The 60,948-nt window shown below is 44.4% G+C and overlaps 1 protein-coding gene across 2 annotated transcripts; it reads left to right on the top strand.

Moving 5' to 3' along the window:
* The first annotated feature begins 1,385 nt into the window (after window positions 1-1,385).
* TMEM154 (transmembrane protein 154) lies at window positions 1,386-32,503 on the top strand. Of its 2 annotated transcripts, none has more exons than XM_081926248.1 (6): window positions 1,386-1,446; window positions 19,473-19,790; window positions 25,215-25,242; window positions 25,619-25,704; window positions 28,587-28,644; window positions 31,753-32,503. In XM_081926248.1, exons 1-6 carry the CDS (start codon window positions 1,401-1,403, stop codon window positions 31,766-31,768), a joined length of 552 nt encoding a protein of 183 aa, XP_081782374.1. In that variant the 5' UTR covers window positions 1,386-1,400; the 3' UTR covers window positions 31,769-32,503. The 2 variants fall into 2 exon arrangements, with proteins under 2 accessions (XP_081782374.1, XP_081782373.1); XM_081926247.1 differs by lacking the exon at window positions 1,386-1,446 and adding an exon at window positions 9,929-10,208.
* The last annotated feature ends 28,445 nt before the right edge of the window (window positions 32,504-60,948 follow it).

The following is a 60,948-nucleotide window of genomic DNA, read 5'->3' as shown; positions in this document are numbered from 1 at the left end:
CCTTTAGCAGGTTTCTGGAGCATCACTTTAGTTTCCTGTGCATCAATGAAGCTATTATCTCCAGTACTAGGTGTTCTTCTGCTGTTTGTAATATTGCCTCCCTCCCTGCCACCTTTGCTATATAGCTTTCATCAAATGCTGGAGATGCACCTCTTTACCTTGACCTTATCATTTCAGATGTGCATTTTCAGAACCCTTTCTTTATTATGAATGTAATATGCTTTATCTGCTTACAGTGGTACCTCGGGTTAAGAACTTAATTCGTTCCAGAGGTCCGTTCTTAACCTGAAACTGTTCTTAACCTGAAGCATCACTTTAGCTAATGGGGCCTCGCTGGAGCACGATTTCTGTTCTCATCCTGAAGCAAAGTTCTTAACCGGAGGTACTATTTCTGGGTTAGCGGAGTCTGTAACCTGAAGTGTATGTAACCTGAAGCGTCTGTAACCCGAGGTACCACTGTATTCTGAATTTTAAATTGTTGTAACCCACTCTTGGACCTGATGGTGAAGGGCAGGCAACAAAATCAGTAGTATTAGAAGTCAATAATAGTGAGCAAGAAGTATTTTTTATCGTATTCAGTTATTACTAATACAATACATATTCAAAAGTTGTTATTATTAGCCTGCATTCTCAGAAAATATGGATATTACCTGATATGATTGAATTTTACTCATTTGCACATTATAAGGTCTTAGACTCAGCTATGGTGCTGCAAAGAAAATGTTTTAAATGTGTTGTAAAGTGGCACTAGATGGCAACAGTGAGCTATGCCAAATTCAATGTATTTTTCAAAACCTTTTTTTTAAAAAAGCATTTCATAGTGTTTTTAATATGTGCTTAGATTCCACCCTTGTTGCCCTGATGCTTTTTGGTGAGCAGCACCACCTGAATGTTAGGAAGGTTTATCTTGCAGGCTGAGAAGCAGGGTAGGGCGGTTGCAAAGGCAAGTGGCTTCTCTTTTGGAGTCGTGCTGTGAATCATGCTGTTTGGTTAGGCGAAGAGGCTCTCTCCCTAGGCGTGGTACAGCCTGGGAGACAACAATTACGCTAATGTGCAGTTGCTTACCTCTTCCAAGCACTTGGGCATGTGGGTTACATTTAACTGCCAGGGTGGAGCCTCAAACCAGATTTGCCTGGCAGAGTGTCTGTGGCAGGATCACCAGCAGTTAGTCTGGAATCGAAGTCTGTGATCCTTGCGGTGAGCTACTTGGAGGCTGCAGAGTGGAAGAAGAAAGGGGAACTATTGTGCTGCTAGGTCCCAGTTCCGCAAACCCCCCTCTGACACTTTGCAGATGAAGAGAGAGAGATCATAATCCTGTGCATGAGTGGGTGGTGCTAAGGTCAGAGTCAGGAAACCTAGCAGCAAGTAGAAAGCAGGAACTAAAATATATCTGCAAACAGATGGCTTCAGATGGCAAAAGCAGTGAAGCAAGCGACACACTGAACGGCAAGTCAACTTCGTATAATGTACACATCTATGAACACTGATGCCTATTAGACTATTTTGCAGCAAGGCACCACAATATTAACTAGCCCAGTGAGTCCATAGTAGCAGGAAAAAATATTATAACAGAGTATTTGGGGCATGTGAAGACTGCTTTGCCTATCACATGGAGGAACTGCAGACTCCCCTTGTGACAAAATCAGCAATTGCCTTTAAAGGAATACATTTTATGCCAGATTCTTTGCTTGCCTCAGTGAGATCTTTGAGCTTGACAATTATAGCTAACTGTAATGTAAAGGAGATAGGAGGGGACTTGCCAACAACTTTGGTAGGCAGTTTCTTTGGGATGTTTCCTCTGTGTTTCAGTTTTAGGTGTCACAGGCATGTATATTTGTGCATCAGTTTGCAAATTTATCTTTAAAAAGGACTGCAGAAAAACTCATATGCGTTTGTGCATTGTTTTCAGTAATATATGCTTTTTTGTGTGCACATGAATTCCCTTAATATACTGTAAGGATTTTTGCAAGCCATTTCCACTATTATAGTTTTGTACATGGTGTTCACTAAAGCAGGCATTTGTTGTGCAGGCTTTGGGGTTGGAGAACTGCGTCACAAAAGTTGGAGTGGTGCAAAATTCAATGGATAGCTGTGTTTTGGTTTGCTTATTGGTTTGGAAGTTGGGTATTTGGTAACGTGAACCTTGTGAATTTATCTACCATTGCTATCAGAGGTTGGGCTTTTGCCCAGTAAGGACTATGTAAAGCAAAGTTTTGCAAACTGATTCTAGACAACTGAATGGTATTGCATTTCCATGGCATTTAACTTGTCTATTCTGAGCTCACCTCATTATACAGGCTTTTGGCTTCCAGTCTACCAATTTTTCCTATCTGTAGGAACATATTGCTATGGGTTTTTGGGGGGTGTCAGTCTGGAAGATACCTGTGGGTTCCTTCCAAACCTGTGATCCTATGTATGTAAGGTTAGAATTTATGAGAGGAAACCAACCAAGCCAGTTCTGTTGTTAAGGGAATGGCCAATAAAGTTCTGGCATTTACTGTACATGTCATAAGAGGCTGACATAGCAACAAATGGGCAAACCTTTTCCCACCTCACCTGCTGGGTGCCACATCATCATCCTAGGATGGGGAACAAAAAAAGGCCAGAGGAGGTTCTGTGTGTGTGAATTTGGCAGATGCTGGAAGCTGGAGACACAGAGACAGGTGGACCGAAGAGCTGTGACTTGGGGCTGACTACGAGAAGCCAAATCAGGAAGCAAGATCTGCTGGAGTGTTAGTGCTGTGAGCCCCTCCACCCTATGCTCAGGCTGTATATTTGTGTAAATAAAAGCATAAATCTGAAAGATGCCACAGTCTCCATTGACCTTCATTTCCAAGGAAACCAAACCCTTGGTCAGCTCTGGAATCACTGGGGTCTCTTATTGCTTGAATCAGCTCTGGAATCACTGGGGTCTCTTATTGCATGCAACAACAACAACAATTTATTATTTATACCCCGCCCATCTGGCTGGGTCCCCCCAGCCACTCAGGGCGGCTTCCAACAAAACAATAATGATGCTGCCTTCTACGGAGTCAGATCATTGGTCCATCTATTTTATTATCTACTACACTGACAGACAGTGACCCAGCTCTATCTAGAGATGCCAGAGACTGAACCTGGAACTGAGCTCTAGCTCTTCCTTGTCCTTGTGACTGACTACCTGCCTGCCTGCCTGCCCTTGCCTTTGCTGGCCGACCTTCCTCATTCCAGACCCTTTCAGCTCAGCCTCTCCTAGTCAGCAAATGACTCTGGAGTGAACCTCCAGTTAATCTGCTTCAGTGCTCCACCCTGACTCTGGTCCCAGTCTTGCTAGAACTTGTACCTTCAGCCGTCTGCGTGCTCAGTAGCATATGTCATAGGCTGAAAGATTGTGATTAGGTCTCCCCAGACTGCATCTAGCCACAAAACCACACTGGCTCTCTTCTATGATCAGGATTTCTACCACATTCTTCTACTGATTGCATTCTGAGCAGTTCTCAGCACAGATTAAGAATAGTACAGTGGTACCTTGGGTTACAGACACTTCAGGTTACAGAAGCTTCAGGTTACAGACTCTGCTAACCCAGAAATAGTACCTTGGGTTAAGAACTTTGCTTCAGGATGAGAACAGAAATCGTGCTCTGGCGGCGCGGTGGCAGCGGGAGGCCCCATTAGCTAAAATGGTGTCTCAGGTTAAGAACAGTTTCAGGTTAAGAATGGACCTCCAGAACAAATTAAGTTCTTAACCCGAGGTACCACTGTAATAATAAAACATTAGGTTTAATTTCCCCAGGATTCTGGACAACTCCAGCCTCAAAACCCAGCTCTATTACCATATAAGAAAAATGGAAGAATGGCATCATACTGTATTTCACTGGGCCGCAGACAGGTGGCACTGTAAACTGCAGCAAGATGAGAGGTGGTAGATGGGCAGCCTAGGCAAGCCATAGGAAGGCAGACAGAACAGGCTGCAGCAGCAGCCTTGCTATGAAAGCTCCTTCACCTGCCAACCCTGGGGCCTCTGTTCCTGGGATATAGAACCCCAGGCTGCTGCCAGCCCTGCTACTGGACACCTCCTCCCCAGTGAGCTTTGGGAGCTGCTGTTTCTGCCCCCGCTGCCAGTTAGAAGCGTGGAAATATGGCCAAAAGCAGTGGCCACCCAGCCTCATAATCCATTGCTGCCATCACTGAGTAGAATCAAGAGTTAGATGAAATGCCTGTGGCAGAGGAAGATCACAATGCTGGCTGGCCGCTGCCTCTGGCCTCCTACCTGACATCAGAGGTGGAAAGTCCTTTGTGAGCCTCCCACACTTCTCCACCTCCAACGTCAGATGTGCAAAGGAGAAGCGCTTCGGGAGATTGCAAAGCCCTTTCTTGCATTCTCACCACCCCCTTCAACCTCTGATGTTGTAGGTTGAAAGAGGGAGTGTGGGGAATGAAGGCTGTTGCTGCTGCCACCGCTGGCACTGCAGGAAGCGAGAAATGCAGAAGGGAAAATGCAGGCTTTTCTCCAGCTTCTCATGGTGGGTGCCAGGGAACCCCGCAATGGATTTTGACAGGTGGGCGGGACAACCCACCCACCAACCATGCGGTGGGATAACAATGTCATGTGAGTGGCAGGTGCATTGCCCCACCCACCTGGCAAAGCTGGCTCATGCGGTAAGAACTAAAGTTCCCCTGCTAAGGGGTTGGTGGGGCAAAAGGGGGAGTTGATGAGTAATGTACGGTAGCCATAGAAAACCCCCTAGTAATTGGTATGTGGGTGTCGCTTTTACAAAGTTTTTGTGATCTGCCCTGGGATCTATACTGGATGGAGGGCAGTTTAGAAACCAGAGAAATAAATAATCAAACAAATAAATATTATTAATATAGTATTTCTTTACATCCATTATAAATACTATGTAGTTTTTGTCCTTTATTGAAGGCTCTTTATCCTGAACTTTGATACCTGTCAATACATATATGGATATATATTTAGGTCCCACCCTATTCCTTTGACTACACTTGGCTTCAACTGATTTTATATCATATTTTTAAATGGTTGTGGCCCACCCTAGGACCTCATGGTGAAGGGTAGGTAAGAAATCTAATCATAATCATAATATTTTCCAGAGTTGATCCCCATAACAAGTGCTGGAAAGTAGATCCGGTGAAGCCAGGCTGAGGTTAACCTCCGGCCAAATTCCTACTTTCTTCGTTATTCGTATCCTGGAGAAAGTGTGAGGTTATCGGCTTAAACTGGCTACGGTCTGGGAAGATTGGTTTGTTAGGTGACTTTGGCAGCAAACCTTGATCCCTTCTTTAGTACTTTCAGTTCCGCCTCCTACATTTCCATCCAGCTTGGCTCCTTGTTTTTGTGCTTTGATAACTGTTAAGTAGAGCACTCCAAAACACACAGCCACTAATAAACAAACCAACAACTGGCTCCATCGCTAGCCAGCAGATTAATACTAGCATTGTAAACCCATTAACAAGCTGGCCAGTAAATGAATCATTGACCTATTTCTCAGAGATAATAGCTGAGAAACTGTAACTGATGACCTATAAAAGCAGCCATGTTTTTAAGAAAGATTAATTGCTGCAGCAGGCTGAGCCAAGACATATTAGCCACCTCCTGGGCTCCTACCAATCACAGAACAAGGCTCCCAGAATGCACGTACTTGCTCACCCTTTGTCAGCCAGAAAATTCTGATTCAGACCGAGGGTGTGTCTGATGTGTACACTGTGCATTTGTGCTTCATGCTCTGATAACCGAGGATCTGTCTGGCACTGTTGGAGGGCAAAACGACATAAACAGCTCTTGAGATTAGTTTTCATGTGTGACTGTGAGTGTAAATGCATTGTATGAATGGCTCCTAACATTACTTGCTTCCTTGTAACTGTGAACTGGATAAATAAATTCTACATAGCAGCCGTGATTTCACAGTGAGCAGTTAGGGTGTATTTTCTTTTTCAATAATAATAATAATAATACTGCAGCACCACAAACTCACACAATGCAACATTGTAGTAGGACTAAGGAGGCCTGGGTTCAAATCTCCATTCAGCCATGAAGCTCAGCATTGGCTCTGTATCAGCCATTCAGTCTTATCTATTTTACAGAGCTGCTGTGAGAATAACAGGGTGGAAGGGAGAGAACCATGCAGGCCGCTTTGAGTCATTGGAGGAAAGATGGATTGTAAGTGAATGAAGGAATGAAGACTATAGCCAGTGTGGTGTAGTGGTTAAGAGCGGTGGACTCGTAATCTGGTGAACCGGGTTCGATTCCCCGCTCCTCCACATACAGCTGCTGGGTGACCTTGGGCTAGTCAGACTTCTCTGAAGTTTCTCAGCCTCACTCACCCCACAGAGTGTTTGTTGTGGGGGAGGAAGGGAAAGGAGATTGTTGGCTACTTTGAGACTCCTTAGGGTAGTGATGAAGCGGAATATCAAATCCAAACTCTTCTATAATCTGTAATCTCAGTTTTGAATGTGTCTGTTCACCTGTGTGTGTGTGCACCAGTGTGTGTGTGTGAATCCAAATCTCTCAACTCCATTCTCCCCCAATATGCACAAGCAAAACATCCAGGGTGGGGGGGAAAACTGTTAATTATTTACAACCTGAAAAATGCTTTAAAAAATGGCTGTGTGAATTGGTTTGGGGCCGGTAGGGGAGGGAACTAACTTCCAGTAGTGTGGGTTACCATCTAAAATACTCCGAACACTGATAACAGGATGAGCATTTTTTAAAATTTCATCCTGCTCTTTTCTGTGGGTATGAATTGTATGTCAATGCAATAAAAAGGAAGTTATAGAGATAATCCGTTATCCACCGCAACATTTTCAACTACTGGTAATTATCCATTGTAAAAACCAGCATCTTCATGGTTTGCAGTCTCTTTCTGAAGAAGCCATTTGATGTGCCAAGCAGTGGCATAGCGTGGGTTGTCAGCACCCGGGGCAAGGCAAATAATTTGCGCCCCCTAACCCCCAGATGTTGCTCCCGGTGCGGCCAGCCCCCCCCTGCACCCCCCACGCTACGCCACTGGTGCCAAGAGGTGCCTAGTGATCCTAGCAGTTTTCCCCTCTGCATTTCCTAACTAACAGGGCGGGCCTTACATGAAGGGAGCTGCATCAGTCTTGGTGCGCAGCCGCTTTCTAGGCAGCACAATTTCCCGCCCTCTTTTCCTCCCTCCCCCTCTGTGTCATTAAAAAAATAAAAGAGAAGGGTGTGAAAATGTCTAAGGCTGGCACAGCTTGTTAAATCGATATGGATCATCACGCAATTGCCCACAAGTACTCCCCTGGAGACGATACTGCCACAAAGAATAGTTTCTCATCACCTATTTTTGCTGAATGAGGATGAGTCTGACAAGCACATGGGATATGTTAAAAACGGCTCTGCCTTTTGACATTGTACAAAATGTTCAAAACACTGTGCACTTTTGTGTTGGAACACTCCTGAGGATTGTGCACAAACAGTACTACCTATCTGTATGCAAGGATGTGGGTCTGTTTTTTCTATTTCTGATGTGAAAACGGAGAGGATCGTAGGTAGATGCCTCATATCGAGACAGAACTTGTAGAATCATAGACTCATAGCTAGGGGTCTGATACGTCTGGAATTTGCTGGACATAACCAGAATATTGCAGTCTGAAGCAGTGTCCCAAAATTCCTTTTTTTAAAAAAAGCTCAACAACTTTGAAATTTTTGAAATATGGCAAACCTATCATAGAAATATTGCTCAGTCTGACAGAGGTTCTTCAAGGTTTCAGACATGGGTCTTTCTCAATGCTTCCTGGAGAGATGTGGGCTTGAACCTGGGAATTTTAGAAAGTGGAGCTTGTAATCTCTGCCACTGAGCTTATGAAACATAATTCACATGCGTCACGGGTTTTCTGTGCTGCTTTGGGACAAAACAGTGTATGAGCTTTCAACCCTTCTGGAACTTTGTATATGTCTACAAAAATAGTGTTATGAGTTTGTGGGGTGTGAGACACTCTAAGTTTCTGAGTCCAATAAAATTGAGAACTAATCAAGGTTTGGGGGAATTAAACTGTGCCCAACAGCTTATGTTAGAGATATAGTGGTACCTCGGGTTATGTACTTAATTCGTTCCGGAGGTCCGTACTTAACCTGAAACTGTTCTTAACCTGAAGCACCACTTTAGCTAATGGGGCCTCCCACTGCCGCTGTGCCGCCGGATCATGATTTCTGTTCTCATCCTGAAGCAAAGTTCTTAACCTGAGGTACTATTTCTGGGTTAGTGGAGTCTGTAACCTGAAGCGTATGTAACCTGAGGTACCACTGTACTAGCCAGGCCAACCTGATGATGACTTGCTGAGTGAGGGTTGTTAGGGCAGAGGTCGGCAAGGTTTACCTCATCTGGGCTGGTTCACTCCAGTAGAGATCCCTCTGTGGGCTGGATTGCACGCGCACGTGAGCACATGCACCCATGATTGCTGGTGTCTGCGCCTGCGCGGATGCAATTTCCGACACCGCGGAAGCAAGTCCCCGCACCGTGCTGCGCTCGGTTCAGGGGCGGCTCATGGGCCGGTTAAACAATCCCCATGGGCTGCTTGTGGCCCATGGGCCTTAGGTTGCCTACCCCTGCATTAGGGGAACAAAGCCTGATGACGGCCAAATCATTAACCGAACAGGGGCAGGGAGATGGGCAACTAATAGCGCAGGGGTGTGAGCCCCTCCTTCCTGTAGAGAGGTAGTTAGGTAAAGGTAAAGGGACCCCTGACGGTTAGGTGCAGTCGTGGCCGACTCTGCGGTTGCAGCGCTCATCTCGCTTTATTGGCCGTGGGAGCCGGCATACAGCTTCCGGGTCATGTGACCAGCATGACTGAGCCGCTTCTGGCGAACCAGAGCAGCGCACCGAAACGCCATTTACCTTCCCGCCAGAGTTGTACCTATTTATCTACTTGCACTTTGACGTGCTTTCGAACTGTTAGGTTGGCAGGAGCTGGGACCGAGCAATGGGAGCTCACCCCGTCGCGGGGATTCAAACCGCCGACCTTCTGATCGGCAAGTCCTAGGCTCTGTGGTTTAGCCCACAGCGCCACCCGCATCCCGGAGAGGTAGTTAGCAGGTTGATTTCTCTGCTGGATCCAACATCACTGTGCCTATGGGAGAAGCAAGAGACCCTCTTGGAGTGTAATGCTGGGAACCCCTCCACAGTAGGCTCAGGTGGTATTGATGTGTAAGTAAGCCATATATCATAAAGACATAAAGCTGTGCCTCATTTCCAAAGGTAACACAAATCCTGGGTAAGTGCCTGGAACCTCTGGAATCTCACCCCGCTCGGAGACTGGGCTAGCATGTAAAGCTTTTTGCATATTTTTTTTAAGTCCCATTTTAGTGGTCAACTGGTACAGGGACCAAATATAGTCCTGTCAGGAGCAGCCTGTCCCATTTCACTGCTTGAGGTGAAACGGGAAGGCGGAGCCCAACTGCCAAAGCTTCCCTTATCTGGGTCTGGGGTCAGCGCCCATGAAGCAGCAACAATGGTGAGTTCTGGCAAGATATCGTGAGATTCCAGTGAGAGCTCACTGGTGAAGAAGTAGTGGTATAGACAGGCAGGTGCTTCACCCCCCTCAGGGGTGGGCTGGCCCTGAGTACCAGTCCCAGGCACACTGTGTGTGTGAAGAATTGCTGGTCCACCACATCAGATAGTTTGAGAAGCACCGTGGCTTTCTTTTTTAAAAGCAATATAAGAAGCCACCTTAAAGCAAGTCAGACTGTTGCTCTATCAAACTCACAGTGACTAGCAGTGGCAACTGAGGATTTGAGACAGGGATATTTCCCAACCCTACCTAGAGATGATAAGGATCCAACCTTTTTTGCATGCAAGGCATGTACTTCATCACCGAACTAGATATATTTGAGGCATTCTTGTCTGGGTGGGAAAGAGACTGTCAGATCTTGAAAACAAGAGAGGATTGCGAGATTCTCACACGTGGATTTTTCCTGGTGGTTTCTTTAGCTGAATCAGCAATCGTTGCTCATTTGACAGGCCCAAACTAAATTGCATCACTTCCTACGAGCAATCAGACATAGTGCATCTCCTTAAGGCATCTTACACATCCAACCACAGAGGCAGGAAACAGGAAATGTACATGTTCTGTACAGCTAAGGGAGAATGAAACAAACTTCGTACCTGATCACAGAGACGCCAACATGCAGAAACACAACTTTATGTTGCCTTTATTTCTGTTGCTCAGCGAAAGACCTGCTTGCTGTGGTAAGTGGCAGTAACATGCTCTCTGCATTGTTAAGGAGAACTAACGATAGAGGCACGTTTTATGCTTGAGGCTATGGAACTGTTTTGAAGTGTCACACCCAGAAAATCTGGCCCCTGCAAAGGCTGTCTGTACAAACTTGCACTCTGCCTTGTAGCTCTTCTTCCCAACAGTTTGCTGTCTTTTCTTTCCATGGATCCGGCTTGAGCTACAGATCTGAGGTGTGTTGAGATGTGTGTGAAGCCTTTGTTTCTGAATCATTGCTGGTTCTGTCGTATGAGTTTTTCTGTGTATTTTTTTTAATGTCCTGTGCTTCTAAGACTGCAGTCCTGTGCACACTTGGCATGAGCACCACTAGACTCAGTGGCTCTTTTCTCTAAGAAGACAGACAAGGACTGCCTTGTGATATTGGTATTTTATGGGCAAATAAATCCACACTCTCATTGTTATCGCGATAGCTGAATGTATCAGATTACTGGGTAGTAAGCTCCTATAAATATTGAGCATGTGGTGCTGTTTAAGATAATATCAGCCCCAGACAATTTGTTTTTGTAGGGCGGCACAGCAAAAAAGTGTTTTGGGGTGTTCTTCTTCCCATGTAAAAACAATTGGGGGTGGAATCGTTGTCCTAGTTTTATCTTCATATATTTGAGACTATTGGTGATTTAGTTTCAGTCAGAGTTGACATTCAAATTAATGGACCTAACTTGGTCATCTTCATTCATTTCAATGGGTATGCTCTAATAAATGGTTGACTACTATTTAATGTGTCAAAACATGCACATTTTGTGCAAGAGAGACAGAGAGGGTGGAAGTTCTTTGTTTTTTATTTTAACCGTAAAAGGGTTGTCTAAGCATGCTGCACTTAAACCCAGCAAATTTACCTCAAAAGCAGAAGTCCCATTTGCTGATATTCATAACTTGTTGTCAAGAAAGTGAAAAAGTTTTTCCACAAAGGTTTGGGTTACCACAAGCCTGAGAGTTCCTGTATTTGCCTTGTTTTTCTTTCATTGCTTTAAATTACTCAGTGAGTTTGTTCCTGCTTGTACTTTATAATAATATGAAAAGTGTTCATTCCTCCTTCTGTGGGCTTCCTCCCTTGTGTCTGAACTGCAACTGTACCTGACCTGAAGATGGTGGGATAAAATATGAAGAGTGACTTAGTGAGTTATTGTGGGATTCTATTATTCATATAATCTAAATCTTGGTAAAACCCTAGACAGGTAAAGCTAGGTTTCAGACAGGAAGAATTTAGTCACAGGCAAATTTTTAATAAAAGCTGAGGTTGGTAGAGAAGAAAAAAGTCTGCAAGCTCCACAGAGATTGAAGAAAATTGTTGCCACAGGAGAATGGCAGTTCGGCTGCCCACCAGCTATGGTAAGCTATAAACGATGACTTATTCTGCACAAGGAAAATGTGCCTGCATTGGTCCTCATTGCTGCTCCCTGCTTGCACAGGGGGAGGAGGAGAAGAGGGTGAAGAAAGAGCTGTGAGTGGAGAGGGGCCTTTTCTCCATCTTTTCGCCCCCCCTTGGAAATTCAACAATTCTGCTGCACCTGGAACAGGGTGCAGAGTGCACAGCTGAAAGGGAAACAGCTGTGAGCAGCCTGAGGAAGTGCCATGCACCTTGAGCCTAAAAAAGCAAGGCTAGAGTGAGATGCTAGGGTGGGGGACAGCAAACTTTTTCAGCAGGAGGCCAGTCCACTGTCCCTCAGACCTTGTGGGGGGGCCGGACTATATTTTGGGGAAAAAATATGAACGAATTTCTATGCCCCACAAATAGCCCAGAGATGCATTTTAAATAAAAGGACACATTCTACTCATGTAAAAACACGCTGATTCTCAGACCGTCTGCAGGCCAGATTTAGAAGGCGATTGGGCCGGATCCGGTCCCTGGGCCTTAGTTTGCTTACCCATGGGCTAGGGTGATGTTCACTGTTTCTAGGAACTCTTCTCACTGTGAGACTTCTGTGAGTCAGCTGGGTTTTTTGGAGGCTGGAACAGAACACAGAGGCTGAGAAAGAGGGTGTGTCAGAACGCAAAGGAATTGATATTGATTTCTATATATTAGTAAGTTTGTATTAATATAATTTTTTATCTGTAGCTGTGTGTTTTGTAATACTTTGTTTAAGTTGTCTGTTGTTTCCTGTACACCACTTCAATATATATTTAATATTTTAAGCAGTATAAAAATTAAATAATCAACCAATAATCAAGGAGCGTCTCCACCCCCGTTGTTCAGCCTGAGGTCCAGCGCCGAGGGCCTTCTGGCAGTTCCCTCACTGCGAGAAGTGAGGTTACAGGGAACCAGGCAGAGGGCCTTCTCGGTGGTGGTGCCTGCCCTGTGGAACCCCCTCCCATCAGATGTCAAGGAAATAAACAACTACTTGACTTTTAGAAGACATCTGAAGGCAGCCCTGTTTAGGGAGGTTTTTAATGTTTGATGTTTTATCGTGCTTTTAATATTCTATTGGGAGGTACCCAGAGTGGCTGGGGAAACCAAGCCAGATGGGCAAGGTATGTATGTATGTATGAATGTACGTTCATACGTACGTACGTATGTATCTATGTAAAGGTAAAGGGACCCCTGACCATTAGGTCCAGTTGTGGACGACTCTGGGGTTGCGGTGCTCATCTCGCTTTATTGGCCGAGGAAGCCAGCGTACATCTTCCAGGTCATGTGGCCAGCATGAATAAGCTGCTTCTGGTGAACCAGAGCAGCGCACGGAAACACCGTTTACCTTCCCACCTTAGCGGTACCTATTTATCTACTTGCACTTTGACGTGCTTTCGAACTGCTAGGTTGGCAAGAGCAGGAACCGAGCAACAGGAGCTCACCCTGTTGTGGGGATTCAAACTGCCGACCTTCTGATCGGCAAGCCCAAGGCTCTGTGGTTTAACCCACAGAGCCACCCACGTCCCTTACGTATGTATGTATGTATGTATGAATGAATGAATGAATGAATGAATAATCGCTGGGAGGAAACAAATCACAATCCCTAGTTTCGTGTTATATCTGAACCAGGGATCATGGTTTGTTTCATTCCCAACATACCACAACCTCAGGCAAGGTTTGTTCGTGGCTTAACCGATTGTGGTTAATGGAGCAAAACAAGCCACAATCACTAGTTAGAATGCAATGCTAAGCCAGGGATCATGCTTTGTCTGCTCACAGTAAAAATGGGAAAGATCAAGGAGAAGCAAAGTGGGGGCAGTTTGCTTGTGTGTGGTAAGCCATGGTTAATGACATGGGTGGAGTACCCTTTTGGCCTGGGTGAGACCACCATTTGTCTCCCCTTACCTTACAGATGTGCAGGTCACCTATCTGTAAACCATCAAATGACTCAGAGGTGGACACATCCACGTGTCATAGAAGACCCACAGGGCAGAGCAGTCCATAAGAGAGACATCATCTGTTAAGAACTTTGGGTGTATTAATGTTTTGACTGCCGCCATTTCTTGCAACAGCTTGAGACTCTAAGATTCTGAACTTTTAAAAAATCTCTAAGGAAGTTCTTGCGAAAGGCAACTTCCGAAGAAGAATGAAAGTCTGAAGCGGCTTCTTGCTCAGACAAGTTTCAAGGAAGAGAAACCCAAATATTTTAAAGCATATTAACTTGAAGTATAAATCAAATGCTAGCTTAGGCCTCTGGACAAAATATATGAGCATTTTAGATAGAAATGGCTTTCGAGAAATGAAAGCAGATTTCTCATTGTGAAATAGCCAAGTGCTGGATAAAACTCACCCACAAGCTGGTTGGTGACGACAGGCTCAGAAAACGTTCCTGGTTTTGGCAGCATTGCTTGCCTGTCTCCGTATCAAATTTCCAACGATTATTAAAATAATACCATTGTTTGGATCATCTCCAAATACCTGATTATGATTAAAGACTGAATTGAAAACACAAGACTCCTCAGGTGTTTGAATCCGTTGACACTCATAAGAATGTCAGAAGAACCCTCCTCACTGGATCAGACCAAATTCCTGTTATTTACACTAATATGTGCATTTATATGCACACTTTACCCTGATACATGCATTTATGTACACATTGCTTGGCTGGAGAACTGCATTGCAATGTTCAAAGAAAGTGTTAATGTTATCGGATGGCTGTGTTTCTGTTCACATCTTGTTTCAGAGAGTGAGAATTTTGTAAGCTGAACCTTAAAATCCAAACTGAATCAAATCTCTCCCCATCCTCATTCACTTCAAGCTGAGTTAGAATAACCTTAATGAGGCTTAGGAGCCTGCAGAAAATAGTAATAACTTCTCCAGACAGGCCACAACTTTGAGTCAGCTCTCTAGGAACTGACTCCTGAGTCCTAGTTGTTTCTCTTCAAGGGCCTACATGCCAGATAGTTGGTTGATAATGCATATATTACACATTCTGTCTCTGATCCTCCTAACTGAGCCCAAATTGTAGCCTAATCTCACAAATGCTTACTTGTATGAAAGTTTCATTAACTTAAAAAGGTAAAGGGACCCCTGACCATTAGGTCCAGTCATGACTGACTCTGGGGTTGCGGCGCTCATCTCGCTTTATTGGCCGAGGGAGCCAGCGTACAACTTCCGGGTCATGTGGCCAGCATGACTAAGCCGCTTCTGGCGAGCCAGAGCAGCGCACGGAAACACTGTTTACCTTCCCACCGGAGACCTATTTATCTACTTGCACTTTCGATGTGCTTTCGAACTGCTAGGTTGGCAGGAGCAGGGACCGAGCAATGGGAGCTCACCCCATTGTGGGGATTCGAACCGCCGACCTTCTGATCGGCAAGTCCTAGGCTCTGTGGTTTAACCCACAGCGCCACCCGCGTCCCCTTTCATTAACTTAAATTGGCCTTAATTCCGGGCATATATGCTTAGCATAACCTCTAACTTGGGAACTGTTTCACAACAATGGTTGCAGTACTCTAGCAAGAGGTTTTTTTTAATTGTTCAGGTCTCTCTCTCTCTCTCTCTCACACACACACACACGTTTTAATGTTTATATCAAACGTGCAACTGACCTACTTTTCCTTCTGTGAAGGGAACTGAATCCTGGATATGGGGTGGGTGGGGTGGGGCTGGAAAGAAATCACATTTCCTTCATTAGGTATTTCTTGGGGGGGCAAACAGTTTGAAAACTGGAGACACGAGGGATGGATGTACCCTGGGGGTGCGGGTGGGCCAAGCCTGCCAAAGTTCAGACAAATAGTTCCATGGACATTTGCTCTGGAAATTTTACCTTAGTTAATAAAACACCAACAAGTGGAAAACTCACAGTTTTTCCTTCCGCTTACCTGCTCTCCCTACATGAAAGTGTCCTTTGTGAAGAAAAAAAGAGAGTGTGTTATGATTTTAATTGTGTGGGTTTTTTAAAGGAAAAATAATGATTGGGAATGAAGCAGGCCACCGCAGTAGTCAAACTCCACTGCTTACACCCTGCTCTCACATCCAAAACTCAGAGGAGAATGATGACCCACATGTTGACTTAAACATCACTCCCCCAAATTCCTGAAGCTAGACCCATCCATCAAAACTAAATACCCACCCCAGCTCTCTTCCCTTTCTCCTTTACAGCTCCTCCTATCTCGAGCTCACATTTTCAGTTCCCTGTGTTACTTTAGAAAAGGGGGGACGCTCCTCTGAGGACACATTCCGCCATGTCTCTTAAGACACATGCCAATAAAAAGGAGGATTAGGAGAGGCGACGACTTCTCCTTTAGTTGGGAACACTCTTAATGGGAGTAAATGGAAGAACAGCTTTTCTCTTCTTAAATAAGTTGTTCTGGCATGGATACAACAAAATACTTTTGAAGTTACTTTCATACATACATAATATTGCAGGCCATCCCACAGCAATTGTAGTGATTTCCTTTCCTTTTAAGAACAAAAATGCTGATTGAATGGATACAGTTTTACAAGTAATTAAAGTAATTAAACGAGAGAAAATGGCATTTGCTTACCTACCTGTTCTTGTGATTCAGTCCTTCATAGATTTTAGAGAGGTGGTTTCTTCAGGTAGCAGATTTTTGGGTATGGGGGTCTTGAAAGGGCAGCAAATCGTTACCCTTTTAGTTAATTATTCTTGTATTTGTACTCTCAGGGAGAGGCCTTTGTAGGATTTTTTTTTGTGGGGGGATACCATTTTCTATTCAATCCTAGGCAGCAAAATGTGTTGGGTTTGGCTCCTCAGGGAAATCTGTCATCTCAAGGGTAGTTTACTACCAGTCAATCAATGCGATTTTCATTTCACCTGACTGCCATAACCTTAAAGCACACACAACATGCTAGCTTGTCCTCTTCTTCCCAGGAAGTACTTGGCTTAACCTTTTATGGCTATTCTGTAAGACATTAACCAGTTGGTTACATTTCTATTCAGCTTTCCACAAGGGCAAGGGTAGTCAACCTGGAGTCCTCCAGACGCTGTGGACTACCTGCAACTTACAGCATGCCTGAGGCTGAAAGGTGCGGGACCAGCCCAAGACATTTTGCCACCCGAAGTGAAATAAACAATGGCACCCCTCCCATTCCATGTTCAAATGCTGACCAGGTTAGCATCTGACTTTCACTTCAACGCTGGTGATGAGGCAGAGTCTTCTACATACTTGAGGGCAGTGGCCTAGCTTAGGGGGAACAGAGCAGGCCCCGTGGTTCACAGAGCTCTGTGTATTCTCTACCCATCAGCACCTGCTGTCTAAGGTCAGTGTCTCAATCTATCTAGTGGTAGGATTGGCTCTGGGTGCAAGTTGTAATCCACCACACCACTGTCTACCTCTGCTGCAGAGAGTTCATGCTGGCATCTGTATAAGCGGATTTGCTGAATGCTACTACGATGAATCCTCCAGCTAAAACTCTGTAGTGCACTTTCAGTGAAATTTCCCTTTCATACTTTTTGGTGACCCCATTTGACACAATGACATCTCTGACCAATAAAGATGGGGAAAGGTACTAGCATAGGCATGTGGATTGCAGACTTCTGAGATATTTGACTGCAATATTGGTATGTTACATAGCCAACTGTTGCTTATTTTTATCTCTCGTCCCCATCCCTCCCTAGGAGTCTGGCAGCACAACTGGGAGAGTGAAATGGCTTAGACTGAAGTTATTTTGGGAGCAATTAATTTATAAAGCGTCTGAAGTATGTGCTGCTCTCAAAGGCAGGAACAAATATTTACATCTCACCAACCATAACATCAAGCTTTCGGAATGCCTTCTGAATTTGATACCGGGGGGAGAATGATCTATTATCACCGCCTTTTTATTGGTCAATGCATGTGTGCATATAAAAAAGATTTGCCCTTCCATTCAGTAAAGAGAACTCGCTTTCTCAAGGGCACCAGGTCTCAAATTTGGATCACTTCACTGTGCTCTTTGCCATGACTCCAAGACCACTTTCTGGAGTAGCCACAGCTAATTCAGAAGCCACCTGTTTGTAGTCGGGATGTTCATTCCTCAGTAGAGATGTTAATTCCTTTTAATAATGAATGGATAATGAATGAATAAGCATAATTGATTTCTTCATCGTCGTGCACATAAATGAATGGGAAATAGCAATCCATCATATCTGAATGAAAAACAAAATTAAGGGAAATTTGTTCCATTAGTTTGTGCATTTTTACTTTCCTTTAAACTGTGGTCCCTTTGTCTAATCTGTCTGAAATTTGGCTAGTCTGGTGCCTGAGGATGGAGAAGGGGTGTTGTTGTTTGTGATGGTAATAGAATCAGGGATCTACAAATGCTGCCTAGGCTCCCTTGCTAGCCATTATTTGTGGTAACCACCAGCCCTCTCCCATGCATCCTCTGGCATTCACAGAGAACTTGGGAGAGAAACAGAGTCTGCTCTTATTTGTGTGGGTTATGGAGAGGGTAAGGAAGAATGGAAGTCTTTCCTGCTGTTTGGAAAGGAATCCTGCTATTTCTTACCTGATTGGGGAAAATGCAATGGAAATGAGATCTGCAGGGCAGGGATTTGTGTGGTGCTGGATTTTCGGATCACCAGAGGGCAGTTGCCCATGGAGAGCTGACAAGCGGATTTGTTGATTCCTAAGTAGAATGCAAGCAAATGTCTTATCTCTTAGACAGAAAACACAGAAGTTACAAGCAGCAGAAAACAGGTGGGGTTTTCATTACAATAACTGAAAACAACAACTGAACAGATGCAGTTCTGACAAATGGAAACTTAAATGAAACTTTAAAATGAAAAACAAATAGTGATTTGTCTCACGCACCTCTCATTTTTAATGTGTCTTTCATTGTACTTATTTAACTGAGGTTTTCCCAGCCATTCGCTTTCCAGCCTTCCAGATACAGCTGTATGCCTAAAGCTCAGCACAGCAGCTCTCAACTTTATTCTGCTTTTGAGATTTAGGATTTAAAAAAAAAAAATCAAAAAAATCTTTTGTTCCCTTTTGTTCCGAACAGCTGTATAAGTTTGGGGCTGTTCTGTGCTGCATCTTCAGTATACCTTGTTTGGAAGAACGTGTTTTTTTGTTGTGAGCGTGTCACACTGTAAATATTTGTTCATATTTTTTTGTGTGAATTGAATACTATGTACCATTGTATAATAGTAGCTTCCATAAAGCAAACCATAAATGTACTGACTTTTCTTACAAAAAACCCCAACAAACCAACTTTATTTTCCTAAATGCTTTGTAGTTATTTGCAAACTCAGTGCTCCACTCCTGATTCTAGATTTACAATACACTGGGTTTAACAAATCTCTGTGGAAACCATTATAGATCCAAAGGACACAGTCGTGAGTTGTTATGTAGTCAGAAGATGTGGGTCACAAGGAAAATGCCAAGTCTAAGATCCCATTGCCAATAACAGTTTTTGAGCAGCCATGCGGTCAAGGATGCTTCTTGAGTACTGCATCAGAAAATGAATGGATTTTTTAAAAAAAGCTCATTTGCTAAAATTTATTTTTAGTTCCAGTTATCCAAATAAAAGTGATATATACTTGTCCCCCACACACCCAGTCCAGATTAAGACCTTTAGAAACCCTAAGCACTTAAAAGATTTTGGGGCCCCCATAGATATATTCAAAATATAAACAATAATAAACCGTGAAATAAAATGTTATGTTTTTGATATGAAACAAAACCTACAGTAAGATAGAAAATACTGTTTATTTTTTATACTTTCTCTTTATTTATATTTGGGGGGAAAGTTCTCCTACTTTTTCTGATGGAAAACATCTGTGGTGACCCCTTCCCTTGATACCCTAAGCATGTGTTTATTTTGCTTAATGGTTAATCCAGCCCTGTTTTCCCCCATTTGGCAGGCTCTACAACAGCACCCGCAGATGAAGAATTTTCAGGACATGGCTTGACATCACCTGTTACCACAGAAGTACCTGTACTGAATACACTGGGATCACCTACATCTGTTATGATTTTGACAACTAGTGACCAAGGTGTGCAAACTGCCGCTACATCCACAGAAGCAGAGAATTCGGAAATGGAAACCACTGTCTCTGCAGAAATGGAAGACCTACATCCTGCTTTGATATACGGAGTCCCGGCTGCTCTGCTTCTAGTCCTGATTGTTTTGCTGGTTGTCTTCATTGTAAGACGTCGGAAACAGAAACCACCCAAGCAAGGTAGATATTAAAGTTTCTTGGGTGATGTGTGAAGGACCATATTAGATTATATATATATGGAGGAGCAGGATGGCCAACTTGGCCCCGTGACCGTGGGTGCCCAGTGCTGTGGGTGCTATGCAGTGTGCATGGCCTGGACACTGAAATTTGTGGGTTCCCGGCCCCTTCATGGGGAATTTTGTGGGTGTTCGGGCACTCAGGGCCCCAGGGAGCTGGCACCTATGCAGAGGAGACAACTGGCTATCACATGGTAAATGTCTGAATTGAATTTAACCCTTGAATTAGGTCTAACCTTAGTTTAGGAGGTGGCACTATGGGTTAAACCACAGGACTTGCCAATCAGAAGGCAAGTTCGAATCCCTGCGATTGGGTGAGCTCCTGTTGTTCGGTCCCTGCTCCTGCCAACCTAGCAGTTCGAAAGCACATCAAAGTGCAAGTAGATAAACAGGTTCCGCTCCGGCGGGAAGGTAAACGGCGTTTCCGTGCGCTGCTCTGGTTCGCCAGAAGCAGCTTGGTCATGCTGGCCACATGACCCAGAAGCTGTCTGTAGACAAACGCTGGCTTCCTCGGCCAATAAAGCGAGATGAGCGCCGCAACCCCAGAGTCGGTCATGACTGGACCTAATGGTCAGGGGGCCCTTTACCTTTTTACTGTGTATGAGCTGAAATATGTGCTACATTGCTAAGTTTATTTCTAACTACTCAGGACAGAAAGAATATGCATCTGCTCTCTGTGAGAGTCAGTGAACAACTGAAACAAAGAAACAGGAAACCAGTAATATCAACATCCGTCTCCCGTGAGACTTCCAACAGTCTGGAATGTAGACAGAGTCTTGTGACTCCAAAAACTGCACAATGGCATAAACAGAAATCCAACATATGGGGATTTCAGCAGCTGGCCTGCCTCTAACTTCTGGACATTGGGTTGAAGGTTAAGATTGGATCCTATGCTCATACAATTGCATGTGTGTATAATGCATGATAACAATATTCTCTCACCTGTGGGGTGACATATATTTTGTCGCAAATCAGTCCAGGGTGGCATTCTGTGTGATTCCTCGCAGCCCCCAAAACAAAAGAGAATACATTTTCTATTCACTGTGATAGGGAATAGACCCAGGAGGCAAAGCTCATGGTCTGGAAGGAAGGGAAGATGATTTCGGCAGCCTGGGCTTGAGCACTGGGATTTTGAGCCCTCAGTGCCTCGTATATTCCATTCTGCTGAGCAGTGTTGTTGAAAACCAGGCACATTTCTGAATTCCTCAGGAGACTATTATTTGGCTAAACACAATTCCAGTGCAAACAAGAAATCCCACTTAACCTGGTCTGACTGTGCTTCTTAGTCCCCACTGCTTATCTCTCTTGTCCAGGACAGTTATAATGGGATTTTCTTGGCTTTTCGGCTCTTTCTCAAGGGTGTTTGGCCATAGATAATTCCCCTTGCCATTTTTCTTATACTTGCCCTTATACTTACTACAGTTTTGGATTTATGCCTCTCCAATAAAGAAAGAGGAGGAAATAAGGCTGCCTCAAAAATTAATTTTATTCTTCACATTTCCCCTCACAAAGGTCTTCCAGGATAAACGTGGCAATTGCACCTACCGCTTGCTAAGATCCAAACATGCTGCAGGAGAATCATGGGATTGTGATGTCTTTAATCCGCCAGCTAGAAGGATAATGCAATCCAGGAAACGACATGTTTCCCTTGACAATGATTCTGCTTATGATGCAATGGAAAGGGGAAACGGGCAGAGCCTTTAGAAAATATACGGTGAAATATAAAGGGCTGGTAACAGTGGGAGAAGCTTTAAGATGGTGACTGTACATGCACAGATTCAAATATTTAAAATATACAAGCAGTGGTTTAATAGTCTGATGGCTAATGAAGCTTTTGAGTATTAGTATATAAACATACAGGGTAACTGTCTACAGGCATATTTTCAGTTGCAACGCCATGAATTCTTGGCATTGGTTTTTGGTTGTGTGTTTTTCTCCTGCTTGTGATACTTTGGCTGAGTGTGCACCATATCTTTAAAGCACAGTCTAGGCACCCCCACTCCAAAGAATCATGGGAACTGTAGTTTGTTAAGGCTGCTGGGAGCTCCATGAGGGTTAAACATCAGTTCCTAGGATGGGGGGCAGCAGGATGCAGTGGCATAGCATGGGGGGCCCACCTGGGCACAAAAATTGTTAGGGGTGCAAAATTTCAACACCTGGTGCTGTCTCAATACAGCTACATGCTTCGGTTGCTGAGCTCCGTTCAAAACAGCTTCTCCATGAGAACCAGGAAGTGACCTCTCCAGATAACAGAGCAGCTCTTCTTTTTTATCTCTGTGGTTGCAATCTCCTGGGTGACGCAGACACCTTAGGGTGACTCAAACCCTGCAATACACACCTAGATTAAGGAACAGGGTAATTGAGTACATTCTCAACCCAGAAATTTGTTTTCAGTACCAAAACTAAGCTCGCAATCCCCATGCACAAAAACTCCTTTCTAGTTCCTCTGCCCCCACCCCTGCTTCCTTAATTTCAGCGGGGCTGGGGTGGGGTGGAGAGATCTTTCCTTGTTTTTCAAATTATTTTTGCTTTTTTCTTTAAAAATTATTTAGGGGTACTCTCATTTTGACTCAATAAAATCACTGGGAAAAGAAATGAAGCCGCCATTGGAGGTGGTAACAACGAAACGGACTAATCACCATGCTAGATTCCAACTCCTACTTCACACATTAAATGCTCGCATCCGTCTGAGACTCAGGAAACACCGTGACAGGAAATTAGGCCACCATCGGGGGTAGCAACGGAACTGATGATTCACTCTCATTTTGATGAGATGCATCATACCCCTGCATACCCCCAGAAAAAGCACTGCATATTACTCAGAAATCTACTATTATAACCCAATCTACTTTCCCCACCAAAGACTGAGGCTGCAATCCTATACAGTCATACCTTGGTTCTTGAGCAGAATCCGTTCCGGAAGTCCATTCGACTTCTGAAAACATTTGAAAACCAAGGCACAGCTTCCGATTGGCTGCAGGAGTTTCCTGTACTCAATCAGAAGCTGCGGAAGCCACATTGGACGTTCAGCTTCCAAAAAAAGTTTGCAAACTGGAACACTCACTTCTGGGTTTACGGTGTTTGGGAGCCAAAATGTTCGAGTCACAAGGCGTTTGAGAACCAAGGTACGACTGTACATGCTTTCATGGGACTGGATCCCATAGAACACAGCTGTTATGGTCCCAGCCTCAAGCAATAGCCAGGACTCTCAGATGGAGGAGAACTGAAGTGGTCAAGTCCATGACTATCATACTACTGGGTGAAGAACACAGTTGGGTTCCTCATCCTGAACCTGAGTCTGGCGGACAGGAACTTGCTGCACCAGGACTGCTAGAACACTCACCCCTCCCTGAACCCAATTCACCCAAGAAGCCAAGCGCTTCTTGCTCCACAACACCTGTTCAACGGTATGGGCAGCAACCCCAGAGGAGAATGCACTCATTTGTATACTAGGGAATTTTGTCAGTCTGAGGGCTGCATTCCTTTGTAGGCAACTTCCTGGGGGCAACGTATCAGTGGTGGGCAGGGCCAGAAGCAATAGTGGGCAGATCAATTCTACACACACACACACCCCATCAGTACCCTCCATCCAGGAAAGCAAGAGGCATTATTGGAGTTTAAGGACACATTCTAGCCAGATAAGAACACCCAAGGAGGATAGTAGGCAGGGTTCGAGATGAGTGCGGCCTGGGAAGAAGGTGGGGCCTGTGGAGCCAGATTGTGGCCCTCCAGCCATTCCATCAGCCTCTAGGCCCAAGGTTTCCTGTTCCTGTTTTAAGTAGCCACACTCCTCAGGTAGGGGATAGTGGAGTCTAGGAAGAGTAATCTGGACAGAGTGGTCCACTCACCTCCTCCTTCCATTATAACAAGTGGCTCACTAAGAGCTCTCCGAGGTCCTGCTGCTCCAGGCTGCCTTGTGGAGTAACCCCGCCACACCCCATGAGCTTTTGCTTGAAGTCAGGTCAGGACAACTATGCTGTGAATTATTTGTCATACCAGCTGTGAATCATTTGTACTGACGAAAGGTGCAGCCTATATAGCATATTTTTGGGGTGGGACTTTCAATAGAACTTGAGGCATTGTGGAGACGGCATGGTTAAATCTGTGGTCCAAACTATCAATGTTTCTTCTGGGAAAAGTGAATCAGTGCCTACATCCTTCCCCCTATCCTTTCCTCCCTCCTATACCTTGCTAGGTATAAAATACACATTTCCTTTCCGTTGTTCAGAGGACAGTTTCCTCCTTTAAAAATACCACATCCTAACCTCCAATGGATATGGTTTCCCCTCTTATTCCATCTGGTGTTTCATCCACCTGCATCTCTCCTGGCAATTACTCTTTCCTTGGTTTATTTTCCTTCGTTGCTCTGTGCTCTCAAATGCCTTTCTCTCCAGGTTTTAGGTGTTTGTGTGTGTTTGCGTTTTCATCTTGCCCCTTATCTGTAATCTGCTACAGTCTCTGTTCGTAAACAGGTGCACTGCACATGTACAGCATTAGGCTGTGTGGAAGTAAACAATTTTTATCACAGTTGTTGACTTCTCATTATGTTGCTTTCACTGTTGGAACCTGTTAGCCTCAAGAAATTCATTGCTTCCAGTCTCCTGTTCACCGCTAGACTCTGATTTGAATATTAATGCAGCTTGGCTGTAGTCAACATCTTAAATTTACCTCAGCTACTAATTTCAACTTGGGCTTAATATCCATTTTACTGCATTTTACTTTCTAGCTGCCTCCAAGTTCATATGTTTTTCCTCCTCCTCCTCCTCCTCCTCCTCCTCCTCCTCCTCCTCCTTCTTCTTATTGGCTTTGTGCATAATAATTATTCAGGAAGGTAAAGGATGTAATCCTGGCCCAATTTGCCTCATACTATTTCTCAACATCGTGCCCTCTGGTTATTTTGGATTGAAAAGCATCTGACATCACAAATCAACAAAGCAAGAATGGCTAACCAAGGGAAAGGGGGGAGGGAATGGAGTATAGCTGGGTCGAATCTTGAGCAGGAGCATTCTACTCTGCAATATTTACTGTATTTTTTGCTCTATAAGACTCACTTTTTCCTTCCTAAAAAGTAAGGGGAAATGTGTGTGCGTCTTATGGAGCGAATGCAGGCTGCGCAGCTATCCCAGAAGCCAGAACAGCAAGAGGGATCGCTGCTTTTGCTGCGCAGTGATCCCTCTTGCTGTTCTGGCTTCTGGGATTCAGAATATTTTTTTCTTGTTTTCCTCCTCCAAAAACTAGGTGCATCTTATGGTCAGGTGCGTCTTATAGAGCGAATAATATGGTAATTGCCAGCCCACAGTGCATCTCTCTACCTCTTTTTTAAATGAATCATTTACTTCTTTCTGAAATGCATTTCATTTTATTTCAGAGGAACTAGCAAGTGAAAGCTGTAAAAGGTAAGACTGCTTCCTGTTCATATCAACATTGTGGAACTGTTCTCATGGCCTAGGGCCACATAGACTCTTCAGTATGACAGAACCACAAGTCATCTAATTTTTTTAAAATGGCTGTCATCTTTAGGTGATGTCCCCCGTATTGCAACAATGGGATCTACTGGACTCCTAGTTTATTGCATTAGCTTTACTCCAGATTTAGTAACATTTATTGATTCAACAGCTCACACAATGATGCTCTTTTCTAAATTAAGCACAATGGCTGCTAAATACTTAAATACAGCCTAACACATGGATTGATTTTAAAATGGTATTAAAAATATCTGTCTAACAATTCTAAGCTGCATGGTCCAAAATATGTTTTTGTTTTCTTACTCAGTCCTATTTTTGAAGAAGACACACCCTCTGTAATGGAAATAGAGATGGAAGAGCTTGATAAATGGATGAGCAGCTTAAAACGAAATAGTATGTATTGATCACATTCTACTCTTGGACCTTTTTCTTTTCTAACAAGCCCATCTCTTCCCACCGTCTTTGCCTAAGTTCTCTAAAATGCATTTAAGTCTATAATCTGAAATACTAAAATAGTAGCAGAAGATAACTGTTCTTTAAATATTGAGGGGATTGAAAAATAGATGTGTGTCCCTTTAAGGTGATGCAGTTTTTACTTCAAAGCCTAAATATTTGTAGCCATTTCAATATAGCAAGTGGTTTCTTTGAGAGTGGTGTGTGTTTTAGTATTAAGGAGTGTTTTTTGGCATTAATTTGCGATATGCTTCACCACTATTGACTCATGGCTCCTAGCACTTTTTATTCACTGCCGTCTCCAGGATCATCTTACAGGCGTGTTGCTATGACCACATCGTTTCCTCCTTGCAGTCTTTTTAGGTTTGCTATCTACTCCTCCATTACCTGGAATGAAATCATTGTTTTCTCCACAAGCAGATGGCTAGTTGTGATTATTGTCCAATCTGGAAGAGAGCTGGGCATATCCAATTATTCTTAAATCTATGTCTCCTGGCTTCTTATTCCAACCTGCATGCCTGTTTGCCTCAAACACTGTATATTAAATCAAGCTTCTTGGCACAGGGAATGGGGTATCAATATCTTATTCCAAGAGGTTCGCAAAACATAGCTGCTGGGGGAAAGAAATACATAAAAACCAGAGAAAGGGCTGAAATACATGTAGGCACCAAGGTTCCCAGACCACAGAAAGTGCCATAAAGTCACTGCGGTCTAGTGGATAGAATAGTACAAGTGGAAACTTGGGCCCAAGGTTGCTTCCAGATAACCTGTTTATTCAGCATTCGTCCTGATTGGTTTCCACAATGTTTGCGGGAAGGTTATACAATGTCAACTGCTTATTGAACATTCATCCTGAGTTGCTTGCAGGTAGATTGTATGACATCTCATCAAGCAGTTGCTACCCCACAGTTTCCACTGCATTTTCCTCTTACTTTCCAATGATAAAAGTCTGTTTTTTCCTGGGGTGGGGGAGTGGGTTTATTCTGCAAGAGCTCCACTTTAATTGGTACAGCCTGAATTTGCTGACATGCCACTGAATTCCACCTGGAAAGAGTGACAGTATGGAAGCACCCTAAGTTCCTGCTCAAAAAGGACTCACTAGGTGATCACGGTCAAATTGCTCCCTCAGAGCCTCAATACCCTGATAACAGAGGATCGTCTCACCAAGCTGCTGAAAAGACCTTGCATACCTAGAGCCTGGTTCAAAGACTGTGCAAAAGGGGGGGGGACTGTGCATAATGGCACAGATATTGAGTATGGCAAGACACCTGCATCCACATCAGAACCCCCTCCCCTTTCACTCTATGCCTGTTACTTGACATTACAGGGACCTCTTCTACACTCATACGGTTTTGGTAATCTACATAGGATAGTAGCTATTCCCTTGAGATCTGATCTCCATAGATTATTAGATGTGCTCTTTGTGCAATAGGATCCATTACAAGGTAAAGGAGTGGATTGGAATACCTCAAGGTTATTATGATTGCTGTTGTTGTTAATGTAAAGTGAGTGATTTGCTCACTGTTCGGACTGGTGAAACCCTATGTCCTACAGACATTTGTATGGGTCACAGCTTGACTTGATGTATGAATCACTAATAATTTCTGTAAGCATGTATATCATTTTTGTGCGTAGCTGTTAACGAAAAGTAGTGATATGAATCCTCCCCGCCCACCAAAAAACCCTTGTTCTGTTGGGTTTCCCCCAAATTCTTTTGGAGATAATGGGGGGGATTTATTAACCCCCTCAGAAAATCCTTCACATAGCCTAAGACTACTCTTTTTTCCAAATCATGCTTCAGGACTGTAGAGTTAAGTCCCATACAACTAAACACAGATGCCTTATGTCCAACTTGTAAGGCCTCCAGGTAAGCAAATTGGTAGGCATTCCTTGTCTGCTGATCAAATGACTTTGGGAAAGCATGACATATCCATAATATGTAGATAAGGGGCCTACCCAGTGGGCCTTCAGATGTTGCTGGACTTCAGCTCCCACCATCACTCACTGTTGGCCATGCTGGCTGGGGCTGATGGGAGCTGTAGTCCAACATCTGGAGAACCACAGCTTAGCAACCCCTGCTCTGGTCTATACCTTTACAAATTTGTGCAATGCTATGGAAATACTACCAACTAACGGCAAGATTGGAGTGAAGAGCCCTGGTGCTTTTATTTCCAGCACCAGATAGGAGAGGTTTATTGGCGTGAACATGGCCATCCACCTTAGACTAGGCACCAATGCTTAGTTCACATTTAATTTGGCATCAGTGGGTTTGGCGCTCTGTCCTTTGCCTGACACAGGAAGCTGCGGTGAGCCTAACATTACGGTACCTGGCAGAAGACACAGAGGCTGCCTTTAAAAGTGAAGCCCTGACCTTGCTAGGGGTCTTCAAAGTGGGCATGCGGCATTGATGTGCCACTACTCAAAGGGTGCTACCCAGCAACAGCATAAAAAGGACAACAGCACACAAACTCACCAGCTGGAGTAATCCAGCAGAACAACAGACATGACATAAACAATTGTATGTTGGGCAATTTATTATTATCCCTCTTATTTTTAGCTTGTGACAAAGGCAAGGTGCTAGAGATGGGTGCTCTGTGGATATATATATGTATGTATAAAATAAATAAAACAAAGGTTACTATGGCTTCTGACTTATCCACAAGGGTTTTAAATGGGCTAATGGCTGCAGACATAATAATAAAAATAAAAAATGATGTCCAGGTCCTGGAGAAGTCTACAGTGCAGTCATTGCTATTCAAATTGAACAGACGTTCACAAAATTCCCCAGGCTAATAGTTTCACTGTCTCCAATCTTTTCTTAGCTGAATGTGAATATTTGCCTTCCGTGAAAGAAGAAAAAGACTGCAATGCCAGCCCAAGGTACTTGCGATTCTCCAATTACACTTCTGAAAGGGACACTGTCAGCTTCAATAGATCCAAAATTGAACAATGGTCTCTTCTTCTTTGCAGATGACCCTGAAATCTATTTTGCTTATCAACATTACTCTGTTGTTTGAGGCACAGGATAGATTTGCTAGCCCACCACTGAGAGATGGGGTTTTATTAGTCTCGTTGGTGAGATGGATGCGGAACTTCATTTTGTGAACTGTCCGCTGCTAATTCAATATATCTTTTTGGAAGGGATTATTCCTTAGATGGGAGTTGTGTTTCTGTCCAGCTCACTGGTTCTAAACATGCTGAGTGGCTAGTATAATAAGAAAATTCAACGATGTAGCTGATATATGTGTTGAAGATACAAAGACATTTTGTGGTTGCATTTTAAACAGACGATTAGCCACTGTTCTAGTAATTAGGTAAAGGTAAAGGGACCCCTGACCATTAGGTCCAGTCGTGACCGACTCTGGGGTTGCGGCGCTCATCTCGCTTTATTGGCCGAGGGAGCCGGCGTGCAGCTTCTGGGTCATGTGGTCAGCATGACTAAGCTGCTTCTGGCGAACCAGAGCAGTGCACGGAAATGCTGTTTACCTTCCCGCCGGAGCGGTACCTATTTATCTACTGGCACTGACGTGCTTTCGAACTATTAGGTTGACCTTCTGATCGGCAAGCCCTAGGCTCTGTGGTTTAACCCACAGCGCCACCCGCGTCCCGTTCTAGTAATTGTGAACTACAAAAAAGAAAAAGAAAATTAACACAATGAATGCACTTTCCAAAGCACTCCCCCCCCCCAGTTTCTTCTTGAATATACCCTAGAATTTGCCTTTTGGTTGCCTCTTTGCCTCTCACAAGTTACAAACATTAAGGGGAAGGGCTATAGTTCAGTGGGATAACATCTGCTTCCCATGCAGAAGTCCCTGGTTCATTCTCCAGCATTTTCAGGTAGGGCTGGGAGCATATTCTGTCTGAAACCCCAGAAAGCCGTTTCTACTCAATGTAAAACAATACCGAACTAGAGAGACTAGTGTTCTGACTCAGGTTCCTATGCTTTCAATGTTTGTTCTTAGGGTGGCTGAAAATATCTATGTTTGGGGGGCGGGTGGTAGGGAGAAGGGCAATATTTGAAATCACCCTCCTTTGCTGCATTTCCAAGATGCTGGAATAAAACGTTGAATGGTCCCTCTTAAAAACCGTCTGTGTAAATCAGTGGTGAGCAAACTTCAGGCTTGAGGGATCTCCTTTATTTTGACAGGAACCATTGAGGTCCACCAACCAGAGCCAGTGCAAAATAGCAGCAGGGGACTGAGCCTGATTCAAATAGTGTTTTGTGGGAGGAGGCACAGCAATTGCCTACCACACCTCATAAACATCTTGAGTTATTACAGATTAAGGATTCTAAACAGAAACCTCTAAAGCTAGTTTGTGGGGCTGCACTAAGCCATGGTCAAAGGAAACCATGAAATGCTAATATTTTACAGGTGAGGAACATAGCAAGGGGGTTACTTGAAGATTTTACTTGCTATTGTTAGACCACTGGAAGTCAAAAAGCTTTTTACTGTGACTCACACAGAGATCTGCCAGTAGATCCTAATCTACTCTTCGCCCATCCCTTCTGTAAATAAAAGAGCAGCATGGATTTCTGGGAGGGAGGGGAGGAGAAAGAATCACTGGGACCACTAGGTGGCTCTGCTTTATTATGAATCATGGCAATAGTGTACGCTTGTGTCCTTTATGATATGCTACTTGAAATGAGATATGTTTTGCTAAGGGAAAAGGCATAGAGAGCTTCAGGTGACAACGAACACCCCTGAGAGAATTAAAGCGTGAGATGCGAGAACAAAGGTGTCTAATCAAGTGCCCTGAGGACACTTCTGTGGACGTTTCCTCCAGGGTAATTTGCTGCAGTTCAGTGTAAGCAGTCAGCAGATTTTCTTCACTCAGATAGGCTGGATTGTAGCAACCAATCAGTAAGATTGGGGAAGTGGGGATCTGCCAGCAAAGGTTCTCAAACCATTACAGTTGCATCCAATTGATTCTGCGGTGGGAATGAATATTTGGATTTTTCTGGTTTGTGGGACCTACTTTTGAATTTTACAAGAATGTGCCCCCCCCCAAGGTTATCCAGATGCAGAATAATGACTCAGGGAAGCAAAGTTGGGGGCAACATGGCGGTTCATAAGTGTGACTTGTGATGGAAACTGATTGACCCCCCCCCCCATCTTACTGTGTACACCAGGCTGGAATGCCCCTCCTTATCTTCTTGTTATCACCACTCACCCCAACGGGTGAGTGAGGCATCCCAGGCCTGCAGGCCAATTGCCTGGGAGTGGTGGCACCAAAGAAGCTGTTACAGACAGTGAAATCATGAGGACCAAAAAGGCAGAAAGGGACCTGTGGTATAAAGAAAGCAAGGAAGGGTAGATAAAGTACAGGAAGGAAGCTGGCAGGAGAAGATCATCAGTCACTCAGCACATGAAATCAAAGACTTCACAGGCAATAGATTCTTGAAGGAAATCCCATGCTAATTACATTGCACCACAGATCCACAGAGATTGTGAGTTTTGAGCAGGCCCATAATCAATCTTGGTTTCTTCTGGTTATCGGCAAGGGAAGAGATCAGATTGGCAACAACCTCACAACAGATCATTGTGCCAACGTGTGTTGCATTGAGAGTGTGTAAACATTTGAATTTCAGTTCAGTCTTAACCTAATCATAACACTTTTGCAGAAAATTAACAGCCTTTTAATTCTGCACAATAGTAGGTTCTGTGTAACTCAGACATTTGAATGCTTGATGCTAGTCCAATAGTAGCACATGCTCTTTCTCATTCTATACACACCGTGTGGCAATGGAACAATCTAGATCAGGGGTTTAATAGTTTAAAAATAAAAATGTGAAGGGCAGGGCAGGGGGCCTAGGGGGGCCAGGAGGGTATATGAAGGCACCCTTGGGTGTCACACTGGGGGCCCCAGGTCTAAGCAAGAACTGACCACATTTTTTTAAAAAAAAGAACTAATTGTGTGTGTTAGGAAAGTACAATGTTCAAATGTGGAAACACCTGCTAATTATTTTATTAAACAATGTTTACACAGTGACTGCGAATCTTGAAATCAAGAAGGCATTATATATGGATTGAAGGAGGAAACAGCAAACCTTATAATTCCTGAGATCTGGGGTGATCTGGATTTGAGTTTCCTTCACCTGAAAGAGTCAAGGATGCTAATGCATTTGTCCTTTCCTGCTGCTTCTGTTCCTCATCATGATGACATCAGCTCTGCAAAGCAAAGGTCCTGGGGAAAAAAATCTGCTGTGAAATTCAGAAGGAATAGGAAGAGTACAATCCTCTTTCAGACATTTCCCAGAGCAATTCATTCCCGCCCTCCTTGATCAATCACGTTATGGTATTATTTTGTAAGGTTGCCCATTACACTAATGTTTTTTTTTATGTACAAAGGACACTGTGTCCTTGGTTCTGAATTTCTTTGCTCCTGTGTGTTTAAATCACAGTTCTGAAATACAATCCAAGGAACTGGCACTTAATTTTCTTTCTGGTAATGATGGTGATACCTCACACAGATTTGAACAGATGAGGGCAACAGAAGCGGGCAATCGTTCTATAAACGAATGTAGCATGGACATCATTTCAAACAACCAGGAGCTGTCGGAGGATTTGGGACAAGGAAATACTGCAAGATTTGAAAAGCTTGTATTGTGTTGATATGGATGATGTCATTATATAGTTGAGTCACTAGATGGTGCTGGACTGGTATCTGAAGGGAGCCAGGAGTTTCTTGTTACTGTTCTTTTTAAAGAGATATAATAAAGTTCTTTTCTAGCTTCCTAGTATGCCGTCTAAGTCTTCCATAACAATGTTCTACTTTTGGTTTCATGGAGTCCAAACTTCTCTTGTAAATCTTAGGGGCAGGTTTATCCACCTTGTAATTACCTCCAATGGTGCTTGCCAGTCCTTCGGAGAAAGATAATCTCTTGTCTTTACTTTCTTGAAAGCTGTTTTAAATTGTTTTTATTATTGTTTTTAAGGCTGTAACCTAGCCTGGGACCTTAAATAAATAATGCTTCAATGGTGGGATATTTCCTCTGAATGCTACTTGCTTAGAAGAAATGTAGAGGATTGAACATAACTTTTGGTGGTGTCAAGATACCTGGGGTGAATCATTTTTACCTTTCCAAATGCCTTCTGCTCCTCCCTAGCTGACAGGAGTGGTAACTTAGCCCCACGACTGTGGGTGCCCTGCAGCGTGCATGGTCCTGGCACTGAAATGTGTGGGCGCCCAGCCCCTTCATGGGGAATATTGTGGGTGCTTGGGCACCCAGGGCCCCAGGGAGTTGGCACCTATGCTAGCTGACATAGCATTCCTTTACCTTGAGTTTGGAAAAAGGATCCCTTGCCTTCCTCATGCTGGGCCGTCATTGCGATTGTATAGTAGCTGAGGGTTCCTTTTACAACAGAGAACTTCAGGTGACTACCTGCGCATCTCTGTCTGGGTGGCAAGAAAAGAGAAGGCCCTGATTTTGAAAAGCTTGGAATATATTGCCAGATGACAACACACTGAGAGTTCCTTGATTTGTTATTGTTATTGTTATTATATCTTGCCCTTGGCCATTCTTGATCCCAAGGTGGGTTGCAATGGTATTGAAAACAACACATATCGTTCGTAATCATACACAAGAGGAACTGATAAAACCAATGTTCAATGGAATTCCATAAAGCTGACAAATTTCTTGTGTTGTTCCATAAAACTCCACCCTGAAAAGCTTAGGAAGTTAAATAAGTTTTGAAGAAGTGCCAAAAGGAGATAACACAGTAGTAGCCAGCTGAACTTCTGGAGTGAGGGCATTTCGTGTTAAGTGGCCTGTTATTGAGAGAGACTCTTTTTTTAAAAAAAAAGATTGGCCACCTGGCATGTTTTAAAACTTCTTTGCTTTCGTTTGCTAATTTGCCCCATGTTTTTAAAGTTCAGCATCTATTTATATTCTTTCCATTCATGTGCAAATAAGTGTAGACCTTTTTTGCTAACTTGGCAGTCCTACACAGAGATGTGATATGCCAGTTTTACCACTGAAACGATACCTTTTCAGGCTCTAAATAAGTCACTACTGATGTGGGCAAAGGTTGCTCCACTTTTTTCATATCGCATAGAATCATAGAGTGGAAGGGACTCTCGAGGGTCATCTAGTCCAACCTTCTGCAATGCAAGAATATGCAGCTGCCCCATACAGGGATTGAACCTGCAGCCTTGGCGTTGTCAGCACCTTGCTCTAACGAACTGCACTATCCAGCTATCCATTCAACAAGCTATGCTTCCTGCCTCTTGCTGCTAATATTCATGTAGATCGTGTATACTGAGAATGTGTGTCTTGAGTATCCCATCATTATGGTTACTGCTTAATTTTTAAATGATCAAGTGCTGGTTGGAATTAGGAAGGTATTTGTTCACAGAATGAGCCAACAAAAATATATCTGCCATTATGCCATATGCAAGTATTTTCCTACTAGCACAGCACATTTGAGGATGAAGGCACAGAGAACATTAAATGATTAGTGATGCAGATTCCAAAAACCTTACAAGCATGAAGCATCAGAATATCATTTCTGTATCTGTAATAATTAGTGAGAAGGCTTGCCAGTTTAGCATAATGTGTCAGTGACTGGGTTTTTTTTGTAACATTAATTCTGATTATTTGAATTTCTGTTAGCGTCAGGGAATTCATGGACTTATTAAAAGTTTTGGAGTTTCAAGCAAATATTTATGGCTTTGGGGGATGATCAGGATTATAATTTCTAAAAGTAATTATTGGCATAAAACATTATGTTAGAACTGTAGACTCCATGTTCTGTTTACAAGAAATACCACTTCTTCTTTCTTTCTTTTTCTTTTTTAATAATTCTGGATATCAGATTGGATCAATGTACATTTTGATATGAGCAATTTACCTGTCCCATAAAATTAAGGAAATATATTATTCACACAAAAACCCACTCCGTGTAATAATAGCAAACTGAGTATATGAATAAAATAAAAAAATCATCTCTCCAAAATATGCAGCTATAGAGGTTTAACTCACAGGTGTACATTGTTAAACGAAAAATGCAAAAAAAAAATACCCGAAAAGCATGTTGTTGAAATATAGGGATACTAGCTCAGCATATTTGTTCTGTAAATAATGGCTTTATTTAAGTGAATAATCTCTCTAATTTCCCTTACAGTGCATCTGTAGAGAGGATGAATTTGTTTTTCAGTGTTTGAAGATTCACAATACAGAATACCTGCCTACAGATTTGAGGGCAATGCAAAAAAAATAGAAGCTAGCAAAAAATGTTATATGGTGTTGAAAATATTAATAATCCATGGAAAATATATTATTTACTTTTCTCCTTTTTTTTACACAGCATAAAATGTTCTGCATAGGTCATGAAATTTGTTGCAAAGGTATATTCCAGAAGAGTATCTCTAAGTTTGTATAATAATAATATATCCTCCTCCTCCCTCTTTGGTGATCACTTGTAGCCGAGTAAGGTTGTCTTCCACAAACACAGTTTTAACAATGAGTCCGTAAGTGACTGCGGAGGCCAATTCTAGACCCACATATCCTTCCACAGTGGGGACATTGGTTTCCAGGTTGGAGTTGATCACGGTGTGGATTTGCCAAGCGTGCCTTCCTCTTAGCACGTTTCTCCCTTGTGTCCTGAGTTCAAGTGTCTTCAAAGCCTTTGGTAAAGGCTGTTCTCCAATTGGAGCGCTCACAGGTAAGTGTTTCCCAATTGTTGGTGTTTATACTACATTTTTTAAAAAATTGCCTTGAGACAGTCTTTAAACCTCTTTTGTTGACCACCAGCATTACGCTTTCCATTTTATATCCTATGCATTTTGGAATAAAGTGTTAAAATCTTGTAATATTGTCTTTACTTTTGAAAGGCTTTTTACCTTTTCTACTGTTGCTCGTGTGTGCAACTTATGTTGGCATAGAGAAACTGCAGCCTGTGGATCAAATATGGCCTTGCCGGGGCCATATTCTCCCCAAACCACCCCACCCCACCCCACAACTGACATCGCATGTGACACGGCTGTAACAAGAGGAAGCATTCAAGTTTGCTGCAATGGTTCCTTGGCAAGTGAGGTTTGCAGCCAGCACCAATCAGGAAGCCCCACGGTTATTGAATGAAAGCAACCAATCCCTGCCCAAAGTGGGGTTTGCTATCACGGATCCCCTTTGTGCGGGGATTGGTTACAGTCAATCAATCCCTGCAGGTCTTGCTGTCAGCACCAGTCAGCTGAATGGAGTTTATTGCAAGCCTTGAAGGAAAATGCTTTCTTTGCCTTTGCTGTATGCTATGGAATCAAATTGTACAGGGGAAAGGAAGACAGGTTTGCAGCTGCTGCTCGTCAGCAGGAAATGCTTCCTTTGCCCATGTGGTCTGAAATCAAACTGTGTAGGCATAGGAAGTGGGGCTTTCAACCTCTGCTGATCAGCAGCAGCAGCTGCAAGCTCTCTTCCCTTGCCTTTTTGTCGTATGACACACAGGCAGGGAGCCGCACACTTCGGTCAAAGTAGTGGGAGTTGAAGGACCTCAGAAGTCAGGTGGGCAGATTCAATTCCTCAGCCCAGCACTTTCAGGTTCACATCTTGTTTCTCTATTGGTCTATGGGAATTAAGGAACTGTAGCTGAGGCCCTTCTTCTTCATGTGCCTCCTTCGCATGACCTCTGGAGGGTGGCAACATGAGAACGGGCCTTTTCTGCCATGACTCTCCCCAGGGAGGTTTGCCTGGTGCCTTTATTATACAGTCAAACCTCGGTTTCCGCACGTTTGGCTGCCAAACGCCGAAAACCCGGAAGTGAATGCTTCAGTTTTCTAACACGCCTTGGAAGTTGAATGGCTTATGAGATGAGTTTTTCATTGCACCCTCCCATTGAACTTGCTGACAGCCCTTTGATCCTCGGTTTTTCGGAAGTTGAACGGACCTCCGGAACGGATTACATTCAACAACAGAGCTTCCACTGTATACTTTTAGATGCCAGGTGAAAGCGTTCGTCTTCAGCCAGGCCTCTGACTGATTAATATTCAATTATGGCCTTTAAAATGTGTTTGTGGGAGGGGGTGTGTGTTATTGTTTTGTTGTTTTTGTTTCGACTATTTATTTGTCCTTTACCTTGTATTTTTACCTTGTGAACTGCCATGAGATCTTGTGATGAAGGGTGGTATAGAAATCTAATAAGTAAATAGCTCACAAAACTTGTCTGTGTGAGCTGTGGAGTGATGGTCATGGAAAACTCCTGCCAGCCTTAAGAGACAACACTAGGCTAGGTGGAACTGCTATAAGGCAGTTTCAAGTGCTCCTTCTACTCTGGCCCCATCAGAGCTGGCCCTTCCCTCAGATAGAGCGAAGTAGCTAATGTTGGGTGCCATGTAGGTGCAGCAAACAGCTAGTTATTTAATTTCATTGCATGATTTTTAAGCTCCCAGGCGGTAAAGCTTGAGGGATTTTCTGTATCAGGCTCCAAAACAACTTGGCCCAAAGTGGGTATTAGGCAACGTGACTGGGAGTGCTGTTCGGCCCACCATGGGTCCCATAGTAGGGAGCCTCGGCCAAGCTATGCACAGCGGGTTTATTTGGTTTTTTTGTGGGGTTTTTTTTTGCTTAAATGCAGTTGTGGGAGGAGCAAACTGTGACTTTTACTTGCCCAAAATTTTTTCACTATGCCTTTAAAGCACATTCAATGCACATTTCCTCCCCCCACCCCACAAATTCAGGGCACTGTAGTATGTTAAGGCTGTTGGGAATTGTAGCTCTGTGATGAGTAAACTACAGTTCCCAGGATTCTTTGTGCAGGGATATGGTTTAAATATGCTTTCAATTTCTAGTATTCATGCAGCTGAAGTCAGCCTGGTGCAGTGAGGAGAATAGGGACGTGGGTGGTGCTGTGGTCTAAACCACTGAGCCTAGGGCTTGCCGATCAGAAGATTTGCGGTTCGAATCTCCGTGACAGAGTGAGCTCCCATTGCGCTGTCCCAGCTCCTGCCAACCTAGCAATTCGAAAGCACACCAGTGCAAGTAGATGAATACGTACTGCTGTGATGGGAAGGTAATTGGCGTTTCCGTGCGCTCTGGTTTCTGTCATGGTGTTCTGTTGCGCCAGAAGCAGTTCAGTCATGCTGGCCACATGACACGGAAAGCTGTCTGTGGACAAACGCCAGCTCCTTTGGCCTGAAAGCGAGAAGAGCGTCGCAACCCCATAGTTGCCTTTGACTGGACTTAACCGTCCAGGGGCCCTTTACCATTTTTTTCCTTTAGTGGGAAGAATGCAAGACCTGGATCACAGAGATTTAGTTTAAAAACTGCAGCCAGGAAGCTCCCTTGGTGACCCTTCAGCAAGTGCTATCTTTCAATTAAAACTCATTGTTTGGTTATATGGCACAATCCCATTTAGGATGCCTCGAGCTCTTTGTAGGAAGGGAACATACAAATGTGGCAAATAAATATATTAAGAGGACGGGGAAAATCAGGTGTATCTTTCACTGAAATGTTGAGGAGAGGAGAAACGCCTGAATTGTCTGTGACATCCACTGATCTGTTGCATTTTATTTAAGGGATGACAGTTCAACCGCACCTTTAATTATTTTACTCCAAAAAGAATAAAAATTATGTGCAACATCTGCTGCAGCATAAAGGCAGCCTGCTTGACTGCCATCTGGAAGTGTTTGTAGCAACCATATTAACTGTAGCATATGTGATTTATTTATTTTTTTCTATTTACATCTCACTTATGAAAGAAACGGATTTATTTAAATTGAGGGGGGGTTGTACTCTAATCATATAAAAAGGCAATATAGACTCATCTCTGTCTCAATAGAAAATGCACTATGCAATACCGTAGGAGAAACTATGGAAGTCAAAGTTAAAAATATTTACAAATATATTTGTTTTGGGTGCTGGGAGACACTCTTTTGTTAGGTCTGATTGATTACTGCTAGTGATAATGCCTGAATAAACAAACAATATAGTGGAATGGCAGTTCCACTTTCCAACCTTTGGAAAGTGACAGCCTTCTAAACTAAAGGCAGGGGCTGAGAAACAGAAGGCAGTTTTGCACTTTAAATTTGACAAGAAAGCGACAGGAAGAGGAAGCCAGCAGTTGATGGAAGGTCAACCTTATAGTGCATGCTCTCCCTCTCAAAATCTGAGGCAAGTTAGCAGAAGTGCTGTGTACTAGAGGAGTACCTGTTTGCTTCCGACATGTGTTTATTATATATTTGCATATAAAAAGAACCCTGTTCATGCATTACTCATATTACAGGCATAAGTATGTAGCATGATGAGCACTGTCAACATTGCATCCTTTTGTTATGGTCACTGCATTTACGCTGTGTACACAAGTTTTGAATGAACAGGACATTCAAAGAAAACTAAATTTAGCAGTACTGCCACTGCAATACTATTAGTGCTAAGGGCTTTCGGATAAAAAAAGCGATGACTTTCGGACTAGCATGAACTTCTCTACCTTTCATTCAGAAATTAAGGGCAGCTTTCTTTAGCAAACATCACTTTCCTCAGTGGCTGTGTCTGGGGTTTTGTTCCTTTAGAGTCTTAAAAGTAGAGGCCAACTGAAAAGGGCCTCTGAAAGGCATCTAAATGAGCTTTTTATTTCAGTGTGATGAAATGTAAAATGTTAGCTAATGTGCCATATTGCTAAAAAGCCTGACATTAAGCACTGCACATCTAAACAGAAAGACTTCTGTAGATACATCGCAGGCATAAGAGGCAGAAAAGTCTGCATTAAATCTTAGAAGAAACAAAACAGAGTGATGTGTTTTGCGAAACATTTAAATTCAGTCTAAAACATAACATATCAAAAGGTCACTTACTGTAAGCGGAAGATGGTGCAATCAATAGCTGATTAATTTTCTCGGAAACCTACAAAACTGTGTGGTGATGGGGGGAAGAAAAATCTTGCTAAAGTCAAATGTAAATGAGAGGCTTATGCTTGCAAAGGGGGAAAAAAAGAAGATTTAACTGCATTTTTCATTAGATGGGGCTCACCCAGGACCTGAAACTGACTAGCCGCAAGGCAATTTGGGCAGATAGATGATGCTTTTGAAGAGGCAAGTTTGCAGATTCAGCCTGAGTGGCTGCCAAGTGAAACTGACAAGAGGCTTCTCCAGATGTTACTTTGAGGCTAGTCACTTCCAGCTCTTCTTCTTTTCACCCTCTCTTTGCAAAATGAGCTCTAGCGCATATCTCATTCAAAAAACAGAAAAAAACACAGAACAGGCAGGGAGACAGCAGCCTGGTGATCTTACCCTCTCTCCTCGCAGCAAGGCGATCCTTGTTGCAGCAAGATTGCTTGTTCCCATCCTGGCTGCAAGCCTTGAATGAACCCTGCAATATCTAAGCCGTGGCAGGAGAATGTGTTGAACAGGACTCCTGTTTCAGAGATCAGTAAGGGCACTCACTTCACTGCAAGGTTCAAAAAGCAAAGGCAGCCCTGCTAGTCCATAAGAAATAACTTCAGAATAAGCTGTTGCATTACCTTCAAAGTGTCCCTGTTTACCATGGACAGTCCTGGAATTATGAAAGGCACCCCAGTTTCTGGGCACTGGTGGAGGAAGGAGGGTGCGGTGGTTGCGGTCCGCCCCGGGTGTCATCCCTGAGGGGTGTGACATTGCTGTGGGCTGGCCCTGCTCCCAGGTGCACAGCTCCGCCTCTGCTTCTGTGATGTTCCTATTTCAGCTAAGGGAGGAAGCTGACCCGGGACTTGTCCTGAGTGACAGCAGCTGCGAGGGAGCATCCCATGGCCTCTTCATGGCCGCCACTACCAGCCTCCACCCATGGGCAACTTGTAGCAGCTCCTGGAGTGTGGGTGAGGAGGAGGAGAAGCTGCTGGTGCCCAGACCCATGTGATCTGCTGGCTCTGAGGGGCAGGCAGAGGGCAGAGCTGCCCTGGGCTAGACAAAAGAGGGAGCACAGTGGAGTGTAGGGAGTCTTGTTGTGTGTGGTTTTTTTAATGCTTTGTGCGTCCACGTCTAATCTTGACCCTTTCTAAAATGTATTGGTGTGTGTTTTTTCTTTTTGTAAATCTACCAAAGAATAAAACAAAACCAGGATTAAGGGGTTTTCTCAGGATGGTGGAGGCTGTGTGTGCTGTGTATTGTTGGTGTAGTGGTGGTGCCACTTGTGCTTCTTCTGACAGGAAATGCTCTGCGAGGGAGAGGACCAAAAATGGGGGGTCGAGGAGGGTCAGTGAGGGGAGGGGGAATGAGAACGGTCATTCACCTGAGGAATTTCGGAGGGTATGCAGTTGGGCAATCTTATGATTAGGACCAGGGCTGGCCTCCCCACATAAGGCAAAGTGAGATGACAGCCTCAAGTGGCAAGATCCACTGAGGAAGCAAATCCCAAGGCAGATCTTTATTTCCCCGCTGTCCCTGGTGTTGAACTTCACTCTCCTCCTTCTTCCCTGGCAGGTATGGGGATGCCATTTTGTGGTTCACCTCAGGTGCCAAAATGTATCGGGTCAGGCCTGATTAGGATCAACCAAATACCACAAAAATGGGGTATGCTTTTGAGCTCTCCGAAATTCTTCATCAAGCTAGGTATTGGGGCAGGGAGGGAAGACAAGTTGGGGGGAGTACAAAATATTAGACTGGATGTCAAACTCATGAGGTCAGCTTCTCTGAGGTGCTACAGTTTGTTGTTGATTTCTGTGTGTGTGTACTGTATATGTCTTATATATTCAGCTGGAAATTGCAGAAGAGAAGCAGTGTGTTTTAAGAGCATTTGTTGTGGTGGTTACTTTTTATGCCTCATAATAATCAGAGATATAGGTGCTCTTGAGGAATAATCACATGGAGACACGCTAATTGGTGCTTGAGTTTTGCTGTTGCTAGGGAACCTGTGCAGTTGCTAGAGATGTATAGATGGCAAGCAGCTCTGTTCTGGAGTGTCACATTTTCTTATCTTCAGGTTGGGCACTCTTGTCGCATGCAGAATCATAGGATTAAAGAATTGTAGAGCTGGAAGGGACCACAAGGTTCATCTAGTCCAACCCCCTGCAATGCAGGAATCTTTTTACCCAACAATTGTGGGTTTGAACCCACAATCCTGAGATTAAGAATCTCATGCTGTAACAACTGAGCTGTAACAACTGTGCGTTTGAACCCACAATCCTGAGATTAAGAATCTCATGCTGTAACAACTGAGCTATCTAAGCAGTTTGCACAGCCAGAAACAGAGTGTCCCAGGGCAGATCCTGGGACCGGGGTGTTTTGTGGTACAGCAAACAAATGATTCAGCTATTTGCTAATCTGACGTATAATTATCTAAAGCAGCTACTATGTCAAAGAGGTAAACTCTTTAAAACTCATTAGACGTTTTTAGCAACTCTAGATTAACTCACTAAAAACCTTTCTCTCCTGAGCAGGACCCTTTAGGGAAATAACTCTGAAATTTTTACATGAGAACCCCAAATCCATGTAGATTTTACATCAGCATACAATGTTCCTTATATTAATTATTTCACTGATATTCCTCCACAGAGAAATGCAATGTTAGATCATACCAACTTTTCCTCTGGAGCTTAAAGAAATAAGAGGAAGTGTCTTGATTTAAAATTCATGGGGGATTGCCAGGTACTGTAAAGGGCTTCGGGCAAAGGCCAATGGCACAAATTTGCATAGAATTTGCATATGCTAAGCTGTATATATAGGCCCTCAGGGCAAATTAAGATGGTGGGTGACCAGCACTGCACTTTAAAAAGGTGTTTGTGTGTTAATTTTTTTTAAAAAAATGAAGTTAAAGGAGATGGAAAGGCACAGGACATCCAGGGTCACGTGCAAAAAATGTGGCCCTCAACCAGCCCTTAATAGTGCCCATATTTGAAAATAGACTCATTACTTCTTTATATACTTGCTCCATATGAATACAATAAAGCGTTCCAGCAATCATTTTGTCCCTTCACAGCTGTTAAAAGTTACCTCCAGTGCTTTTTTTTCCTAAAAGAAAATGTTTAGGGGTACTTTCATTTTGACTCAAGAAAATCACAATTTTATAGTTCAAATCGGGGAAAATAAATACAGTAAATGGACAAAAGTACAAAGATTCACAAAATGTTTAGGGGTATGCATACCCCTGCGCCCCTCCAGGAAAAAAGCGCTATGTCCAAGCACAATGTTTTTGTAAGACAAGCTGATATTTAGGACACGGGGCCGTCAAGTGGCATCCTCTGGGTCTCCACTTGCTTGCCTTGTCGCCTTCTGACCCACTTGGTCTGGCTCCTGTGGGGTATTCTGCCTCCCCACTCCTCCCTGCCTCCGTCTGAGGATGGGCCAAGGGAGTCTTTCCTCAGAACCAGACATCCTGTGTTAGGACAGCTCCTGTGCTGTAGGTATTTTGGTGTGGCAGCTAGAAATTCTGTTTAAAATTAAGCATAGAGGAGAGGAAGGGGGAGAGCACAAAGCAGAGGTAACAGGGGATAGAAAGAGGAGTTGGGTGGTGCAATCTATTGCACTGGGATGACAGACAATATATATGATATTTTGGAATTTTATTTCTTGCGGTTGGTTTGGAGGGTTCAAACATCCCATCCAACTCCATTATATTTTACATTACCCAGATAAAATCTTCAAAATAAAGCTGTATAAAAATAGATTTGAACTGCACTTGAATGCTGTTTGCAGGTTGGGTCCTTCCTAAAGCCCAGAGTGGCAGATTTTAATGCCTGAATCACTGCACAGGCTCGGCAATTCATTGTAGCCAGATGCTGTTATATCCTCTTTTTGTATCCTGTCTTATCTGGCAGGAAGCGCCTTTTCCTTACAGGCAGGAAGTGCCTTTTCTTTGCTATTTACTACTTATCCATATAGCAATAAGTAGCAAACGGCAATTATTGTGACTTGATAAGGTTTAAAGAGTGAAGCCTCTGCCACAGGCAAGCGGAACTGAATTTCAGAGAAAAACCTGCAGTGCAAAACTATGGCATCTTAGAACGTTAGCCTTGAAAGCACATGTTGTCATGGCTTCTGGCTCTGGTATCTGCAGCAATGCAAGAATATGTGCCTGTCCCATACGGGGTTCGAACCTGCGACTTTGGTATCAGCACCACGCTGGAACCAACCAAACGATCCAGGCAACCTAAACAAGTCCAAGCCCAGTGGCTGAGCATCTGCTTTGCATGCAGAAGATTCCAGGTTCAATCTTTGGCATCTTCAGGTGGGCCTGGGAATGCCTTCTTTCAGAAACCTTGCAGAGCTGCTGCCAGTCAGTGTAGGACAATACTGAGCTAGATAGACCAGTGCCCTGACCTAGGAAAGTGCCCCACGCTGGGTTCCTAGTCTTTATTTTTATGATTAGCTATGTAGTTCCTCTTAGCACCCCAAACAGATTACAGTGGTACCTCGGGTTAAGTTCCGGAGGTCTGTTCTTAACCTGAAACTGTTCTTAACCTGAAGCACCACTTTAGCTAATGGGGCCTCCCGCTGCTGCCACGCCGCTGGAGCACGAATTCTGTTCTCATCCTGAAGCAAAGTTCTTAACCTGAAGCACTATTTCTCTGGGTTGGCAGAATCTGTAACCTGAAGCGTATGTAACCTGCAGCGTATGTAACCCGAGGTACCACTGTACACAGGAGAGCTGAGGAAGGTGCAGAATGGAATGGGTCACACACATAGGTGCAGTGCTTTTTTCTGGGGGTCGCAGGGGTGCGCTTACCCCTAAACATTTTGCGAATCTAAGTTTGGCCTCATTGAGCTGCAGTATTTCAATACGAATAGGAGAGTACCCCTAAACATTTTTTTTTTAAGAAAAGAAGCACAGCATAGGTGCATTGTAAGCCTGTGGTTGTTGTCTCAGGGGACTTGAGCAGTGTAAATATTCGGTGACTCCTCACAGAACACCTCGCGGAATCATAACTCGCAACTACGCGGCAGAAGAAATTGACTCCCGGTGCCTTTCTTTTTTGTTGTTGTCACTGTTAAATTTTTAACAAGCCAGAACAATGCAAGGCCAACATCTGAAGTAACCGCAGCCACGGAATAATTATGAAAGCCATAAATAATTCATCATTTCTTAGGAAACATCCAGCGACCCTTTGGGAGAAGAAAACAAGGCGGCATCTGAAAAACCCACGGCTAACGGGGCGACTGGGGAAATGGGTCCCAAACTCAAATCCCTTGGCCGGTTCTCTTAAAACGCAGGCGAGATCATTTCTCACTGAGAATGAACCAACACGAATGCCGCCTCTCTGAAAGGAGCACCTCCTCTCCCCTCTTGTCAGGGAATTGTAGGATCGTTGATTTTATTGACTCAGCTGTCCTAAGTGACCTGCAAGGGCAAATATATTCCTCCATGCTCTCTTGGCTGCTTTATAATTTATGAAGGATACACAACCACACTGGCTTTCGAAGCCTTCTTTCGGCTTATTTCTCCCTCCTGGTTTTCTTCATGCAGAAATCCAGATCTTGTCCCCCATGCAAAACCCATTGAGAAGGCAGGAGGCAGTTGTAACATTCCAAGCATAAGCATCACTGAATAATTTTTTTTTAATTTGTTATAGGGATTTTTACCCCATCCTTCCGGGTCTAATAGAAATGAATGAAATAAAATTATATTAAATTCCTACCCTTCCTACAAGGCGCTCAGGGAGCATACAGTGGTACCTCGGGTTACATACGCTTCAGGTTACATATGCTTCAGGTTACAGTCTCCGCTAACCCAGAAATAGTGCTTCAGGTTAAGAACTTTGCTTCAGGATGAGAACAGAAATCGTGCGGCAGTGGGAGGCCCCATTAGCTGAAGTGGTGCTTCAGGTTAACAGTTTCAGGTTAAGTACGGATGTCCAGATTGAATTAAGTACTTAACCTGAGGTACCACTGTATGTCTGGACCATAAAGAAGGCTGATCGCCGAAGAATTGATGCTTTTGAATTATGGTGCTGGAGGAGACTCTTGAGAGTCCCATGGACTGCAAGAAGATCAAACCTCTCCATTCTGAAGGAAATCAGCCCTGAGTGCTCACTGGAAGGACAGATTGTGAAGCTGAGGCTCCAATACTTTGGCCACCTCATGAGAAGAGAAGACTCCCTGGAAAAGACCCTGATGTTGGGAAAGATGGAGGGCACAAGGAGAAGGGGACGACAGAGGACGAGATGGTTGGATAGTGTTTTCGAGGTTACCAGCATGAGTTTGACCAAACTGCGGGAGGCGGTGGAGGACAGAGGTGCCTGGCGTTCTCTGGTCCATGGGGTCACGAAGAGTTGGACACGACTAAACGACTAAACAACAACAACAACAACAACAACAACCACTGTATGTGATTCTCATACCATTCTATTCTCACAACAGTCCTGTGGGGTAGTGATGTGCCTAAGGGCACCCAGTGCAGTGGCGTAGCGTGGGTTGTCAGCACCCGGGGCAAGGCAAGTAATTTGTGCCCCCTAACCCGTGGATTTGCGCCCCCTAACCCATGGATTTGCGCCCCCTAACCCTAACCCCCAGATGTTGCGCCCGGTGCGGCCGGCCCCCCCTGCACCCCCCACGCTACGCCACTGACCCAGTGAGCTCCATAACAGCAAGGGGACTTGAACCCAGGTCTCTCAAGTTTTGGTCCATCACTAAAGCATAGAATTGTAGAATTGGAAGGGACCACAAGAGTCATCAATGCCCTGCAATGCAGGAGTCTTTTGCCCAATGTGGGGCTTGAACCCATGACTCTTAGGTTAAGAGTCTCATGCTCTACCAACCGAGCTAAGAAAGAAATCATCAAAGTTGTCCCAACATATAGAGCTGGAACCTGAGACAGGCATCTTCCTGACCATACTTGCCTATCCCTATGAAATTCAAGGCCCTCCCCTGTACCGTTCATCCTCTCCTGAATTAGCACACAGTGATGTAATAACAAACACACTGTAAGGTCGTACCTTGGTTTTCAAACAGCTTAGTTCTCGAACGTTTTGGCTCCTGAATGCCGCAAACTGGTTTGTGAACTATTTTAGGAAGCTTAAGTCCAGTGCGGCTTCCGCAGCTTCCGATTGGCTGCAGGAGCTTACTGCAGCAAATCAGAGGCCATGCTTTGGTTTCTGAATGTTTTGGAAGTCAAGTGAACTTCTGGAATGGATTCCGTTCAACTTCCAAGATACAGCTGCATTTAATTGCACCATATGCAATTGCAAGCATATCAATACTGTATTGCAGGAAACTGAATTTAAGTGAAGGAAAATCGGAACTCCTTTCACCACCATAAGTGCAAAACATTCTGATGCAGGACACACTGCCTTTCTGGAACATAGTTTATTATTACTATTATTATTTTTAAACAGCATGGCTTTCTTCTTTTAATGATTGTTTCTTCTTTTTATATGGAAAAAACAGACTTTGAAAGGCAGAAGAGTAGGGGGCATAGCTGCTCAACCCCCTTTTAATTTTTATTTTTTTGCATCCCCAAGTTCCCTTTCTCCCTGGAGGGAAAAATATATGGAGACCCCATTTCTTTCTCTAACAGGTGGGCAAGCAACTGGTAGGAACGAGCCAACCTGTCAATTTTAGTTTCTTTCGGATCCTAATTTTGGAAATCTTGAGTTTATTTTCCACATTTCAACATCAGTTTGCATTTCTCCCCTTTCCCCCCTCATGAAATTCCACTATCATTTTAGTTCAAATTGATTCTAATAGACACCTTTTTGCATGCAATTTCCCCTAATTTAAAGTATTTTTGTATGGTATTTTGTATGGAATATTGGTGGTTTTGTGCACACATTACTTGGTTAGAGAACTGCACTACAAAATCTGGAGCAGTGTGAATGTCAAACACTAGCTCTGCTCTGGTTCTGAAGGTGCAAATTAGGCAGGTTCACTTTTAAATCCCTAGCAACTGGTGAGTGTGTGATTTTGAGTCAGCAAATGGAAGGGAAGAATAGGTTAAGCAGCTCCTTCCTTTTACTTAAACTTGCAACTGCCCAAGGCTGTTTTTCATTAAGTCAAACAAACAGTCAGGGAAAAGAGACTGCCCCTCATCTGTTCAGTGCCCTTATCCTTAATACCTTTTTTTTACAGGATATAACTCTGTTACTAAGCACATGTTGACTAGATCTCAGAGGTGAAGGGAGCCTACTGTCAAAACAACCAGACAAGCTTGCTGGTGCATAGCAGATAAACTTAGTCCAGTTACTTGCATGAAGAAACCATACCTGCAGGGGAAACACCTTGACGTGAATATTGGCTGAAGGTCAATGTTTGGATTAAAGCTGGCACTTCAAAAGTGCCCAAGGTGATGTACACAACAGGTGATTTCATGGACTTCATATAGCAGTGTGAGGGGTTTTAGGCCCTGGTGTGAGAAAGTGGGAGTATTTACAGCTCCAGCATCTATTCATTACTTAGGACAACTAGGTATTGCATATTTCTTTTGGAACACCAACGCAGCGTGACAGGAATGCTTGCAGGGAGAATGGTGGCTGAGTGGTGGTGATTAATATTTCCTGCTCCCAACAAATCTCGCCTAGAAGTGCGTCCTTGACAGTTTTAAATCATTACTTTCCAGAAATGCTCCTGGCTGGAAGAAACATGGTCTTAGTACTGGGAGAACATTTGCAGGAGACAATATATGATCACCTGCTACCTCTGTCTTTCTGTTGTCTTTGCGAAGGAGATGGAATCCTATGTTTGCCAGTGTAAAATCTGGTTCCAACCTCAGTTTTCCCAGAAACTTGAGCAGTGTCAGAGCAATGAGCAAAACCCTAGTTTTGCCAATGCTTAAGGTCTCTATGATCTTAATGTAGATGTATATAAATTACTTATATGAGCAGCTTAGGTCTTCATAGAATCTCTGAAGCAATTATGGTGTGATGAGCTAGAACATCGGGCCTCAAGGAATCAACAGAAGGAGGCCTTCAGACATTTCACTTTGTGATCGCTGGACAAAATTATGTGTCATTCACCAGAAATCTTTCTGTGGGTTGGATGTGGGAAAAGACTGAGCACATTAACACACTTGCAATGTTGAAGATATATGATTCTTGGTGCATCGCCTGAAATGGAGCTCCTCAGTAATGTCCTAATTTTGATTTGAGATTGACTCCACTGTCAATTATGCTACCAAAACTCCTTGTGAAGGACCAGGCAGAATAGCTGCATTGAGCTATACCTCTATGGTTTTTTGGTGGGAAGAGAGGCAGGCCAGTGGTGGCTCCAAAGGAATCTTCTAGCAGCCAAGGGACTGATTCTTAGAGGATGGTAATCTAGGACACATGCATACCAGTATTTGATGAAAAACACAGCACTAAGTTGGAGCTGGTGATGCAATGCCTGTTGTCTCTTGCAGAAGAGGGACTGGTGCTGTCAGTGCAGGACTTGTCCAGGGCCTGCTGCATTCTGCAGAATGAGCAGGAGGATGCCCAAATGCCACAGGACTGACTTATCACATTTTGAAATGGGTGACATAATACACAGGGATAACAAAAGAGCCCTCTCCCTGGGCACCCCTCTCAGTAAGGTCATTAAGATTCTAAAATTACCTTACCATACCACTGGAGGGACACTTTACAAATACAAACACATCTGGCCTACAAACCTAGAAGCCTTTAATGAGATATATTGGGGCGAACATAGTGCAATTCTGAATTACAGCAAAAATCAGCAGCATCAACCTCCTCCCTTTCTATTTCTCATCATTTCTCTCTAGTTTCTTCCTGACTTTCTATTACTCATAAAAATTGTGGTTATTCGACCCATGAATTTACCACAGGAAGAAAGAAAAGGCTGTATGTGTGTGTGTGTGTTTTGAGAGCATTAATAAACTATTAATTAAAAGATGCACAGACAGGGAAAGTGTCCCTTTTATGCAACTGTTCCCTTTATTGAATGATGATCATACAGTGGTACCTAGGGTTACAGACGCTTCAGGTTACAGACTCCGCTAACCCAGAAATAGTGCTTCAGGTTAAGAACTTTGCATCAAGATGAGAACAGAAATCGCGCGGCAGCGGGAGGTCCCATTAGCTAAAGTGGTACCTCAGGTTTAAGAACAGTTTCAGGTTAAGAACAGATCTCCAGAACGAATTAAGTTCTTAACCCAAGGTACCACTGTATTTGTATCCCATTCTATTTTTGAATAGTTCAGGATGGAGTATAAATTGGGTTAAATTTGGTAGAAAAATGTGGTGGGGGAAATAATGTATTAACTTAGACATTCCTTTCAAGATGCCTTGAATGAAAGACATTCAGATGGAGAATAAATGCAGTAGTAAATAGCAAAAGACAGGCAGGAAGAAAAGCTAGGTGTCAGCTCTGAATGCTTGCTTAATCTTTGAAAAATTTCTACCAACTCTTCTGATAGTCTGTGCTAATCTGTTGAACTGGTGTGTGTGGTAAATCGTGTCCTCCCTAAAAGAGGGCACGTGTTGCGGTGAGACCTGGAGACCGACCACCTGTGTTGTGGATGGGTAAGACTGGTCAGCCACAACACCCAATTGGTAGGTCCCTCAATGTTGGGTTCAATCTGGCCAATGGGGCACAGTCTAAATGGATCAAGGGACCTATATATACCTAGGCATCTGACCCAGCTTCCTCTTTTGGCTCATGCATTTGGAACAAGCTAACAGCATGTCCTCTGTGCAGCCGAAGAGACTTATCTTTGACGGATCATCTTGGTGATTTCTTTCCATTATTCTTCCTTTTTTTCATTAATTCTTTTTTATTGTTCCCCTTTTTAAGTTATACTCTTCCCCCTTCCTTCTCCTTCCCTTCTTTCTAGCAGGGCAGTATTTACAGTATTTGGCTCACCTGCGGTATATGGGTCGTGTTGTAAAGTCCATCAGAATTCAGTCGTCTGCCATTTCATTTTTCTGTAAATCCCTTTATTCTAGAGACCCTTGTGCAAAGTTTGTAGTATGCAAGGCTCTTGAGGGTTGGGCCAGGTTGCAGCCACCAAAGTCGCCAGGTAGGAGGCCAGTCACATTTGACATTTTATTCTCGGTGTGCAGCAAGTTAAGATTTGTCTGCTGGTTGACTTGTGAGCTTAGACTCTTTGTGGCAGCTTTTTCGATAGCCTTTTTTGGTGCACTGTGTGTGGGCAAAGTGGTTCTGGAGTCAGCACAGGGAAGGGCTCCCAGGGCTTGCTTTTGCAGGATGTTCAGCTTTCTGTTGCTGAGCTGGTGCTCATAATTCGAAATTCTAAAATGAACCAGTTGGGCAGAGGCGCCTTGATGAGGCTGCCTGCCACTGGTAAGCCCAGCCCTTGTCCAGTGGAAGATGCCAAGAGATATTTGTCACTTCGCCCGCCTGGGGATGCTCCCTTCCTGGTAAACAAGGATGGGTCCCTGCATCAATTTGCTGCAGTAATGTGTAAGGTGCTTGCAGCCTGTGGCCTGCTGGCCAGTGAGTTTGCACCTCATTCTTTCTGCATTGGGGCAGCTACTACTGCTGTTCACTGGGGTCTGTCCATTGACAGAATCTGGGCCACTAGAAATCTGATGCCTACAGGGGTTATGTATGCATCAGATGCGGCACTGACGTGCAGTTATTAATATTGTTTTGTTCATTCCTATGTTCGCCTGCCCTGCATGTCTGGATAGTTGGGCACAACATTGTCCAATGGGCCAGCAGGAGGGCGGCGGAGTCTGGATTCGGACGCAAGCTCAGACTCCCCGACCATGTGTGCCTCTCCTGGGTGTCCAGACAAGGAATGCATTGGGAGGAGCGTCTCCCGATGGTGTGGGCAAAGGTGTCTGCACTCCTGTGGTGGTGGTAGTGCAGCTGGGTGAGAACGATTTGCAGGAAGCTCCCAGCTTGAGCCTGCGGACCCGCATGCAGGAGGACTTGGAAGAGTTGAAGGCAGCTCTTCCTGGACTCAATTTTTTTTGGTCACAGCTGCTGCAGCGACGTGTGTGGCATGGTAGCCGATGCCCAGCTGCCACCAGGAGGGCCAGGAGGCGTGTCCAGAGCTCAATGGCCAAAAAGGTTCAGGCCTTGGGCGGGATGGTGATCCCTCACCCGGGCATTACCTTCCATGATGTGTCCCTTTACAGGCTTGATGGGGTTCATCTGTCTGTGATTGGGAATGATTTTTGGCTGACAGCAGTGTCAGCTTGGTTAAGGGATTGGTTACAAGTGTGAGTGGTTGGCAGCGAGAGTGGTGCTCGTGTGGCGGATAGGCACTGGTTCAGGTGATAGGGATGGGGGAGCAGTCTCGCCATCCCTATGTGAAGGGTATTCCATTAAAGGAATCCAGGGACTCAACTGGTTTGGTCAACCCCCAAGAAGGGGTTGTGCCTGTGCCTGAGTCCAGGGGGGCATCTGAGTAGTGAACATAGTCTGTTCCCAGCTTTTCGCCTACCCAGGTGTTCACCCTTGGTTGACCTATGCTGATGCCCTGGGTCAGCGATGCCTGCAAGGGTGCAAGAAGCTAGTCGAACCAGAGCCTATGCAACCATTCACCTTCTGTAATCAATAAAGTTGTGGCCTAAATTCTGCCAAAAACCAAAACTAAAATTTGAGTCAAGTGTGACTTTATTTAGTGGGGAGGTCTCTGGGTCTGAACACACAAATTGGGGGGCACAGACTCTGGCACTGAGAAGAATATTCTTATTGTTTAAGATTTGATTACTCTAAGGCTTACAGCCATGTGAAAAAGAATATAGCACACTATCTCGCTGCTTTGATGTGAAGGTGTTATCAGTTACACAAGGGATGTTTATTTCTCTTTCACAAGGAATGCTGTGAATACCAGAACTTCAATTTCCTTCCTTTCCTTACATTGTCCCCCTTTCACCCCTGCAAGCAAAATGGTCATAAATGTTTCTCCACTAGTCAGCCTCAGAAAGAAACTTCCGGTACACAGCTATTTCCCCTGTTGAATTGTTAATAGACCACGTAACACCTTTGAGCAAACCTTTTTAGTATGTTAATTGAACAGTAACAGGTTCAGACATTGCCAAGCAGTCTGCAAAATGAAGATAAAGTTCATGCGTTGGAGCTTATTAGACAATACCAATATTATACAGCCATCGGCATAAATACATCTGGCGAAATTAGCATTGGACTGGGTGCTGTTTAGTGGCAAGATGTTTCCAAGTCAACATATTTTCATTTTGAGGATATGAAATATTAAGTCTTGTTTGGTATGAAGTCAAGCAATTCATTAAAAAGACATTTCAGCAAAGGACCCTTCTGTGATTTTGTTGCAAACTGCTTCAACAGTAAAACGATCCCCATAGACTGATCTGCATTTATTTTGCTAAATGGCAGTGACCACAATCTTAAATTCACTTACCAGAAAGCAAGCCCTGTTGAACTCAGTAGGATTTGCTTCTGCATGAACATATTTTATTTGGTTTTAAAATTCATAGCCCACCCTTCATCCAAAGACCCCAGGGCAGATCACAAGAAAAAGATATAATATACAAAACAATAGGTAATCAAATATCAAGATCAATGCAATAAAAATAATCTATTTAGAGAAAAATATGTCTTCTGGGTATGTTTTTCCAAATACCTGGTTCAAAAAAACAACACTTCAAGTTTTCACCTGGCATCTAAAACTAAAAAGACTTTGTATCTATAATTAATCCTGGCCATACTTACTCAGAAGCAAGTCCAGTAGTACTTTTGAGTCAACCTTCATAGGATGGAGCTATGTACTATTTATTGGTTTATAGACAGATTTATTATAGACGTTATAGACGTTGTGAGTGTTGAAAAATAATTTAGGCACTTACAACATACTTGTGATTTATAGCTTAATTTCTCAGGAGTGCAATCAATGTTTAAAGTTCTTACATTTAATATATATATATTAAATATATATATATATACACACACAAACACACACCCTGGACTGTGGTACAAAAACCCATACACTTCAGCAAAGTACACACACTGAATATTGTGACAAGAGGTAGATTAAATATATTTCTGAATCTAAATATTATAGAGTTTGAAATGTTGATCTGCGTGAAAGGAGGTTTTGCGACCTCTGCATATCCGTTATGAAGAACTTATATCACAATCTTATATGCCTGGACTAGATGCCGCTATTCTGGTGGAACAGCCACTGTAGCCAATGTACACTCAACCTGGGAGGGGAAAACCATTAAATGCAAAACCATTTTTTAAAAAGGCATGAAAACCACACTTGCTCTAATAGTCATACTCACCAGAGCTATTGCAAACCCTGGAGACAGACTGTGCGAGAGAGGATGCCTGGCACACAGAGGGTGTCAATGAACTCACCCTGATGAGACACACAGTGGCATAGCGTGGGTTGTCAGCACCCGGGGCAAGGCAAGTAATTTGCACCCCCTAACCCGTGGATTTGCGCCCCCTAACCCTAACCCCCAGATGTTGCGCCTGGTGCGGCCGGCCCCCCCTGCACCCCCCACGCTACGCCACTGGAGACACATTTCCAGCACACACCCTGCAACATGCAAGGCAGCACCATAGAGTCCTCACTCCATCAGCCCCAGTGCTACAGCCAGCAGTGACCCCTCTACTACCAGTCGCTAGCCATCCCACTTTACTCATCACAACCACTCTTTTATGAGCAGAACTCACACACAATGAAGAATATACTCAATGTCCACACATGTCCCTCACAGAATAACCCCCCCCCCCCCGATGCTTGAGAATCGGCCCTTTCTGCAGTCCCAGGTAGGTAGGCAACAAAAACAGCAAGTTTACTGAGACCTCAGTGACTGGTTGGCTGTATTAAGCTTGGAAGTTCTCAGGTATTTGAGGTAGACACTTCTAACTGTAAGGTCTGTAAAGGGTTTAGTAAGTGTCCAATGGCTATCCTGAGCAAGTGGTATCCATAGAGGGGAACGACTGCAATATTATCCCACGTTATGACCTCTTAATGGGAAAGAAATGAGTATGCTATCACATAACTTCGCCACAAATAGATTGGCAATGAAGGCCAATACACTCGGAAGACCAATCAACAAGCAGCAAACAATTTTGCCTATTTGCAAGTGGGGACTGTTCTGTGCTAAGTTGAAGCTGAGGCAATATAGAACAGAGAACTGGACCTTTTAATGTCAGCTTCTGAGCGTAATGGCCAAGCGAATGAACTAGAAAGTTGCTGGCTCATAATCTTTACATCCCAGCTACAGACTTCCCACTCGCCTTATATAAGGTACTATTTTCTCAGCTTTATCCCTTTTACCAGCCCCTCCCCACAACTGAAATATAGATATAACATTACTGGCCTACCTTAAAGTGTTGTTGTAATAATCACAGAAATAGTGTATGTGACGCACTTCAAATACTTGAAATAAATTGTATAAATGGTAAGTAGCCTCTCATATTCCTGTTTCCTGAGGATAGAGATTTTTCAGTTTTCTTCCTGCTTTTTATATGCTTCGTTTCAGGAATGGAAGCATGATGGTGTTTTTGTAATACTTATTTCATCACAAATATACAAGTTGAGCAGGATAGCCAAGAGAGTCTAACTACATTACAATGAAGGAATGTACCGAAGGTGGGGAAACAGTCGCCTAGGGTCACCTCCAGAAGGACAAATTTGGGTGAGTGAAGGCGTGACCAGGACCATCATTAGGGGAGCAAGGATTTAATTTGTGCTGTGTATAAATATATTGTTACTGGGGGAGTGACTTGGGCAGCAGGAAATATTTGGGGGACATGACCGGCAACTGTTTCTGCCCCTGGCAAACTTGAACAGGGATGCAAAATTTGCCCAGAAGTCATATAATATACAAATGATATTGAAGGACTGTTAAAATATTACATCATTTCAGTGTAGACCAATGAGACAGTTCCAGGATTGTAGATGAAAAGCTGAATATCAATTTACTTAATGAGAGCTGTGGGCAGGCGATTGCTGCTGCTTGTTGCTTCTGTGCCTGCAGCCTAATGTCACAAAGCATTTTCAGCCACTGAATGCTGCTGATAGGGTAAGAGAAAGTTGTAGGCATGTGACTTTGGCCAGTTGCTGATGATTTAGCAGAAGCAGCTGGTAGACTTTTTGTGCAATACCCTAATTGGTGGTAGAGCAACAGGAATAGTCTACCTGTGGAGCTGCTATCTGAATTGTCAGAAACACTATCCTTAAAGGACCACAGCTACTCCTTCTGCCCTGAGTTTTAAAAAACTATTTATGTGCTTCTTCAGGCCATATTTAGAATTGGGAGACATAGTACATAGCTGTCAACCTTCCCGTATTTGGCGGGAAAGTCCCTTATCCCAGTGTTGTGTCCCGCTGCTGTCCCTTATTGATGATGTCCCTTAAATTTCCCGGGTTTCAAAATAAGCAGCTCCTCTCCCCTCCCTCCCTGCCGGCCGGGGGGGGGGGGGGAAGCACAGGGGCAATTGCCCCTGTGCAAAATTTTAGGAGTGCAAAATTTCAACACCCAGTACTGCCTCAATACAGCTGCACGCTTCCTTCGCTGTGATGAAAACAGCTTCTCCATGCGACCCTGGAAGTGACCTCTCCAGGCAACGGAACAACTCTTCCTTTCCTATCTCTGCAGCTACAATCTCTTGGGTGATGTGGACGCCATTAGGCAGTTGAATAAGCATGCATGCCCATCCATTTCCCTCCTTCCCACCCACCCTCTGTGTGGTCTTGGGCACTGGCAACCCATGCTATGCCACTGGGGAGACAGGTCTGGAATGGGATGGGAGCATAGTATTAGGAACCAGCTCCAGACATAGAAATGATATTTGGGCATAGCTGTATGTCAAGACTCAGCTTTGCATGTTTAACAGTATGTATTTGTTTTTTGTTTTTTTTTTTGCTTAACTACAGTTGTGGGAGGAACAGACTCTTAATTTTACTCCCACAATATTTGTCCTATGCCTTGGATATGCTTTAAATTTATAGTATTCATGCAGCTATATTCAGCCTGGTGCAGTGAGAAGTTTAATTGAGCATCTGTGGCTCATTCGGCTCTCACCACTAAGCACATATTATGTTGAAATGTGGCATCAAATGAGCAAGGAGAATTTACTGTGTGGTGTGGTGGTGTGCATGCCATTGCTAAACCCAGTTGCCTCACCTGCAACTATGCTGTTACCATGACAGGGGTCCATAGCTCAGGTGGCTCCTGTTGCTAACACCGCATGTAGAGCAGCTGAGAGCCTAGCTGAAATAAGATACCAGGTGTGCACAGAACTGAGTAGGTAGGATCTACTTGCCAGTGGACAGCCATGGTTAAATTGGGCCATACAGTATTTGCAACTGGAAGATAGACTTCCTATATAAGGGACAGCTTCCGAAAGACCACAGAGAACCATTTCCTGGTTGCTGTAACCTGCCTTATCTCTGACAGTGCACTGAACAAGGGCTTCCGAGAATGATTGTCTCAATAGAAATGCAGTTCCATGCCTTGCAGCAAATGCAACACATCAAACCATCTTGAAATGTACTGTAACTCCTTATGAAATCTTCATGCTACCTATTTCCTTCCTCATCTATCTATTTCTATGGTCTGTCATATAGATGTATATAAAGAGGCCACATTTTCATCTCATAGAGGCAAACAAACTGTTGAATATAATGCAATGCAGCCTGCTAATTAAATATTTAGTTTGCATAATGTTTGTATCCCTGATATGTTCTGGGTTGGCATTATTTTCTATTCTGAATAGAATTCAATGATCACTCTAGTTTCACCACTGTCCCTGACTCTATGCCTCCAAATCTCCTGAAATTAGGTAGATGGAATACACGTATTATTTATTATTTTAAATCAGGGTTTTGAATTAGCATCTCTGAAGTTTACAAATCCTTAAGAGGCAGACAACACATTATTTATTGATTGCTTTTTTGAATTGCCCTCTGCTAAAAAGCATGCCTGAGGCAAAATACAATAAAATTGCTGAGAATACAAATACAAGTGGGCTTCACATTTGTTTGCAATAGCTGCCTCCCATGCTTGTCACGGGCTAACTGACAGCTTCAATATATGCTTTTTGTGTTGCTCTCTTTAGCTGGGTTATGTGCAGGCTGTTCTGTCTTTTCTTGACTTCCCTTAGAACAAGATAATTCGTAAGTTGCCTTACGGTGGAAGTGGGGCGGGCATTTCTGCAGGAATTATGAACAAAACTGTCATATTGGGTCAGAACAAAACTGTCATATTGGCTACTCTAGATCAATATAGTCTGCTCTGGTTGGCAGCAGCTCTCAGTCTGAGGTATATCTCTTCCTGAATCTTAATTTGGAGATGTCAGAATTGGGACCTTTCGGATGCATAACATTTGTGCTAGCACTGCCAATTCCTCAGGATGTTCTATCTTTTCTTCACACCCTCTTGCAAAAAATTAGTAAGCTTTGCAGTTTCATTAGATTTTGTAATTTTTACAGAGTGATGGGCAGGGAGATACCTCATTATTCAAATGCGGTGAGCTAGTTTCCTCAGGTTAACCAGCCATGTGCTTTGTCACAGTAGTCTAATAAATTTCTTCCATATTATTATCAAAAAATAGCTGATTATTACATGTGTGTACTTCCGGGCTGCATACCCAGATCATGAGCCTTGCATACCCAGAACATATATTTTATAAGTGTTTGCAAAGTGAAGCACTCTCGGTGGAGTGGGGAGAGGGTAGCAGGGGAGAAGCTTTGCCTCAGTGGCCAACTCCCTTCCCTCCGATGCTTTTATCTTCACAACAGCCCTGTGAGGTAGCAGAGACTGAGAGCTGCTGACGAATCACACAGGGAAGCTTCACGACTGAAGAGGGATTTTGCATCCACTTCGGAGCCCCGCAACATCAGAGTTAAAGGGGCTGCCTTGCATCGAGCATGTCTCCGCCCTGGCAGCACGAGCCTCGGGACCATCTCGGCAACAGGCCGTCCCTGAGGGTCCCTCACGGTCGCGTTGCCTTCTATCAGCCTTCTCCTCTCAAATATTCAGGGCTTGGCCGGCGCCGAAGAGGTTAATCTCCCACCCGACCCCGCCCGCCCAGTTTGCGGCTGCGCAGAGCGAGGCGTCTTCTCCTCCTCGACTCACCCCAGTGTCCCGGACGACACCGTTCCGCAGCATCAGCACCCCGCCCCTAGCCAACCCTGCGTAGCAACCCCTCTACGTCATTACTTCGCACCGGGAGGCGGCGGCGGCGGGGGAAGGGGGGGTTGCTGTTGCCAGGCTACGGCTGGTGTCATTTTCCCGCGCCGCCGTCGACGGGCCGTCCCTTCTTTTCCTCCTCCCTCCTCCTCAGCGCTGACTGTGTGCGCTCGCGTGAGGGACAGAAAACAAGCGGCTCCCGAGCGCGACTAGGCAGCCGGACCGTCCCGTGGCTGCGCGCGCGAGCCTCTGCCCCCTTTCCCCCTCCTGAAACAGAAGCGGCTCCTCGTTTGCCCCGCTCCCTTCTCCTTCTCCTCCTCACACTCCCGCCGCCGCCCTCGGCGGAGCGCCCGGACCCAGCGCGGAGACTCAGTCACCCACATGCCTGGGAGCGGGGCGGGAGCGGCGCTGAGCCTGGCCGTCCGGCTCCGCTTCCGCGCTGCCTCCGCCTGGCTGGGGCCCTAGCAGCGCCCTCGGCGGCAGAGACCCCCGGAGAGAGTGTATGAGAGCCAGAGCCGGGCTGGGGCCGCGGCCCGACCCACTCGCCGCCTCCCCCTCCAAGGCCGGGGGTGGCCGCGCCGGCCCCGGGGGGAAGCGGCGGGCAGCGCTGTGCTGGAGGAGGTGGAGGCGACGGCGGCTCCATGTGAAGCGACCCCGGGCTCGCTGCTGCTGCTGCTGCTGAGACTGAGGGTCCCCCAGATCCGGCGAGGACCCGTCCTGCACCTTCCAGCTGTGCGCCTCCGAGACCCCCGAGCCGACTCTCCTCCTCCGCGTCGAACTTGCTGCCCAGCCCACACCGGCCCGCCACGCCGCGGGCGAAGAAGCAGCGGTGGTCCCGGCGGCCACGCTCTCCTCTCGGCCCCACGTCTGCTACGGTCACGGCAGGAAACCCAGCCCGGCTCCGCTGATCGACCGACCTCTGTCTCGCTCCACTCTCCCTCCCGAAGTGAGTAACAACCGGTGGGACGGAAGGGGCGGTGGGTTTGTCGCTCCGATCCGCTGCAGCATCCCACCACCGGGCTCCGCGGACGGTGCACGTGGATGCCGACCCTCTCTCCTCCTCCTCCTCCTCCGCTCCTCCCGGTTGGAACAAGGGAAAGGGGGCGGGGAGCGGGAAGGATGGGAAAAGGGAATGGGATGCTGTGCCCCGCGCGGCACTTGGTGGGGTGTGAAGGGCAGCCGCCGCCGCCGCCGCCGCTGCCCCTCGTTTCATATGCGCCTCACGTTGCCGGGCGCTCTGCACGGTCTGCTGCGCTAACTGACCCTCCCTCTTAGCCGTGGCCGAGAAATCTCTCCATCGGGGTCAGGCGGAAACGATGGGTGCATCTCGAGGGGAGCTTTAAATGGCTTTGTTGGGTAGCTTAATGAAAAGAGAAGGGCTGGAGAGAGCCAATCAAGGGACGACTTCGGACATCGTGTTTACTCCAAGTGTTAAGACTCTTTCTCTCTTTTTCACCCCCTCTCCCGCAGCCCCCCCCTTACCAGCCACAAAAAGTAGTTTTGCATACTTTTGGTCCCTCCACCAGGTATATGCCTGTTTTTCTTACAGGGACTTGATGTTGACTACTGTGGGGTACTGGGTGTATCTTCCTGTTTGGATGGTCTGAAGATAAGCTGGGCAAGGGTAGGATTCATTCAGCCTCAATTGGTCTTGAGCACTTGAAAAGTCTGAGATTTGAATACACTCTGTACATTTTTAATATGCAATAGCACCTTGCACTGCAAAGTTATATCATAAATTATCTTAAGTTAGTTTTAATGCAGTTTAAATGTGTGTGCTGCCTTAAGTTTATAACTATATATGAGTTACATTTTATTTAAGAAACCCACTCTGTCCATATTTTGAAAATCATCTTGTCGACCTGATGTTCAAGAGTACGCTGCATAATTTTCATCTGTCTCTCTCTCTCTGTTTAATAGTAGGAGTTGTACCGGAAGTCTCACTATGGTCAACACACGTGCATAAACTTTAGCTCCATATTGTTATCCACCAGTGGGTTGGTGCAAGTATTGGAATGTTTGGCTTGCCATATCTTTCGTTATGTGACTGTTGAATACAGCACAACATACTTTTGAGTAAACATTCATAGGATTGGATTGTTACAGCATTTATTTGGTACTATTGAACTCTGTGAGGACTTCAAAATAAACATGGATTGGGTTGATATTCTGAAGTCCTAAAGGAGGGGTAGGGAACTTGTGGCTCTGCAGATGTTGTTGAACTAAGAACTAACAAATTATATCATCACTAACCATTGGC

This window comes from Podarcis melisellensis (assembly GCF_964234715.1).
Source record: "Podarcis melisellensis genome assembly, chromosome: 9".
Classification (NCBI taxonomy): domain Eukaryota; kingdom Metazoa; phylum Chordata; class Lepidosauria; order Squamata; family Lacertidae; genus Podarcis; species Podarcis melisellensis.
The sequence above is the reverse complement of the archived record's forward strand: the minus strand, read 5'-3'. Positions and strand labels throughout refer to the sequence as shown.

Coding starts and splice junctions, on each gene's coding strand:
- TMEM154 (XM_081926247.1), top strand. CDS start 10,145: ATGCAGAAACACAACTTTATGTTGCCTTTATTTCTGTTGCTCAGCGAA. Junction 10,209..19,472: donor CGAAAGACCTGCTTGCTGTG/GTAAGTGGCAGT, acceptor CCCATTTGGCAG/GCTCTACAACAGCACCCGCA. Junction 25,705..28,586: donor GAGCAGCTTAAAACGAAATA/GTATGTATTGAT, acceptor ATCTTTTCTTAG/CTGAATGTGAATATTTGCCT.